The 70,779-nt window shown below is 49.6% G+C and overlaps 1 protein-coding gene across 2 annotated transcripts; it reads left to right on the forward strand.

Moving 5' to 3' along the window:
• Window positions 1-744: 744 nt before the first annotated feature.
• On the forward strand, window positions 745-32,916 carry ANKRD10 (ankyrin repeat domain 10). Of its 2 annotated transcripts, none has more exons than XM_045869713.3 (6): window positions 745-1,089; window positions 4,296-4,448; window positions 8,744-8,835; window positions 20,025-20,260; window positions 27,959-28,054; window positions 31,309-32,916. In XM_045869713.3, the coding sequence occupies exons 1-6, from the start codon at window positions 880-882 to the stop codon at window positions 31,782-31,784; spliced, it is 1,263 nt and encodes a 420-aa protein (XP_045725669.1). In that variant the 5' UTR covers window positions 745-879; the 3' UTR covers window positions 31,785-32,916. The 2 variants fall into 2 exon arrangements, with proteins under 2 accessions (XP_045725669.1, XP_045725670.1); XM_045869714.3 differs by lacking the exon at window positions 745-1,089 and adding an exon at window positions 1,339-2,381.
• The last annotated feature ends 37,863 nt before the right edge of the window (window positions 32,917-70,779 follow it).

Consider the following 70,779-nt stretch of genomic DNA (forward strand, 5'->3'; position numbering starts at 1 on the left):
ACGTTGATAGTGGTTATTCCTCGATAGTAAATTATTGATTTTCACGTATTAGTCTTATCATTAGAAAATCTGTTAAGAAAACTATGATTCTCGGTCACTGACCGAGGATTTTCCAGTGTTTTGCTGGCTGCTCCTGCAGCCTGCCCGACAGGCGGGCGCCTCGTGAGGACGGAGCCCGGCGGGGACTCGGGCCTCGCCGGCAGTGTCCCCGCGGGCCGGTCGGGACACTGCGCGGCAGGGGTCTGGACGGGGCACGCGGCCGAGAGCTGGCCCGGGCCCCGCCTCTGCCGCTCCCGGCTCCCGGAATTCCCCGGGCTCCGGCCCGCCTCCTGCCCCGGGCCCCGCCTCCTGCCCCGGGCCCCGCCTCCTGCCCCGGGCCCCGCCTCCTGCCCCGGGCCCCGCCTCCTGCCCCAGGCGCTCATCGCATCCCCGCCCCGCTAGGCCCCGTTCCTGGCCCAGGCCCCGCCTCCTGCTCCAGGCGCCGGCCCCAAGCCCCACCCAGCTAGGCCCCGCCTCTGGCACAAGCCCCGCCCCCTGCTCCCCGCCTCAGCGCCGGCTCCCCCCGGCCCAGACCCCGCCCCCCGCTCCCTGCCGGCCTGCTGCTCCAAGCGCCGGCCCCAACCAGGGCCCCGCCAGGCCCCGCCCCCCGGCGCTCCAGGCCCCGCCTCCAACCTCCGGCGTCCGCGGGCGCCGGCCTCAGACCGGCCCGCGGCAGGCCCCGCCCCCGCCCCGCCCCCCGTGCGCGCTCTGCTGCGCTCCGCTCCGCAGCCGGCGGGACGAGGCGGCCACACTCGCGCTCCTTTGTGCTCCGGCGGCGGCCTCTCGGTCCTCACCGCGCGTCCTCTCGGTCGGCTAGCCCGAGCTCTCCGGCGACGGACCATGTCGACGGCAGGAGCGGGCGCAGGCGTGGAGGCGGGCTTCTCCAGCGAGGAGCTGCTGTCGCTCCGCTTCCCGCTGCACCGCGCCTGCCGCGACGGGGACCTGGCCGCGCTCTGCTCGCTGCTGCAGCAGACGCCGCGCGCCCACCTGGCCGCCGAGGACTCCTTCTACGGCTGGACGCCCGTGCACTGGGCCGCGCACTTCGGCAAGGTGGGCGCGGGCGCTTTAAGGCGCCATTTTCCGCGGCTCTCCGCGGTGGGCCGGGGAGGGTGGGGGCTGAGGCGCGGGGGCGCGGGGGGTGCCGGGAGCGCGGGGCGGAAGCGGGGCCGACGGCGCTGGCGCCCCGAGCGAGCGGTCCGGCGCGCATGTGCGGCGGCGCGGGCGGTGCGGGCGGAAGCGGGCCCCGCGGCGACGGCGCCGCGAGGGGCCGCGGGGCGCATGTGCGGCGGCGCGTTTCAAACGGCGGCGGCTTCGCGGGCGCGCCGCCCCCAGCGGAGGCAGTTGGCGCCTGCGGCGGGCTGGGCTCGCGGGGCGCAGGCGCTGCCGCTTGGGCGGCCGCGCGCGGGAGAGTGGCCTGGGCTCGCGGCGCGGCGCGGTGACTTGCCCGCGGCCAGAGCCGCGCTCGCCCTCCTGCGCAGGCCGCGCCCCTTGTCCACCGCGTCCTAGGGGCGCTGGACATCCGGGAAGGACGGGACGCCGCCGTCCACTTCCCAGGGATTCGGGAACGCGCTCCTCGTCCGTCTTAGAACGCGGTCCCCGCCGCATTTCACAGCTGACTCTGGGGCTCCCATTTGTGGACGTGGAACAGTGCTCTCCCTGGGAGACCGTGCGGCCGCGGCCTCGCAGAGCCGGGTGCCGTGTCTTTCCAGGCACAGGTTGCTCTCCTGCTGCCGCTGCGTCCGGCAGTCGGTGCTCGTGTGTGTCTCGGGCAGCGTGCACGCTCCGAACGGCCGGAGAGCCCCGTTGGTGCCGGTGGAGCCCGTGGGAGGGCGCTGGGACCGCGGCGCGGGGCCGAGAGACCCCAGCCACTGGAACGCGCGCTCCCGCCTCCGCTGGACCTCGCCCGAGGCGGTCGTGCCCTGAAGCTCTGCGTCCCTGCCCAGTGCGCCCGCCTCCGGGGTTTTTGCCCCTTACATCGTGGGTAACTCAGGGCGCGGGTCCTCAGCATCCTCGGTCCCCGCGTGCTTTGGGGACAGACAGCCTCCCGCCAGGCAAGGACGGCTGTTTTTGAAAAGGCTTCCCTGTTGATCGATCCTCCAGTTGAGCATGGCACAGTATCGTAGGACAGCCTGGCACGTTCTGCCCGGCGCTTAGAACCTCGTTACAGTGTTGATTCAGGGTATTTACCAACCCAGGGGTGCCTCCAGCTACCTCTCGGGATTGGAAGGAGCTGGGACAGGCTTTAACACGCTTACCACGGTACCTCTCAGGTTATGTATGTTCTACAAACAGTAAGAAGCAGAACCCCCGAGTTCACTTTTTGGAAGTCTCTGCTGTGGAACGTAAGTAGTAGGTCAACCCTGGGCACCAGATGTAACCAGAGGCTGTTCGTTCCTTCAGTGTTGGGGCGGAAATTAGGCCGGGAGTGGGGCTGCAAGATCTCCGTGCAACCCCTCCCTGCCGCTCCCCCCCCTCCCCCCCCCCCCCCGGGCCAGCAGCTCCCCTGTTTTTATCCGCATCTGAGCCTGCCCTGTGCTGGGGCCTGGGCAAGAGCCAAGTTGGCACTTAACACATAACGAACTATTCCCATCTTTCAGGCTGGCGTTCTGAGAAATGTGCCAACTCTGCACGTTACCTGACCTTTCATGAGGCTTATTTTTCCTTGAGAACTAAACATTATTTAAAATCTCTAGTTACACTTGGCTTTTGCAAGCTGTCGTATGGAACAGTATCTCTCCCAGTTTCCTAAAGCGAACCCACAGGTAACAGATTTAAGTCCAGGGAGCTCTGGCTTGATCTTAATAAGTAACAGCTTTTGGCATACCCGCTGATTTTGATCCTTGTTTTTTTTTTTTGGACTTGAAACCTGTTGGCCTTATCACTACCATTGGCACTTTCGTTTTCTCCTAGTACATTAATAACGGCGTTATGCAAAATTGCACCAAAGGTGTGTCTCTTTATCAGCTGTCACTCCCAGATTCTAGTTCCTGGAAGCCCGAGATCGTGTTAAATCTGTGTGCTCCCAGCGTGAGAGTCCATCTCCCACAAATGTGGGTCACAGTGACCTGTCTTTAGCAAGGAAAGGCTTAAATTGCTGACAGAGAGTAAGAGATGCAGGGTCACATCGGGGTGTGGCCGCCTGTTCTTCCTCCGATCTCTGTCTTGTGGAAGAGGATCATTGGCACTTGGAGCTTCTCCACTAACTCTGCGCTGTGCCTCTATAGGGGAAATGGGCCGAGCAGGATCTGAGGACATGTGGGTGGAGCAGTGTAAGTCTGCGGACAGCAGGCCTTGTGGGACAGCGCCTGGCTCGCGGTGGGCACGTGTGGGGTATGTGTGGAGTGTGACGAGCCTCCTGCAGCCACAGGCTGGGATGATAATTGGTGCCCGGCTGTAAAGTGTGGTCTTGCCACATGCGTGGTCCTCTTTCAGCCCCCTGGGAGGCCAGAGCTTGGATGTGCCCTAGGCCTTTTCCTCCCGGGGGGGGGGGGGTTGGAGGGGCGTGCACAGTGTGAACACTCACTCTGCACATCGGGACTGGAGGCAGGCCTCGGCTGAGCTTTCCTCGAATGCGGCCCGTGTGAGGGTGCACAGGGTGCCCTCGTGCAGAGCAGAAAACGCTCTATGAAGCGTTCACTGTGGCTGCACCTCCTTTCAACAACCAGTCACTGGCTTTGTTCTGTAGCATGGCGTGTGAAAGTGGTAAGACCCAGCTGCGATAGAAGTCTTTGAATATCGCAGTCTTTACTGATTTGGGCTTTTTCAGTTGTAGGAAAAACAGAATGTTTAAATTTGTGTGCCGTCAGTGTTTTTGACTTTCTACTCCTGTGTAACAGATTTTTTTTTAAAACCAGGATAAGGAAAAATACTCTAAGGTTTTTTTTTTTTTTAAGATTGATTTTATTTATTTGACACAGAGAGACACGGCGAGAGAGGGAACACAAGCAGGGGGAGTGGGAGAGGGAGAAGCAGGCTTCCCGTGGAGCAGGGATCCCGATGCAGGGCTCGATCCCAGGACCCTGGGATCATGACCTGAGCCGAAGGCAGACGCTTAACGACTGAGCCACCCAGGGCCCCTCTTTTTAAGCTTTTTTAAAATTTGTATTGCGAAGGAATGACTTCTGTTGTTCCCTTAAACAGAAAAAAAGCTGGGCAACAAAAATGCCACTTATCTACATCACAGAATTGAAATTGTTTGTGTAACATGTAAAAACGTACGACACACGTGTGTCATCCCCCTTCTGCTGTTTTCAAAGTTGGAGTGCCTCATCCAGTTGGTGAGAGCTGGAGCCACACTGGACGTCTCCACTACGCGCTACGCACAGACTCCAGCCCACATCGCTGCTTTCGGGGGCCACCCCCAGTGCCTCATCTGGTTGATTCAAGCAGGAGCCAGCATTAACAAACCGGTAAGGGAGTGCTGATGATTAACTTGGTTTTTATTTTCTTTTTCCAGTTATAATTACATGGTGTTGAATTTTAATTGGGGGCCTTAATTAGAGTTTGATAGGTTAACCTCGGGGCTAATGGGGATTTACGTGTATGGAGTTATTTGTAGATAATAGGCCCTTCACGGAGCGGTGCGTTCTGTTTAGAGAGCGCTTTCACCTGTTACCTGACTTACCGGGATCCACGGCGATCCGAGGTGGCTTGCCCACGTCACAGCTGGTAACTGAAGGAGTCTGGCCTGGAGCCCAGGTTTCCCGGCTCCCCTGCCCACAGTGGCCTCCGCTTCCTTGCCGCACAAAGCGCTGAGACACACCCACGCTAGCAGAAGGATGGCTGTGGCCTCGTCGGGGCCGTTGGGGCAGCTGTCCAGCACTAGCAGGCGGACCAGCGTGAGTTCACGCCCTCTGACCGATCGCGGATGAGGAGCTGGGGGGGGGGGCGGGTTGGGGGGTGCAAGCGCGGGCGGTCGTGCCAGCTTCTCGGGGTGTTTTCACTATTCCTTTCACTTCCTCGAAGAAAACCTCGGGGAGAGAGTTTCGCTTCCTGGGGACTCTTGTGTGGACACGTGTGTGGGTGTAGAGGACTCGGGATAGTCTGGCCAGAGGGGTCCCGGGGCGGAGACCCTGCCCTGAGGGTGGATTCGTCTAGGGGCTTGTGCCTGGGGCTCTGTAGGGATGCCTTTATGCCTTCTTTCCTCTTTTCCCTTTTTCCTGTTATTTGCTTTTTCTATTAAGAATCCTCAAGGGCCTACTATGTGCAAAACAGTTTTTATTTCCTCTCTGCTTTGCTGTCTTTCCCAAGATTCATCCCTTGCTGATAACCAGGCCCCTCCCTCACAGGTCACTCAGCTGGCCACCTACAAGGCAGGAAGCGAGGACAGGTGTTTGTGGCAGTGGTTTAGAACAGGGGTCAGGGGAGTGACGGTGCGTGTCGCTTTGATCCGTGTGTTCAGGGGCCACGCAGCCCCCGCCATTACTGCACCAGGCCTGCCTGTCCCCACCTGCCCGTTCCTGGTGCTGCCTTCTCTCTGCCCCGTTGTCCTGGCAGAACACCCGGGACCCAGGGGTGCCACGCTCCACCTCCCCTGTGCCGCTCCCTGGCCTGGGGCAAGTCCTTGTGCTCAATGCCCTTGTTAATGAGATACGAATAATCCACGAATGGGAGTGATTAAGGACTAATGTGGAACTTCGGTATAGATATTTTGTTCGTTTTCTTTTTTTTTTCCTAAGATTTTATTTATTTATTTATTTGAGAGAGCGTACGAGCAGGGGTGGGGGGGAGCAGAGGGAGAAGCAGATTCCTCCCTGAGCCCCCCAGGTGCCCTTCTGGTGGTTTTCATTCAGTTCTCACGTAGCATCTGATTTACAGAGGTCGAAAGAGGTGGTCCCCCGCTGCCTTTCAGACCGTTTAAGTCTAGAAGCTCTTTTCCACATACCGTTGGACAACAGCCCAGCCTCTGCCCTGGACCTGGGGCTGCTGGGCCCCCCTCGCAGCCCCCCAAGCCCTCTCGTGTCCGAGGCTGTCACCCGGCATCCCTGGGTCTCCTGGTATGGTTGCTGACAGGGTCTCGGCTGCCCCCTTGTGTGGGGAGTGGTGGCTGGCCTGCTGGGACAGGCACCCCCTGACCTCGGAGGGCACGGCAGCCCTTGTGTTAGTTCCCTGCCAGTGGACAGTTTCTCATTCCCCACGTAAACTGTTAGAGAACCAGATCAGGATTTCCTAAGCCCATCTGTGTGCCTGCCGTTTTTCTGGACCTGCCGCGGCCTTTCTGCTCCTGCTCCAGTTTCCACCCACCTTCTAGTCTCGATTTTTTGGCATATTAATTCCTAACTGTCATCAGTTCATTGTCCTCAAGTCTAACAGAGACAGTGTTTGCGGTCTACAGACCTGGCGTGAGGGGCCGTCTGGAGCCTGTTTACCCACAGAGAAGGAAGTCCGTCTCCAGGTGATTTATTCTCAGCCGGTCTGTGGCCACGACCCACGGGCGTCACGTTCTGCCTGGATTTACAAGTCATCTCTTTACTACCGGTCTAGAATTCTAGAATTTTGGTGACATTTGGTACCACCTCTAGTTTCTTATAGCCAGATTAGAACTAGACTTTTCTGTATTTGCCATTCATGGTGACTTGTCCATCTTCAGACTTGTGGCGCTGCTCCCACTTTCCCTTATTACTCAGTTTGCCCACAATAGTTTTGGAATCATACTACAAAATAGTTGATATTTTTGGAATGTGACTTGTCTGAGCTTGAGACGTGAGTAATTGAAACGGCTCCTCATCTTACATCTGGGCTGCGTGTTCTTCAGCGTTGGTTCTCCCCTCCGGCCCGAAGCTGTTCTTGGAGGATGCACGTAGGAGCTGGTTTTGCTTCCTCCTCTGTCCTCTGTTACTGTCCCATCATCTTCTTGAAGTGATAGAGCAGACTTTGACTATTTCTCCTTGTTCCAAAGATAGCTTTAGAAACCTTTGTTTTCTTGTGGGGGGGGGGGGTTGGGGGCGGCACCACCTCCCCTAAATCTCCACGCTATGCAAGTGTTACTTGTCCTGATTACATTCCTCCTGTCTCCCCCCTCCCCCCCCCTTTTTGGGAGGATGGGGGTAGGTTTTTGCTTTGTTAAGAATCTGAGGGGCGCCTGGGTGGCTCAGTTGTTAGGCGTCTGCCTTCGGCTCAGGTCATGATCCTGGGGTCCTGGGATCGAGTCCCACGTGGGGCTCCCTGCTCAGCGGGGAGTCTGCTTCTCCCTCTGCTGCTCCCTGCTGCTCATGCTCTCTCTTTCACCCTCTCTCTAATAGATAAATAATCATTAAAAAATAAAAGAATCTGGGGCGCCTGGGTGGCTCAGTCGGTTAAGCGACTGCCTTCAGCTCAGGTCATGATCCTGGAGTCCCTGGATCGAGTCCCGCATCGGGCTCCCTGCTCGGCGGGGAGTCTGCTTCTCCCTCTGACCCTCCCCCCTCTCGTGCTCTCTCTCTCATTCTCTCTCTCTTTCAAATAGATAAATAAAATCTTAAAAAAAAAACAGAATCTGAGTTCACTGGATGGCTCCCTGGGTGACCACATGGAATTCTGTGTTTCTTTCTTCAGAAATGGGCTTATTCTGTGTAGAACTTTACATCACCTCTGAGCTCACTTTCAGTCAGTGGTCACACTTTCCTCTGCGCTGCACGCTGGAGTCTTTGAGGTTACGTGTTGCTGTAGAAGCAGCGAGCACTCTTCACTTGGGCCTGCGCCCTGGGATCTGCCTGTGAGCTCAGGTGCGCGGGGGCAGGAGCTCGGCTGTGTCCCGGTTTATGAATGAACCGTCCTCGGGGTGCCGCGCACAGTGCGCTGCCGCCCCTCCCTTTGTTGCGGGGAGTGCTCTGCTGCCAGGCTCAGCTTCCAGGGACAGGGAGGCGCGATGACTCCGAACGGTGCTGCTGGGCCAGGCGGGAGGGCCTGCCTCGGGGTTTCAAACAGAAACGGCTTGCTCCTCTTGATTGCTGCATCTTTCCTTCCCTCTTATGAACCAGAGAGCCCGTGAATGGAAGCGTATTTCGGATTTTGTCCCATTCATAGTCTGCAAACTAATTCATCTTCACTGTCCTTCCCAGCGTCGGCTCGCTTTCTCTGCCTTTTCCAGCATTATTCTGAAGTGTGAATCCCGCTCTGATGCAGCCTTTTCTCAGGGTCTGTGGGTGAAGCTGGCTGTGTGTGGCCCCGGGTCCTCTTCCTCATCATTCCTGGCCCTTTAACCTCTACCCTCCTTGTCTAAAGTGCACTCGTAATTGGGATTCGAGGTGCAGGGGGGCACAGGTGATGTCTCAGCTCAGGCCCGCCCTGTGGCGGGTGTGGGCACTCTTGGGTAGACCAGACGCTGGATGGTGTGTGCTGTACCTTGGCCTTGGTTCCTTTTTTCTTTTTAACCTGTTACAGGGTAATCGTTCTGGGTTTTATCTACAACGCATTTGTGCTGAGATCCAGCATAAAATGATTTCCCGACATCCATGTGAAGTGTGTGTGCTGTCCCTGCTGGAGAGGCCCCACGACTCTTTGCTCTCGACCCAGGAATTCAGGAGAACATGCCCGTTCCATGGCCGACTTCTCTTTTCCCTCCCGCGTCTCTGGCCACAGTTGTGTGTGTTCTGCGTCAGCTCTGACTCGCCGTGTTGTTTGGTCTCCAGGACGAACGAGGTGCACGTCTGTGTCCATTATGTTGCTTGGAAATGTGCGAGTCCTGTTGGATCTGATATGTCGTGTGCGCCTTCTGTTGTTTCAGGACTGTGAGGGCGAGACCCCCATTCACAAGGCGGCTCGCTCTGGGAGCCTGGACTGCGTCAGTGCCCTGGTGGCCAACGGGGCCCACATCGAGTAAGTGCCTTCGCTTATCCGTCCTGCCGACATGCAGTCAGGGCACCGTGCTGACAGGCAGCGTGTACTGCGAGCAAGCAGCAGTCCTCAGGTGGTGTCTCCGTGAGCGTAGCTCTGCTCGGTAGATCAGGTGGCGCTAGTGGGCAGGGCTCCGGTGGGGTTGACGGCTAGCGGAGGGAGCCGCTGCAGGCTGTTGCCATGACGGCACGTGAGGGTGGACAGAGCCGTGAGCTCGTTCCATTCGGAACCTGGCATTGTTGACTTGGCCACTAACTAGTTGTGTCACCGTGGGCAAGTCGTCAGACTTACTTTGCCAGTGTTCATTTTGAAATGAGGCCTTGGATTGGATTAGAACATCTTTTCAGGCCTCCCTGGCCCCCAGATCCTGACAGACAGCTAGCTTTTCTAAGTAGTGATTTTCTCATCTTTTAGCAGATGCGAGAACATTATGTTTTAAAGCACATTCTGACTTTTAATGATTTATAATTTGTAAAGTGGAACCATATACATTAAAGACTTAGACTCCCTCTGAGCTCTTGATATCAGTGACATTATTGTAATCTTGTTTTAGTCCAGTTTACATGAGCTAGTTTATTCGTGGCTTGATAGAACAGTATTAATATTTAAGTGTATTAATTTAAAGATGTGGTCTTATATGCAAAAGTCATTAGCTAGCCATGGCGTTAAACATTTATTTTAGGTATTAAATTCATTTGTATTAACTTTCTCTGAAAGATTTATATTGTAAAAATTTTTCTCCTGCAGTTCACAGCATTAACAAAATGGATGCGGTTTTCACCCCTAAATGTTGAGTGTAAGCTATAGAGCTGTAATAACCAAAATAACTATAATGTTAGCTTTTTTGTTTTGAGTGTCTTGAATATTTCATAAAAATTAATTACAAACCACTTTGTTCTAATTGGAAATGTGAAAATCTAGACTTTGGGAGAAATAAACCCACAAAACTAACCTAGTTTAACCCTTTGGTTTCCACTTCATTGTTTTGACTCTGTGTTATAATAAATTTATTGAAAATAGATCCTGGATAGCAAAACCATATAGATTAATTACTGCAAGGCCTAATACCAGGGGCTGTCATTTGGCTCCTAGGATCTTAGCTTCTGTTTCATTTAAGTATTACGTCATTAAGATAAGTCATTAGTTTGGGCTTGGATCTTTTTCATAGAAATTTAGTACTGTAAATATGCCCTGTATTAACTATTACATTGCAGGGTACCTTGTGACTTCATATAGTTATGACTTCAGGTAATGTAAAAACAATGGATAATACGAATATATATTATATAATTTGAGATGATTCTCAATGGCTTGCTTCAAAGTGAAGTTATATGTGCATTTTTTTAGCTATGTTTAGATTAAAAACTCAAATCTTTATTTTAATAACAGAAGCTTTGATTATGAAATACAGTCATATAAAATCAATGATTACATTGCTTGTCATTTATTGAAATAATAATTAGAAGTTGACCTTTTTAATGACTTATTTTTCTAAACAATAGTCTAATTGACCCTGAACATTTTATTACTAAGATGTTAGTTCTCTTCGTTTCAATGAATAGCTTAATCCTTTGAGCCAATAAATATTTCTCTCTATATCCTTTTTTTAATAGGTGTCTTTCTAAAATGAGAATCTTTTGTTTACAATTCTGTCCTTGGTTACAGGACCCTCGAGTGTCTCTTTCCCACCAAGTGTGACTGAGCCTGGCCTCGAGTGCCAGGCTGTTTTTCCTTCTCAGTATAAGAGCTACTCCCTCGAGATCCTGCATTATGGTGATTTCCCTTGCCTGAACCTTGAGATATTTTTTAGAAGAAGTATTTAGCCCGAGCCGACTAGCCTAAAGCGAGGCTTAAAATTCTAAGTCTTTGGCCTGGAGACGGAGCACAAAGAATCAATTGTATATGTGGTTATTTAGTTTTAACATCTGGAGAAATTGCCAGTTTTTCTGGGAAGCTGATTTGTAAATTGCTTTTTGATGTCTGTTCTGCACATTTTTATAGTTTAACACTTTTAGCCTACCAACAGATGATAGTTTGAGTCCCCCAAATTATGGTACTTAGATCTGTTTTACTTGTACTGCTCACATGGTAAAGAGTAGTCCTAGCAAATAAAATGCATTTTTGTTCTGTTTTGTTTTTTTAAGAGGATCGAGGGGCACAGTATTAATTTACTTACCTAAAGTGATTTGTGTTTTTTCTAGTTCACAATGGGCCAGATTATTAATTCTTCATATTACATGCTATAATATGAATCTTTCCTTTTCCTGTGAAGAGATTGAAAGCTGTCTCGTATCAGTATTTTGTCACACTTGGTGGTGATTATTAATTTTGTTATTAATTCCTACTTTTTTTTTTTTTTTTTTATGTATCAGCTGCATAAAGTGGCCAAAATCTTAAGTTGCTGCTTTTTTGGTCACTGGGTAGATAATGATGAGGGCAAGCATACCCCGCGTCTGTGGCTAGAGTGGTTTGTTGTGTAACTCACTTGCCAATATAGGCCGCGTCTGTACGATAACGCATGTCAGCCGCTGGGCACCGTGTGTAACATTTTCTAGCACCACACGTGAGTATGTTGATGGAGTTTTTTTTTTCCTTCTCTTATTTTACATCTTGAGTTTTGGTGCCAAGTTTTCTTTTTCTCGTGAGGTTTTGTTTCTGGCTTATATGATGGTCATTATCATTTGCCATTGTTTACATCCAAAAGTAAAAATACGTAGGATTAACTGGTAATTCTGTGACCAGGTTCAGTGTTTGCATACTTTAAATCTCCTGAACCTCTGCAGACTCTTCTCGTTCCCATTTTTCTCCAGCGCATCAGGTACGGACTTCTCAAAAGTGAGGCTGTCCCCGTCCTTCGTTTGCTTGTGGGACGGTTCCGTCTGTCACTGCGGCCAGTACCGATTGCTGCCCGCTCTGAGGGGTTTGCATCGGAGGAGGGACACAGACGAGCCTGCAAACTGCCGTTGCCTCTTTTTTCTTTTTGATGATCAAATAAGTAGCAATGTAAGCTGAAGTCTTCTGTGATTTTCGAGAAAGCAAGAAAACTTGCTGACTATCTGCTGATAGTTAAGACCTTTTAACTACTGACACTGTAAACTGCAGATTTCAAGCCTTGGATTATCTTTACTTTCACTATTTGGGCACCAATTAATTTGAGTTACTTTGTTTTCTTGAGAAGTAAAGTGAACGTTTCCGTATCAACCAGATATTGAAATAGTCTTTTTTATGCCTCTGAGTAGAAATACAGGGACTCAGTGGGATTTAGAGTGAAACTACAGTTGCTGGGACTTCAGGCAGATTTGCTGGCCCATTTTGTGCCCTGCCACACGGGTGTTAGTGTTTAATGAGGTCGTGGCAGAGTCTCGTAGCTTCCAATAGGAGAGCATTTCTGTGGAATTAGCCCTAGCAAATAAATTCCGTGGCACCCAGATCTTCAAAGGGGCTGTGTATATTCCCACTGACCTATTCTAATCCCGGGAAGGACTTAACTGCAGTCATCAGATAACTGGAGAAGCATCAATAAATAGCCTTATGTAAGCAAGTTCAGTGACTCACTCTAAAAAAAATCCTTCTGCCTAATTTAGAAAACAGGCACAGTTGGCTATAGTCACAAAAGTCTAAAATGTGATCTTAATAGACTTTGTTTTAATTTTGCAAAAGCATCCACACTACTGAACTTTGAGACATTCTTAATTGAAATTGAGTTGGTTTAGTTTGGTTCCTCATTGGTGGTCACATTTATGACCCAGCCTCATGCGCTTACCCAGAGAGCCCTCTCTGGAAGCAGAATTCCCTTTAGGGCACCTACGTGCCATGAGGATATGTCATATTGCTGTTGGGAGTTTGTTCGCAGCTCCTGCCCGAGGCAAAATCTAGCCCACACTTACTCTGATAACCATTCATTCATTCATGTTTGAAATTTGTGGTTTCTTTTCATTGGTTCACGTATTTGCCCCTAAGAATAAAAGTCTGTGAAATTTGTTAGAATTGTAACTCTGAATTAGTTTCTGATTTTGGACCCTCTGCGTTCCCACCTAGTCTCACCGCCCATACGTACCTCAGTGTCACTCCGGCACGCTTGTCCGATCTTGCTGGTGGCTGGCTCTTTTCCCGTTGTATGGGAGAGCTGCTGGCCTGGTGGACGAGATACTTCCCGACGTAGCGCTGAAGCTCTTTCTGCCTGCCGACAGGAGCAGAGGTGGACAGCCAGCCTCCTAAAGCTGTGGACACACTTAGTTTAGAATTTTGATTAGTTTCGTAACACCTTGAATAGCATAGACTTGGATAATTGTTTAATCACCGCTTTTCTAAATAGTGCTTTCAAATAGCCAATGATTTCCAAATCCAAATATCTTTTTCCTCTGCTAAATTATAGTGGGAGCACATGAAGCCTTTTATCAGCCTCTGAATGACACTCTTCTGTTTAACGTATGCAAACATGGTTGGGGTTCGGTTGCAATGTAAAACTACCCTCAGTGATGTTGACCTTGAAATGAAAACTTGGCACCAAATTTATTCAGGTAAATACTTTAAAAAATAGTTTCTTCCTCTTGTTATCTGAAGACTGTATTTAAGAAAGTCTTCATAATTTAAGAGTTTGGATACCAAAGGGTTAAAAATACACGTGTTTTTCTTTTACTGAAGAAATCTTAGATGTTTGCTAATGTTGTCTGTACAAATGGACATTTAGTGATGTTTTTTTTAATCTTTTTTTTTTTTTTTAACGATTCCATGTATTTGCTTATTTCCATCTAGGAATAGTTACTAATGTATTTGAGATACAGCATACCAAATTTTAAAGTAACCAGAATCGTGAGTGAATGGTTTTTAGTCCATACTGTTAAACTTTTGTTGAAGTATTGACATATTTAAATTGGCTTCATGCTGAAAGTGGCTGCAGGAGGTTGGAAGGCAGCGTCGTGGAGCCGGCCCCCGGTCCAGGCGGTCACGTGACGGTGGCTCGCGCTCACTAACCGTGCCTCTGCGCCCATGTGTGTCTGTGTATTTTTAATGCAGATGTTGCCTGCGAATATGTGATCCCTTATTATTTCAGTGTCCTGTGTCATGAACCATTGCCCGTTTTAAATCACAGAGAAGATTCTGAATCTGTAAAACCTACACGTGTCAATGTCTTACAGCTACGTAATTCGAATTGACTTGATTTTTTCAAGTAATCCTAGAAAGGGGGAGCATTCCATATAGAAACCGCTGAGAACTGCCACAGGTGCCTCTCCGAACCTTACGGTTGTGGCATTGAATGCTCAGTATGGCTTCCTTTCTCCACACGAGGCATACTGTTGAGGTATTTGTTGCGGTGATTGGTTTTAATGCTAATCTAGGAATTCAGATATAGATTCTTTAGATTTGCATGCTTTGCTTACCCTAATTTATGATATCTACCTTTTATTTGTAACTAACAATAGTTAAGTTGAGATCAGAATTTTAACAGAAATATTATTTATATAAAAATTGTGGTTATCTTTTTATTGTCACATGGCATTAACAAAAAGAGAGCATCCTGAAGGAGATGTGACAACTCAGATGCTAAACATTATATTTCAGTGATTTCCTGATCCGTGGTTTTTCAAATTAAAGAAAAAACTGTTCCTACTAGAACGGCTTCTCGTCTATTCCAGGGGCGTGACACTGTAAGTGGAAAATAGAGAACTAGCTGGCCACACAAGTGCTTTGGGGAGGGTCCCTTGGTACAAGACACTAATATTCTGTCCGGAACTTCACTGCAGAAAACACAGTATCCCAGTGTTCACATATCAGCTTCAGTAAAGCTTAAAAAAATAACAGTTTCCTTGCCAGTCATTCAGCGGGAGAAATAATCCCGTGACGGTTAATCGCGGTCTTCCGTTTTTCCATATTGCACTTTGGACAGCATCCTAGGCCCCCGAGACGACATGGGCGGCCTGCTCCGAGGTCCCTCTCACAGTCTCGGGGTCCCAGGCGCTAGAACCCGCAGGTGCCTCTGCTGGCGGCAGAGTAACCCCCCCCCCCAATCTGATCATGTCAGCTCTTTTTTTTTTTTTTTTAAGACAGTTGACTTTGAAAGTTCAACAAACTAGACCCAGTTTGAACACCAAGTTGATGGTTGTCTAATTTTTAAAATCTCTGCCCAGTTTCAAAGATTTTTCAGCTGGATATCAGAGCGGGTGAATGGAGAGCTTTTAGAAACGACCTCACAGCGCATCCACGAGGTTCTCGTCTTCCGAAATGGACAGAGGTGAATTTCACACATAGTCTGCGTTCACCCAGGTGCATCACACTGAAGATGCTAAATTCAAGAGTATACATTTTTTTAAAAGATTTGGCTAAAAATAATGTGTATGCTGCCATTACTACCCCAGTTTTCATGTAAAATACAGGTTTTGAGAGTATTTTTGAATAATTTCTTCTAGATGCTTTAGAACTTTCCCTTTGGACTAGTGTGTGTAGACTGCAGTTGAGACTGACGTTTGTCCCAGCCCCGTACCTGAGCTCAGCGATGAGTGTGGTGCCACCACGCCCCGCACGCCCTAAGCGAGCGTCTGCGGACTGAAGGGTGAAGGCTCGGCTCTTTAAAAAGTACTGTGGCTCAGGCCATGAGATCGAGCTCCGAGCCCCACAAGGGCTCCACACTCGGTGGAGGGCGGGGGTGGCGCGTCTGCTTGGGATTCTGTCTCTCCTGCCCCTCCCCCTGCTCACACACACTCTCTGTCTTCCTCTCTCTAAAATAAAGTAAAAAGTACTGTTCCAGACCCAGTGTAGCACAGGGATGGGGAGCCGTCCTGCCCCCTTCCAGTTCACAGTCACAGCCCCTGACTGTCAGGAAGCTAAGGGAGGAAAAAAAAAAAGCTAAGGGAGGGAGCTTAGCTTTAGTTTCTATTTCAACTTGGAACACAAAAGTTTAAAGATTTAATAAACTGGTGGTGCATTTTCACCAGGATCACTGTTTCAGCTCTTAAAACATCAAAATTGAAACATGCTTGAATGAGTCAGAAAAAGGATTGATTGAAAGACCTGAGCCTCTTTTGTTAAAGGTTCAGGTTTCAGGAACAATTCCATTTAATGATCCTTTATTCTAGTCCTTGACGTGGAAACCCAGGTGATTTTCAGCCTCTGTAGCACGTTTGAAAGTCCCCTCTGCTTATTGAACAGAGGGGACTCTGTGAAAATGAAAAAGTGGCTTGAGGGATTTAGACTTGTAAAGGCCATTTTCACCTCCCTCGTTGTAAGCACATTGCCTGATTGTAGGACACCAGAACTTTTAACAGAAAACACCCAAGTGGAATAGGGATGACCGTCTTGTTTCTTTCCACGTGCTCTTGGGGCTTGTAGTTTCCCTCTAGATATTTTTCTTGGTACTTAACATTCTGCAGTTTAACCGACTTGGCACCTTTTTAAAAGTCATTTGTTTGAATTGAGTAGTACATAAAATTTCTGGAAAGACAGCTTTGAGGAACCCATGGACAGATAGTTTTACAAAACTAGAGGACTAGTTAGCAGTATCATCTGCTGGTTACATGTGACTCCGCAGATCTAGTCTGCTGCTGGTTTTTGTACGGCCCATAACCTAAGAATGATTTGTACGCTTTTAAATGGTTGAACAAAAATCAAAAGAATGATTATTTTATGACAAGTTAAAATTACATGAAATTCTTATTTTAATGTCCATGAGTGGAATTTCACTAGAAGCTCACCATGCTGTATGGTTTACATGTCGTCTGCGGCCGCTTTGAGGCCGAGAGGACGGACCTGAGTCGTGAGCGGGAGTGTGGCCTGGAGAGCCTGCAGTCCATAGCATCTAGGCCTCTGTAGAGAAAGCGCTGGCTCTGGGATCAGTGCGCCCCAGCTGTCCTGTCCGTGCGCTCTGCAGCGGGGCAGCCAGCCACTTGGCCGTGTTTCGGTGTAAGCAGAGCAGAGTTAGGGAGTTGGATGTTTGTCAGGGTAGACGATGGAAGGGTGAAGGTACGTGAGTGGGGTTCCTGTTGGTGTGTGAGTGAATCAGGTATTCAGAGGTCCTTTGGCTCGAGAGGAGTACAAACTATGTTGTGTACATTCAGTGCTTAGTGACAAGAGAAGGAATATACAGTTGACCCTTGAACAATGGGGGCCTGAACTGTGCATGTCCATTCATACGTGGGTGGTTTTTTTTTATAAATACATACATACTGTAAATATATTTTCCTTATGATTTCCTTAATAACACTTTTTCCTCTGGCTTACTTTATGGCAAGAATACAGTATATAATACATATAACGTACAAAATACATGTTAATCAACTCTGTGTTATCGGTAAAGCTTCTTCTGGACAACAGTAGGCTCTCGGTAAAGTTTTGGGGAGTCAGAAGTTACATGTGGGCTTACGACTGCACAAGGGTTGGTATCCCCAGCCCCTCCTTGTTCAAGGGTCTGCTCACGTTGAAATCTGTAGCTTACTGGGAGCAGAGAGAAGATAGCATGTGTCCCCATTTCTGATAATCCTGTAGGGACAGTGCCAAAATTATTAGCTCCCAATTCTTCCACAGTCATCTTATGCCCCAGATTTTGCCCCTACATCTTCTAGAATGTTTTGATCTCCCTTTTGGATCCCTCTGACTTCTCATCTTGCAAAGGTATGTGTGGAACCAGCATCCGTTCAGTCTGAACTGTGACTGATCCTTCTTCCCTGTTTGGTCCACACGTGGGGAGCATGAGTTGGCCACAGTCCTTCTGTTTGGTTTTGAAGATAATACCTCATGAGGTGCGAGTGTTCGACTGCGTTGTTGTGGGGAGACCTTGCCTTCTGGTCTCAGGTCTCAGCACGCACCCCCACTCAAGCGCTGGCCGTCTCCAGAATCTCCAGATGTCAGCCCCAATTTGTTGCTTATTTTTCTCTAACGCTGTATTTCCTTGGGAAAACAGTAAACTTGCTATTCTACCCTAAGTCTAATCTGATGTTCTGTTTCTGAATGGAAAGTGAAGGCACTGAGTATATTTCAGAAATTCCTCTCTTTCGTGACTTGAGAATGTTGGCTGCTCCCTAAGCTTCTCTGTTCTCCTCAGTGAAGTTTATGATGGTGAATGCCATCTAAAAATGCGTGTGCTGTTCTTCATCATTCTCTGATCTAAAGAGTCCTCTTTACCGTCAGCTTAGTTCTGTGTTCTCTGATTTTGGAGAGCAGCTCCATATTTCTGTATAGAAGTGATCGTTTTATAAACTTTGCATATGCTAGGTCTTCATTTTTCCAAATTTTGAAGAATTAGATGTGTTTTTTTTTTCCATGTGGCTACCTATTACTCTGTTCACATTTTTTTTTTTAAGATTTTTTTTTTTTAATTTATTTGACAGAGACACAGCGAGAGAGGGAACACAAGCAGGGGGAGTGGGAGAGGGAGAAGCAGGCTCCTGGCCGAGCAGGGAGCCCGACGCGGGGCTCGATCCCAGGACCCTGGGATCATGACCTGAGCTGAAAGCAGACGCCCAACGACTGAGCCACCCAGGCACCCCCTCTGTTCACATTCTTGATAGAGTAGACCTTTCTGGATGACGGCACTTGGGGCAGTCCCTGAAAATTTAAAAACTCACCCAGCTAAACACTTAGTTTACTGTTGTCTTATCAATAGTAGATTTCAGAAACTAAGTATATGATCATTTTATGTACCTGTAATTAAGGTAGTTCACGCTGCCCAAACGCTGGCGTTTCCTTTCCATTTAATTCATACCCAACTGTAGAAGAACACTCATCAGAATTCATAGCCATGAAATCGAAATGGCAGGTTGAGTCCCCATTAGTTCTGCAGACAACTGCCTTACATTCTTAAGAAACTTGTTGGTTTCTGGGATTCTCAAGTTTTGTCTGTTTTGTATCTGACCAAACTGAGTGTGGGCTTTCACCTTTCTTCGAAACATAGGATGCATTTCTTTATCTTAGACTTTAAAGAGTGGAGACCTGTTTAGTGATTGTCTAGAAATATACAGGTTTTTCATTTCTGAGGTTGGAGCTTTAGGAGTATGAGGGCTGGAAAGGCTTACTGTTCTCTTTACAGAGGAACCCCCGTCTGTCCCTGATGTTTTGTTGTTACTCTGAAGTGGATTTTTGCGTTAACGTTAGCCCTGGAAGCAAGCATCACGCGTTCTGCGTTGGTTATTATTCAGTGGTGCTGCATGGCCAGCGGTCTCGCTCGGCAGAGCAGGCACGAGAGCCGGTCCCCGTCTGGTGCTCACGTTCTCAGTCATCAGCCTGTCTGTTTCACTGGTTTGCAGCTTGACTTCACGGGGAGGATATTTTTCTTGTCTTTCAGGGGAACTTCAGGGAGTTGCTTTTGTTCCTTGAGTACTATTTCCTAGTGGAGGTTTACAGGTGGTTCTTCTGTATCCGTGTGATTGAGATGGTTCACGTCACATTCTGCCAGTACCTCCTACTTAGTCTGTGTCTTGGCTGCTGTAGGCGACCCCGACCTTCATCTGTTGGCGTGGCCGGCCACGCGAGCTGCTGTGGTGTGGACTCTTAGGGTGATAGAACTCCCTCTGCCCCGGGGATGGGCTCCCAGGAAACCCCCATGCAGGTGCTCTCGAATGCAGTGTCCTACGCTGCAGGCTTTCCTAAGCAGGCCAGAAAGCCCCGTCAAACACACACACAAACTTGGCTTCTCAGATCTCCCCCCGACCGCAAGTTCCTCTGATGTCAGGACATCCTTCTAGACCTCCACTTACAGTGTCACGTGCTAGCCTCACATCTGGCTTGTCGGGGCGCTCTTTTGAGGAAGCCGATCGTTACAAATGCCGTGGACAATTTCAGTACATGTTTGTTTGTTATGATTTTACTCAAGCTAAAGGAATGGATTATTACAATTATGCAGATAATATAGAATTCAGTTTCAGGTTAAGTCTGAAGTTAGCATAAATTTAGGTTCTTCAGACTGACGTAAAAAATGATTTTGAGAAGTTCAATAGGAAGATGCCTTTTTTAAATTTTAGTGTGTTGATTTTTAAATGCCTATCTCCCGAATCTTGCTTAGTAATCAGATGTGCGCAAGAACGAAGTTAGTTACGCAGCAGGACGAGAGCTCCCCCGTAAGGGAGACTCGCCGTACATCTGTATTCTCTTGCCGCCCCCTTGAGATAGTCAGTCAGGTCAGCAGGAGCAGAGAGCAGGTGAGCGCGCGGCGGGGTGTAATTCAGTGTTTTTGTGTCACACAGCCTGAGAAATGCCAGTGGCCTGACAGCAGCAGACATTGCTCAAACCCAGGGTTTCCAAGAGTGCACCCAGTTTCTCTTGAACCTGCAGAATTGTCACCTGAGCCGTTTCTATGATAACGGCCCGGTAAATGGGGGCCATCAGAGCCGATTCCTTAATCATACTAGCGCGGGAACCAGTCGCAAGAGATGCTTGGAAGATCCGGAGCCCTTTGGAGTGAAGAAGGCTAGGACCGAAGGTGAGACCCCTTGGTGGATGGGAGGGGGCAGACTCTCCTCTTTTCTGTAACGTGTGCTCTTTCTTATGGCTGGAAGCACCTTCGAGATGAGACCTTCGCTTGAGGGCCCTGTGCCCGGAGGAGCCTGGTGCGGTGGTGGTGGTGCTTTCCCCGTGTGGCCCCTTGGAAGATTGGCCCTTTAACAAAAGGGGGGCAGATAAGAGGGCAGTATTGACAGCTCAGATGGAAACGTGTATATAACTTTCTGCACACCCAGGGTTTTCTGCCACGCATTAGAAAGAATTTTCTCGTTTCCTGTACCTGTTTGAAATATAACTATTAAAAAAACTCTGCCACCGTGCCTGATTTTTTTGTTTGTTTCCTGTGAATGTTCCCGAGCTTATGAATGACATTGCTGGTCTGGTAGCCAAACACAGTTTCCCATCTGGGCAGGGAGAGGTTTGCCTCGGCTGGTCTCCGCACCGGCAGTGTGGTGCTGTGTCCCAGCGAGACCTGGGGTGTCAGGGCAACGTGAGGCTACGTCTGAAAGGTAAGTTAGCTATAAGTATTCTCCCACCTCTCTATCTTCAGACAACTTCGGAGTTCGCAAAGAAGCGGAGTCACCTAGTCACTGTCAGATGAAAACACCTCCCCTTTATCTAGGAAAAGAAACTATATGTATATTCCTGTCTATAAGATATCTTAAAGACAGATTGATAGCTGGGCAAGAGTATTTAACGAACTTAAACGGAGAGGGACACTTAGAGATGGCGGTGAAGAGTAATCACGTTGAAATTATGAACTCAGATGAGATAGCTGAGCATAAATACAAAGTTGTGCCCTTCGATTAAAAAAAAAAAGGCTATACAAGTAAAGTATGAGAAAAACCTGAGTGGCTGGAGGTTTTAGCTAACTACACTTCATGTGGGTCAACATTATCCTCTCTCCAATGCTGCACCTTTTCAGTTTAACTGGATGGCATCCAGATGAAAATGGGCTCTTTTTTTCACTAGAAAGTTGATAAAATTGTATTACCTACTTTTAAATACTTAGTGACTATAAAAACTTTTGACTTTTTTTGGGGAAATGAATGTATGAACTTAATGTAATGGTTTGCCAAACTCGTAACTTTTATAAATTACCTAATTCTCTGAAGGTGCTAGAATGATCATAAGCACAAACAACATGAAGTTGTGTCTAAACCTCACAAGTGGTGTTTTTAATGGTGACGTATTGTTCAGTGTTGTCATTTATTTGTACCATGTTCCAGTATATTTTTTCTAACGTATTTTAAAAGCCCTTTAAGAGCATCCACTTTTTAAAAATAGTCTTTTTTGTCCGCTTAATGCCTGGTTTAATATTTTGGAATGATATGAAGTGTTAGCTTCATTATGCCCTCAGGCAAGAGTCCTGTATGTGTCCATGTCCGCGTGTGTTGGTTTATAGCATAAATCTTAAATTCTATCTAGTAGGGTAAGAAGGATGTCACTGAACATTCTAACAAGACTCAGACATTTACCAAAAGAGGTTTTCAAACCAGTCTGCTAAGGTGTTCAGGCCTGTTGGATCAGCCAGTATCTCATTGTTGAAGCATTCTGAAAAGACTTCCCGAGGATTCCTCAGACTTGAATTTAAGTTTCCTAAACCTTGTTACTACACAGACTGGGTTTGAAGAATCGTGCGGGTGGATAGATGTTGAGGGGATTTTATTTCCCTCCTCCAGACAAGGATTCACTTGGGTTGACCAGGTGAGATTTTCATGTTTTGCCCATGAAACTCCCCAAGCAGCTTTCCCGAACTGCCCGTTCCCGCTGCTTAACCCCAGGCACCAGGTCAGAAGAAGATGCAGCTGGAGCCTGGTGTTTGAGTCGTGCAGCCCCAAGCCTGGGCTCTGCTCCACACACCTGCCCTGGTCTTGTTCTGTCACCACCAGGGGAGAAATCTGGCCTCGACACCGGATGCGCTGAGCCAGACCGTCCTCACTCCCATCCCCCAGGCAGTGCTGGTCCCGCATGTCACTGAGCGCGCGTGTGTGTGTGTCCGTGCGTGTCTGTGAGCACGGACAAATGCCGTCATCCGTGCCGCTCTTCTCGGGGGGAAGGCGGAGGTGATCGCTTTCATTTTATCGTTACATGCTCGCTGTGAGTGGGGCTTGGGGCCTAAGTAATGATTTTTCCCCAGTTACCTGGGTTTTCTGAAGGAAGTTGTGTTTGCACAGTTACTGCCCCTCTAGGATGGGGTTCTAGTGTGCAATTCAGGATAGGTTGCTGTAGTTCGTTTTCACTTAATCTCTGGCATCTCGTTTTGATTTGCTATTTAAATGGAGCTTAAAGTTTTGCTCGTTCTGAATTATTCATTTTGTGGATAAGTTTTTGGTTCTCACACTAGAGTAAAAATAAGTATTTTTTTCCTTATATAATATATGCATATAAAGTACTTTTGAATAACTTCACATGTAAACGTATTTAAAAGAGTTTAAAATTGTCTCCCTTCTTTCTTCCCCCAGTACAAGTTAGGCCTTTTTTTTTTTTTTAGGCGCCAGGAATGCTACCCGGGCTGATGAGTGCGTAGCATGGACCTTATTAACGAAATTCAGTCCAGTCTTTCTACAACTTAAGAATCACACACACTCGTGTTTTTAGTGTGGAATTTATGTTCATAAAAGCAGTTATTTCAAAAAGTTTTCCTGGCTAAGCCAACTTTTTTAAAGTGTGCCTTGTGAAATTTTTTAACTTTTTTCCTTTTTTTTTTTTACTTTGGAATCCTGAGACTGAAAATTCCCTACTCTTCTCCACAGAAAGTAGCCTCTGTCTCCACTCTCAATAAACTATTTTCAGATACTTTAACTGGCGTGATTTTCCCTTGGAAACTCGGATGGAAAAGAACTTGAAGGATTAATAACACCTCATCCTTCCCCTACTGCTTGACCGTACGCTGTGCTTTGGATATAGTCCTTCTCAAAACACCCTCGCCCCACCATTCACACCAGGATCCCGTCCGCTCTGGTCAGAGCGCAGACGTAGTCCATGGGGCCGTGAACTAGAGTGTTAAGTCCAAAGTCACTTCAGTGGTTGATTTTGATTAAAAGTATTTTGGCATAAAACGGGGTTTTTTCATTTGGGGTAGCACAAGGAAGCACCAGTATATAAGTGGGTTTTGAGGTGTTTTCCCCCAGTTTTTATCAACCGTTGGCTCGAGGTGGATGACAGATGTCTTTCAGTAACAGCTGCTCTTTAACGGTTCTGTTCGTGTTCTGTTAACCCTCAGGAATAACAGTAGTTACCCGTGTGTGTGTGTGTGTGTGTGTGTGTTCCTTGGAAACCCGTCCAGGTTACCAGGGAGACTGGTTAGGAAAGAATGCCCGTCCCATCCGTGAGAGAGACTTTGCTCTTGTTTTAATCAATAATTGTTTGGGGTGCAGATCCCGAGTCCAGAGTGGGGAGAAGCAGTGTGAGTTACAGACTCAGCCAGTAGCCTAGGGTTTGGTAATGGCAAACAGTTGCCAAAGGAAGGAGGCTGTTGATACCAGATCTCTTGTTAAATTGACTTCGCAGTTTTGTTTTTAATTCAAATGGGTATATTATTGATCTGAGAATTTCATACATAACATATAGGTATTTAATTCATAAAAACACCTTTTAGGAAAACTACGGCATTATGACTCCTTTTAAAATTAGCAGTGAGAAGTTTCTCAGCACGCTTTTCCCCTGGATGAACTTCACATTAAAGAATCTCCACTTTCTGGTCTTCCTTACTCGTCTTGACCACATGTGAAGACCGGGGGGAAGGGAGAGTGGATGTGATTTCCGTGAAGTGATACATCTGAGTAATTAGAGCCTGAGACTCAGGAAATCCCTTGCCTCCCCAGTTAAAATTGTAGTTCCTTTTAGTTTGATCCCATACGTTAGAGATGCGCACACGACGCAGTCAGTGATGGCTTGTTTTTAAATATTTGGCCAGAGCAAGAGAACACTGCGTTGGAGTAACAAATGATCATTTTGTCTTAATCCCTGAGGACTTGGCATCATGTCACCGTGCTCTGAGTGAGTGACACTTGAGAGCCAAGTGCTCTCTGTGATTGGCACCGTTGCCTCGAGCCTCGTCTCCTCAGCCGTCTAGTGGCTGTGGTGGGAGTCCGCCGTCCCGGGCACCTTCCCTTCCACGTCCTTTTCACAAGGCCCAGGCCCTCCGTAGAGTTTCCAGAACTTGGTGCTGCCTTTGGGGCCGTGGCAGGAGCTAGAGTCTGAAAGGTCCCCTGTAAGTAGAACCGCCTTCATTCTGGCCCAGGTCCTTTGGCGGGGGGCGCCTGGCTGGCTCAGCCGGAGCCTCTTGACTCTTGATCTCAGGGTCATGAGTTCAAGCCCCACGTTGGGCAATAGAGTTCACTTTAAAAAAGTAAAAAATAACTTGTTTTTGTTCTGCTTGTACACCTTCCCGGCCGTACCGAGCCAGCACAGAAATAAGCTTCCTGACAGCGCCCTCCTGTGATGTGTCAGATGCTCCCCGGCTTCCAAGAGCTGAGTAATGCCCTCCCCAGGTTTTCAAACTGCTTGGTCATAAAATAAATATGTAGCTTTAGAATCTTGCTAAGAACTAGTTTTAGGGATCTCCAATGGAAGTACAAATGCAGATTTCTGTGTTTGGGTGGTGGTCAGTCACACTTGGTTGCAAAGTTGCCTCTGCAGGAAGGAAGCTAGGAGGGTTTATTTTGAGCCAGTCCTAGGCAGTTTTCTATCATAAATATTCAGCCTCTAACAAGTGCTAGAATCTTGTCTCCTCAACAAATGCCTACTTTGGCCAAGTAAAAGGTAAGGACATTTTTTTACAAAATGTTTAGTGATTGTTCCTTTTAACTATGGAAGTCATCAGGAAGATGGGAAAGGAAGGTCCTTCTCCAAAGTGTAAAATGAATCAGAATCGATAACTTGGAAAGAAGACCTTTCGTTTTCTGTCTATAAGACTGCCTTTCTCCAACGCAGTGTGGAATATTTCCAGTGCTTCCTTTGGCAAAGATGGATGGGTATGTGGGAGAAAGGAGTCAACTTGGATCCAATGTTCTTACAATTCTGAAAGGCCAATGTTAATCTCATGGTTCATAAAATACAGTTTTAAAAAGTAAATTGCACCTTTAATACCTCCATCTGGGTAATTAAGTGCTTCCTGTTTACAGGTGCTAGAATTACCCAAGGTTCTGGGACAGCTGGGTTATCAGCCGATGAGTTAAAGGTCCTTGCAGATATTTTATGGCAACAGTGCATTACAAAGACTGCCTATCTGTAGAGAAAGAAAATTCTGGGCTGACGGCTTTAGCTTATGCTCCCCACATTAAAGAGTTTCTTGACGACTAAAATAAGAGAGCCTTTGGTCTGTTTAATTTTCATCCTGTTCTGCAAATGAGGAAGCTTCAGCATTAACGGTGCACCTGCGACTTGGAAAGGTTTCAGACTCAGTAGCCCCCTAGTGCGCTGCGTGGGTCTCGTTAAGGGAGACATTGACGCGGTGAAGTGGCCTTGTGCCCCGGCTCCTCCTCTTAGTGTGACCTGGGATGTCCCCAGACTCCTCTGCCTCCTGGTGGCAGGTCTGCCCAGTCCTACGGCACTTTGTAGCCAGCCTTCTCTGGAGGCCATGATCCCGATTTTACTACTGGTCGTTCCAGTTACTAATCGTTCTTGTTTGCTTTCTGTGTTTGTGCCTTTTCAGACTGGAGAGTGGGCTTCATTCACGGATACGGCCACTCTTCTGGGCCCTGGGCTTAGGGGACGAGAAGACACGTAGCTCTGCTCTCAGGAAGCACTTTTTGATCTGTCCTCTGTCAGGTTTTTTTTATAACCGTTGCTTTTCAGAGATGTGAAATTGCACATTTAGCCTAGTTGTCACCTTCCTGAGGAACACTGGCCCCTGAATCCTGGAAAGCAGATCTTAGGAGTACAGACACCGAAAGTCGTGTCGTATCCCAGCGGAGTCTCCCTGTTCGCAGAGGCGTCTTGGCTTTGCCGTGCTAGCGGGCGCCCATCCCTGCCAACCACCTGATTCCCCGCCTGGCTTGCCGGGCACGGGAAGGAGCAGAACCTGACCCCACGCCGACTGCAGGCTCCTCGTCTCCAAAATGACTGGCTGAGGTCTCCCCGAAGGTCCTGAGCACTTGCTCAGCGGGCACCTGGGTGCCCCACCCCCCACCCCCCTCGTTACGGCAGCCTGTTTGCCATGGACTTGCTGAAAGTACCTGTTTCACGGGGAAGGTCGCACCTTGCCTGTCGCTGATGTGGGGCCTGTGGAGGAATAAGAAAAGCCTCGAGTGGGAGAGATGGAAATCCATGGCTTAGTGCCTCTGTCTTGTTGAGTGCTTTTGGCCTCACACCTGTGCAGACCAGCTACACAAATCACACTGTTCTGTTTCCGTCTCTCCCACGTACTAGTCATTCAGAACTTTTGCCTCTCTGTCATGAAGACCATACATGATTATCTTTGGTCTCAACAGTGTGGGTTAGGCTTAGTGATGGTCTGGAACTGGTACGCTCATTCCTTTTACATGTATCAAAAATGATTCGTGCCTCCAAAATTAGAAGTAATTAAAGCTGCAGGGTTCATGTCTGTTTTTAAATGTTTATTAGCACCGAAAGTTGTTGTTCATTGTATATATCCTTCGACCCAGAATTAATTCTCAGTGTTTATCTGAGTAAAGAACCAGAAATACACACAAAGGTGTGTTGATAAGGATGTTGATTGTGGTATTCGTGATAGGAAAGCCAGCCAGCCAGCCAACGGCGGGGAGTTGGGGCAGGGGGTGAGTTACAATGCAGCCCTACAGCGGAGTATTATTTGACTTTAAAAAGGTTCTTTTGAACTTCGCTGATGAGCTGCATTCATGCCATGGTAAATGAAGAAAAGCAAGGCATAAAAGTGATTTGGGGGTCCGTTTCTGTAATAGCACATGCTTGCTGAGACTAGAAAGCCATGTGTTGAGTGAATGGCTGCTGGGAGAAGGCGGGGGTTCCCAGGGAAGGTGCACCGGAGGAGTGTTTCCATACGGTGAGCGTGATTCTTGCAGGAAACGTGATTAAATGTGCATGTTTGTTTTTCTCCAAGATCCAGAGAATGATCCTTTTTTGAGGAATGTGCATATATAACTTCAGCTCCAGAGATCCTGGAACTAAGACTTTAATGTTTGTTTCCAGTGTTATCATATCTTGGTGCGTGGGCCTGTGCCCCCAGGACAGTATTGAATCTTGGCTTTTACCTTATTTTCTGCTTCTGAAATTAGTGATTTTTTTCTTTAATTTGAGGATAGTTTTAATGGTTTTTATGTTACTCAAAGATTGTCTTCGTATTTCTTTATCAAAAACAACTGAAGGAACATTTGAGGGCATAATACAGAGTACACTGAACTTAACGTATTTAAAAACATCTCTGGGTTGTGTAACTGCTTTATTTTGTCCACGTAACAGCCATAAAGGAGAATTTGTGCCATCGAGTACATACAGAGTAAATGTCCGAAATCCTGTGACTTTTCACTGAAACGGCACACATCGGGAAGTATTTTTATACTGTGGAAAAGTACGTTTCCCGGTAGTGTACTAGGCTCCTTGGTAATCTGTAGATCATTAAGTTGTTGTGACAGTTTTGGAGGCCTCAGTACTCTTGAGGAAAAAGGAGTGAGAGGTAGTTGTCTTAAGAGCTTGTGGATGCAGGGATCTGAAATTGCCTTTGTGTTCTGTGCAGCCCGGAGCCCGGGTCCCTGCAGGCCGCTGGGGAACGGCGACGCGGATGACGAAGCTGACACGATGCTGGTCGATAGAGAGCTTGCTGCTGTAACAGGTGGGAGTGGACAGTTCCCCGTTAGCTGCAGCGGCCCCCTGGTCGAAGACATCAAACAGCAGGAGGGTGGTTCTGTCGGACCAAAAGAAATAGAAATATACACTGTTTCAGCAATGCAGACCCCTTGTCGTTGCAAGAACCAGTATGCATATTATTTCTAACCTGAGTTTCTCTCCCGATGTTTGCACTTTGTTGTCCGGCGTTTTAAAGAATGTTACACTAGAGTTTGCGTATCTTGGGCAAGTTTGTAGATACAAGGATAAGTGTTTGGGGGGCATTCTATAGATACGAAAAGTTTAAGCGCAATCTTCTGTTTTGGTTTGAAGCTTCCGCTTAACGTGCCTTGTTTAATTTCAACGAGGTTTCGCATGCTTGCTTTTCTGACATGTGATCTTTGGGTGACTACACCAAGCAAACATCTGTTGCTAGTAGTTTCGGCCTGGGGCACAGCGGGAAGGATGACTTGCTGTGGACACGGAGGACGGGTGGATGCCGTGCTTTTGACTTGTAACCGGTCTCACCAGCGTGGAGCCCCCCGCTCGCTGCTGCTGGTCGCTGTGGTTTCTGGGACATGGACTCCAAGTCTGGCCAAACCCTGAGCACCACGTCTCACAAAACACGTTTTACATGTTAAAAGTGTTAATATTTCAAACAGTTGATAGTCATTTTCAGTTTTTAAAAGTCAAAGTTTGTTCTTTCAGCGTTTAGAGTCTCTGAAGACTTTTCCTTTGAGTTAACACTTTTCTCTGCCATTCTTTTCTTCAGGTGACCGTGAAAACATCTTAGCCATTTTCTTACTGTGTTAATATATGTAGGAAGAGATACTGGTTTTTTTAAGGTTTTATTATGTCTCTATGCTAAATTCTTCACTGGGGTAAGAGATTATGCGATATGCTTCCCAGACATACGTGAGAAAATCATTTCTATTTACTAAAGTGAAAGGCAAATGTGTACATCTTTCTAGAAGCTACACGGTTGTTACAGGTGGAGTCGCCTTCTTGCCAAATAATTAAATGGGTTGATTTTCTAAGGAAAATTCTGATTGGATAATTTACTTAAGGACCTTGGCTAAAGACAAATAACAAAACTCAAACCTTTAAAAAACAAACGACATTGCTACCTACTTTTAAAAAGGCAGAAGGAATCACTCTTTAATCTTCGAGCATTAATTCCCTGCATTCTCAGGCCAAATTTAATAGTGAGCTGGGGCGTTGCTTAATTTCGAGCTCAGCTCATCCTGTGTAACAGGTGCCATGCTTCCCGTCACTTCACGTACAACATACGTCCTCCCGCATGCACAAAATGTGCTAAACTCCTGGGGCCCGTGCAGCAGGTGGGCAGGTGGTGGGTGGGAGCACAGGCCCTGAAGGGTGTGGGAGCAAGGAGTGAGGACAGTGTTGGAGGCGGCCAGGTGGGGTCACGAATTAGCCAGTCTCTAGGATACCTGCCATTCTCATGCTCAGTTTTATTAGATTTTCCATAACGACGTGAGGTTATCAACTAGCCTTGACTTTGAGATTGCATAATGGCACTCATTGACACCCCCGGGCACTAAACCACGCACACACGCGCGTACACACGGAAAACGCGAAATGAAAACAGTGAGTCTAGGCAACGCTGGTTTCTGAGGTGGTGCTCCCAGACCTTTTCAGGTCCAGGCCTCTGGGAATGTCGTTTCTGTATCTGTTACTAGTACACAGTTAATCATCTTAATAACTGTCAAGGTCGCCATCATAGTCATGAATTTTACCACCCAGGGAACACTGTGTATACTTTATTTTTTTTTTTTTAATTTGTAAGAGTGTTTCTCTGGGAATAGCTTATTTTATTTCTATTCTACTTCATGTTCAGTTCTTGAAATACTTGTTCTCTAGTCTTGAGTTTTAACTAAATAGAAGAGCTGTCCTTTAATTTGAAAAAAATAATCCCTTATCCTCTGAAGAATTTATAGTAGTTATTAAACTATGATTATCACTTAAATTGCCAGAAAAATGGATGATTAATGGCATGTGTAGAAGATGTTTTTGTTCATTGAACAAGCCGTGATTTTTTGTTGGCAGGAAGATTTGCGGGACACACAGAAACCTATGTCCAAGTGCAAATCAGAGGCACATAGATGGTGACGCGGAAAGTAAGCCCTTCCGGGGGAGGGCCACACTGTGTCAGGGTGACTGGGGGTCCGGAAACATGTCCTCGTTCCAACGGTCGTGGGACTCCGCTCTTGTGTATTTAATATCATACCTTGCTTTAACAGTGCAGAACATTGAGATAAAATTTCACATTACCAAGCAAGACATGATTTGCGATCATCCTTTGTACTGTTTTGTGAATTCCTGTGAACGTGAATGTTGAATCCCGAGTTTCCCCGTGGGCCCGAGCGTGTTGTGATTGACTCTTTTTTCCCCCCATAAGACATCCTCCTCTTGATGGATGTCTACATATGCAGATTAAGCAAGCAACATTTTTCCAACCTAAGTGATTTTTTAAAGTAGCCTAATTAGGTGAAGCCTCGGACATCGTAGTCACTTTACTGGTGAACTCGGAAGACCCTCCCAGAGCTCATGCTGTTGCGCTTAGTGCCCATTCTCCCGCCGGCCACTGCCGCAGGCCGAGTCGCGGAAGTGCCACGTGGATGCGAGTGTCGCTAAGGTTTGAACTCCTGTGTCCCTACGCCTGGCCCGAGGGCGGGCCGCCGCCCTCCCACCCCCCCGGAGCTCTCCTGGGGCTGTCTCGCCTGGTCCCAGGAGTCTCCCCAGGCCCCTGCTTCGGCGGCCACCTTTTTTTCTCCCTTTCCTTAAGAGCTGGAGAGGTGTGGGGTTTTACTTTAACTCTGTGGAAAACCTCACGCTTTGTTCTGCTGGACTTTTTCACGGGTGATTTTTGAAACTCCTTCCTGAAAATAGTCTTAAAAGGAGAGCAGTTTTTTGATTTTTGGGTTTTTTTGACAGCTTTTCGGGACTGTTGGTATTTTTTATGCCGCGTGTTTGTGAGCTTAGGTGTTTACGCTCAGCCACTCGGTGCTGCTGAAAGTCATAGATGTTTCCTGTCTTACCGGGCAAATGCTGCTGTGGGTTCTATTTTTAAATCTGCCTATGCACAGTTTTTTACTTCCAGAAAAGGAACTGGTTTGTTTAAAAGGAAAAAAAAAAAGCAGCTAAATAAATCCTTTAAAATTGTAGCAGCAATGAAACATTTTTAGTTTCTCCTCCCCCTGTGGTTCTGAATTTTGGTGACAGGTGTATTTCTTAATGCAGATATGAAAAACAGTAGCCCCGTGTTGGATACACTGACAAATGGATGTGTCATCAATGGACATTTGGACTTCCCCTCCACGACACAGCTCAATGGGATGGAGAGCAGGAATGACCAGTGCTTATCAGGATCTAATGGAATTAGCAATGGATTAGTTCGAGGACGGCCTTTTCCAAGTAGCCAGGGCTCTGTTTGTGTTAATGGGACTGAGGACCCAGAAAAGACCATGAGCGTTAATGCGGAGATGTGCGGCTCTCTGCACCTGAATGGGAGTCCGAGTAGCTGCGTAGCTAATAGACCTTCCTGGGTGGAGGACATTGAGGAGAATCTGCACTATGGGCATTACCATGGGTTTGGGGACACCGCTGAAAGCATCCCCGAGCTTAATAGCGCGGTGGAGCACCCCAACTCCGCGAAGGGGGGAGAGAGACACGGTGGGGCTGCCCTGGGCGCCATGCACCTCTACCACGGCTCGTAGAGACCAGCGGCCTGACGGTATCTGGACGCACCCATCCCTCCTGGCAGCCAGCTCACAATACTCACGTAGCAGCCATTGGAGGGAATGCCACGGCTTGTGCTATTTTTTTATACTTCAGCTTTCTGAAAAAGTAAGCTTTTATTTGAAAAGTTCCTCGTGAGTCCTACTGTATGCACGAGTAGGACTGATTGAGCGCCCAGGTGTTTCTTCCGTGGGGTGGCAAGCCTCTTTCAGAATTTAATTTTTCTGCTGCCAGCCTCGATGTTTTCCTTTAAACACCGTCACCACAAAATGCCATCTTTCCTCTTGTCAAGTGAAATTACATCAGATCAGGATAAATGAGAGGCAGTAGATGAGGTGCCTGGTGACTCAACTCCTTGCACATAGTCATTTTGAAAAGCTTGCTTTTCCTCTTTCCTTTAGAATTTATGACCGCAGACCGCTCTTTCCCTATGCAAAGTACAGCCTTACAAAGATTTCTTGAAGAAAAGAACATTTGTCTTTTTCAAAGTCTTTTCATTGAAACTTTGCAACTTGCCATGTGGTGGGGTCTCGCTTACAGGCACACATGGTGATTTGGGGATGGAGGTGGCCCCTTCTTCAACGATGTAGCTCCCTGCCCCGGGTTTCACTGAAAACACCTGCAGCCTGGGACTGACTTCTGACCCATTGTGATTTTATTCCACATTTCTTGCTTTGTCTCTACAGTTTTTACCACAGATAACGGTTTCCTTTATATGTAGTGGAAATTACTATTTGTAGGAACTGTCAGGTCAGAATATTTAACTGACGATTTTGACTTATATTTTCTTTTTTCCTTGTTTTTGTTTTTGGGGGTTTTCTGCTTTAAAATATATACCACTATGTATATCCAGTCCACTGAGAGAATTTTGGATCTCTCTTAATAAAACTGCACTAAGTTTATGGTTTTATAGAAATTAGCTTTTGTTTAAGCAGCTAGTGGTCACACTGTGCAAATATTGTAATGAATTTTTACTTTTCTGATTTTTGTAATAAAAATTGGTGAAGACAGAGAAAATGTCAAATGAACAAGCCAATGTTCTAAGAGTGTTACTAACATCTTGTTTTTAAACTGTACTTTACAAATTGAATAAAAAATTCTCACACTCGATCCGTGCCTGGGGTGTGCTTTCTTTCCAGGGTGTGAGGAGTGGGGGGTGTCCACACAGGGGACAAGAAGGGAGGGACAAGTGGAGTATTGCCTTTTATTTTGCTTGTAAGATTTTTCTTTGCTCCTCTGATCCTGCCCATGTAATTTCTGGCCACTTTTGTTAGTATATATACTCTAGTCTTATGGATGTTTCATCTCCCTGGAGCTCTCTTGGGGGTTATCAGTTGCTCTCAGCTAATAGTATTGTCCCTGCATGCTTATTTTCATAAAAGACAACAACCATAATTTACTAAACGTTGGGCCAGCAGACATTTATGAATGTAAGCCTTTTAAAACTATAAATTATTGTTAGTAAATGCCAACAAAATAATCTTTCTGGCATGCCTATATATGTTATTTAAAACACTGGTTTCTTTACACACAATATTGTAAAACTTAGCAGACCAAAGTGAAGGGGCGTTAGGCTTTGGAAGTGTCACAGAAATTACTGGAGGCTGAGAACAGAAGCACTGCTACCTAATCCCATGCCCACAACAGGCATCAGTAATCGGGCTCTGAGCCCAGATGGCCCCGGCCACCCTTTTGAACAGCTGCTCTGAGAAGCTGCCCGAGTTGCTCTGAGTCTGCGGGAGAGGTGAAACCATGCCATCCCCTGCTTGGACTAGCATTTCAGAGACTGCATATTGAGTTAATATTTGCTGGAAAACATTAAGTGAATCTCTTAAGATGAACTAAGGATCGACCATTCGTTTAGTCTTGGGAATTGTTGGACAGACTATGACTGCTTCTCGGGGTAAACCTACCATATAGAATCTAGAGGAGGGCAACAGTCCCACACGATGGTGATGGATGCAGTTTGCTTGTCTTGTTCAAAGGCACTGACGTGAGCACATGAAGTTCCCGTTTAGAGATTGTAAGGAAATTGTTACAGAGTTCTATCATGCCTGGAATTTGCTTCAAAATGACACAGGAGTGGTAGAGTGGACAGAACAAAGCTCACACAAGATTGAGTGTGAGTTGATGTTGACACTGGGTACGTGAAGGTTCATTGTTCTACTTTGTATATATTTGGGGAAGTTTTTTGTACTTAGGGCTTGAAAAAGAAAAAGTTCTAGTACTTTAAAAACATGTGGACATCATTTTAACACTGACCCAAGAATAAGCTGAAATTTTGCTCTGCATATCTCACCAAAATTACGTGCATCCTAAACTATTACAATAGTTCACTGGTTCTTAACTTTTTTGGCCTGAAGACCCTTTTAGGTGCTTATATACTTAAATAGTAATGGCAAGCAATTGGAAATTAAACTTTAAAAAGTCTATTGACAGTAACACCAAAACCATGAAATACCTAGGAGTATACCTTTTTTTTTTTTTTTAAGATTTTATTTATTTATTTATTTGACAGAGAGAGACACAGCGAGAGCAGGAACACAAGTAGGGGGAGTGGGAAAGGGAGAAGCAGGCTTCCCGCTGAGCAGGGAGCCCGATGCGGGGCTCGATCCCAGGACCCCAGGATCATGACCTGAGCCGAAGGCAGAAGCTTAACCAACTGAGCCACCCAGGCGCCCCCCTAGGAGTATACCTTAAAAGATGTTCAAAACCTCTACACTGAAAACTATAACATTTCAGAGAGAAAGAAGGTTTAAACATTTTGGTTGAGAAAATCTATTTGCAGATGACATGATACTACATAGAGAAAACCCTAAAGACTCCACCAGAAACTATTAGAAGTGATGAATGAATTCAGTAAAGTTGCAGGATACAAAATTAATGCGCAGAAATCTGTTGCATTTCTTTTACACTATTGAAGTAGCAAAAAGAGAAATTATGAAAATAATCCCATTTATAGTTACACCAAAAATAATAAAGTACCAAGGAATAAACCTAATCAAGGAGAGGAAAGCTCTTTACTCTGAAAACTATCAAACGGTGATGAAAGAAATTGAAGAGGGCACAAGCAAATGGAAACATATCCCATGCATGTGGATCAGAACAACATATACTGTTAAAATGTCCGTACTACCCAAAACAACCTATAGATTTAATGCAGTCCCTATCAAAATACTAACAGCATTTTTCACAGAACTAGAACAAATAATACTAAAATTTGTATGGAACCAGAAAAGACTTCAAGTCGCCAAAGCAATCTTGAAAAAAAAGAACAAAGCTGAAAGTATCACAATCCCAAATTTCAAGGTATACTACGAAGCTGTAGTCATCAAAACAATATGGTACTGGCACAAAAATAGACACAAATCAATGGGCCAGTATAGAGAACCCAGAAGTGGAGCCCATGCTTACGTTATCTACAACAGAGGAGGCAAGAATATACAATGGGGAAAAGTCTCTTCAAACAACGGTGTTGGGGGGAGGGGACACCTGGATGGTGCAGTTGGTTAAAAGTCTGCCTTAACCAGGGGATCGAGCCCCACATCGTGCTCTGTGCTCAGTGGGGAGTCTGCTTCTCCCTCTGTCCCTCCCCCTGCTCATGCTCTCTCTCAAATAAATAAAATCTTTTTTTAAAAATGGTGTTGGGAAAACTGGACAGCTACATGCAAAAGAATGAAACTGGACCACTTTCTTAGAGCATACACAAAAATAAACTCAAAATGGATTAAAGACCTAAATGTGAGACCTGAAAACAAAACTCACAGAAGAAAACAAAGGCAGTAATTTCTTTGACAATGGCCATAGAAACGTTTTTCTCAGTATGTCTCCTCAAGCAAGGGAAACAAAAGCAAAATTAAACGATTAGGACTACACCAAAATAAAAAGCTTTAGCACAGTGAAGGAAACTACCACAAAACAAAAAGGCGGCCTGCTGAATGGGAGAAGATATTTGCAACTGATAATGGATTAGTATCCAAAATATATAAAGAACTTATATAATTCAACACCCAAAACAAAACAAAACAAAAATAATCCAAAAATGGCAGAGGACCTGAATAACATTTTTCAAAGAAAACATAACAGCTGGGCAACTGGCCAACAGACACATGAAAAGACCATCATCACTCAAGGAAATGCAAATCAAAACCACAATGAGGTATCACCTCACACCTGTCAGAATAGCTAAAATAAAAAAACACAGGAAACAACAGGTGTTGGTGAGGATGTGGAGAGAGGGGAGCCCTCTTACATGTTGGTACGAATGCAAATTAGTGCAGCCACTATGAAAATATTACAGAGGTTCCTCAATTAAAAAAAGAACTACCATATGATCTAGTAATTACCCAAAGAAAATGAAAATACTAATTCAAAAGGATACATGCACCGCTATGTTTATTGCAACATTATTTACAATAGCCAAACTATGGAAGCAACCCACGTGTCCACTGACTGATGAATGGATAAAGAAGAGGTGATGTATATACGATGAAATATAACTCAGCCATAAAATATGGAATCTTGCCACTTGCAACAACATGGATGGAAGACTGTTAGAAACAGTATTTAACAGACTGTTAAATACAGAGAACAAACTGGTGGTCGCCAGAGGAGAGGTGAGTGGTGGACCGGTGAGGTAGATGAAGGAGATTAAGAGCACATTTATCGGGGCGCCTGGGTGGCTCAGTTGGTTAAGCGACTGCCTTCGGCTCAGGTCATGATCCTGGAGTCGCAGGATCGAGTCCCGCATCGGGCTCCCTGCTCGGCAGGGAGTCTGCTTCTCCCTCTCCCACTCCCCACTCTTGTGCTCTTTCTCTCTCACTCTCTCTCTCAAATAAATAAATTTAAAAAAATCTTAAAAAAAAAAAAAGAGCACACTTATCATGATGAGCACTGAGAAATGTATAGAACTGTTGATCACTGTATTGTACACCCAAAACTAACACAATACTGTAGGTTAACTATATTCGAATTGAAAAAGTAAAATTGAAAAAGAACTCTACACTGAAAACTATAAAACATTTCAAAGAGAAAGAAGGTTTAAATAAATGTTTTGGTTGAAGTATGTAAAGAAAATCTGGTCTCATACAGATAAGTAATTGAGAAAGGGGTGGATATTTTAATAGCCTTTGCAATTAATTGTGGGCATTTGATACAACACCAAAACTACATTGGTAGTCTCTTCTCAGTTAGTTGCAGTGTTGAATCGGGCTATATCGATGGAGTTCTTATACCCAGTTATTAAATCTGTTTGTCTTGCCCACCAAATGGGCCTCTAATCCATGCATGATTGTGTAACATCCTGCATTAACTATTTGGAAAATATTGTTTAACTGAGTTCTGCACATCTTCCAAGTGTTGAAACATTATAAAAAAATCACCTTAATGTCATTAACAATCTCATAAAAGTTCAGAGCTGGAAACTGTCAAGTGCATGGTGGTGGATACAAGTTTGGAAATTGTAATTTTTGCTTGAAAGTGCACATGCTTTGGTGCCTGGGTGGCTCAGTCAGTTAAGCATCTGCCTTCGGCTCAGGTCATGATCTCAGGGTCCTGGGATCGAGTCCCGCATCGGGCTCCCTGCCCCTGCTTGTGCTCTCTCCCTCTCTGACAAATAAGTAAAATAAAATCTTAAAAAAATTCAAATGTTATCATTAGACACAAATACCGTCCGTTGTTCCCCTTGCAGCAACAGGCTGGCTACTCGGTGAAATTCTACAAAATCGTTTCTGCCAAACACCCAGGTCTTAGTAACTAGTCATGCTTTCAAGTAAAAACAGTGTTTCCAGAAAAAAAACAGCTAGTTACATTGTAACACAACCAGACAAGGCTTTTCCTGGAGACAACCTGTGTACGTGGGTATGCAGCCAGAAATCCTTCATGCATACTTTGTGTCATCACACAATATGCACTCGGTGGTTGAGACTTAATAAAATTATTTTTACTGCATCAGGGACATTCTTAGGCAGAATTGGCTTTTTTAAACCTGCAGCGCTGAAACATACAATAGTAACCAGGAAAATTGTTGCTGAGACTTTCACCATTGCATCAGTGTGCTTGTCAACACAGGAAGGAGTCTGATCTCCCAGCTTATATGGCTGTGACCTTTTGGGTCCCTGAAATGGTCCCAGCATCCCCAAGGGCTTGCAGATCACAATTTAAGAACTGCTGGAATAGGGGCCCCTGGCAGGCTCAGTCGGAGGAACATCCGACTCAGTATTGGGGTTGTGAGTTCAAGCCCCACATTGGGTGGAGAGATTACTTTGAAAAAACCTGCTGGAATAATGATGCCTTTAGTGTTTGGGGCACTGAGATCTCAGTGACTAAATGGTAAACTTGGGGAGTCTAGAAGGGTGTACCTTGCTTTCCTCTTTAGCTTTTCTGTAGATTGAAATTTGTTTTAATGAGGAAACAGAGAATGGAAGTAGACTACTTGGAGACAGAAAGTAGAAACTTTTTGAAGAATTTTCCTGAAAGGGGGAGCCAAGGAATAGGCAATAGGGAGAAGGGCCCTGTCTTCTAGAGAGAGTCTGAGGATGGGCAGATAGGGAGGAGGGGACCCTGCCAGTGTGGGGGACAGTGGGCCTCTGTGAGGACGTGAGGCGGGTGAGGTCCCTCCCACACCGAGGGGCGAGTGCTGGGGGGCTGGAAGCCACAAGTTGGTGTTGGAGGAGAAGAAGGTGAGGGAGCAACTGGACACATGATCCAGGAGGAGGGCCTGGCATCCCGACCTCAGTAATTGCAAGTCCAAGTGATACTGGGCAGAGGGTGGAAAGGTTGGTCTGCATCATGGCTCCGTGAAGTAGGGCCAGCAAAGCAAAGATGGTTGCTGGGATGACTGGGCTAGCGCACCGCCAAGGAGAGGAGCGAGGGGCCCTGAAGACGGCAGCTTAAGGGGGGTGATAGAGCAGCTGTGGAGGTGATGGCGGGGTGATGGAGTGACGGAGGTGACGGTGGGGTTGATGGTGGGGGTGACAGTGGGGTGACAGAGGTGACGGTGGGGGTGACAGTGGGGGTGATGGTGGAGCACTGGTGCAGCAGACAGGAGAGCAGCATGGCAGTGGGCGCTCCATGGAAGGGGCGCATGGCTGGCCGCGGCAGGGGCGCGCCGTGGAAGGGGCGCGTGGATGGCCACGGCAGGGGGCGCGCCGTGGACGTGGCAGGGGGCGCGCCGTGGAAGGGGCGCGTGGCTGGCCGCGGCAGGGGGCGCGCCGTGGACGCGGCAGGGGGCGTGCCGTGGAAGGGGCGCGTGGCTGGCCGCGGCAGGGGGCGCGCCGTGGAAGGCCGAGGGGAGGACAAGGCAGTAGAGGGAAGAGGCCCGAGGACCTGAGCTCTCTGAACAGGGACGCGGCCGGAGCTACGGCCCGAGTCTCGAGGCGCCAGAGTGAGGCAGGCGCCAAACCCCCCAGGCCGGGGCATGGTGTCGGGGGGGCGGGAGGCTGGCAGCCTCGCTGGTGTGGAGGCCAGGGGGCCGCTGCCTCCTGCAGGCCCAGGGCGGCCAGGGCAGCTGTGCTGCGTGATGGAGGCAGCCTGTGGGAGGGAAGGCGGTGGCAACGGAGGACGGCCCGTGTGCGTGGGGCACGTGGCCGAGGGATCCCTGGGGTCCAGAGACGGTGAGGGCAAAAGGGACGTGCAGACGGCAGTGGAACCGAAGCCGGGTGGGAGGGGAAGGGGGTCATCGGGAGACACTGCGGGGAAATGTTAAGGCCTGAAGATGTGCGATTACCAGACCATCTCGTCACGATGCCCTGAGATCCCCCACTGGCGAGAAAGAACTCGAACAAATGGATTCAGGTCGGTGGGATGTTTATGGCGCCCTGTTGTTCTCGGGTCCAGATGATGCAGGAACGCGCATTTCTGTGCAAGCCTCTCAGGCTCCTTCAGAGGTTTTGTAGGGAACTAAGATGGGAGAAGTTCTTAGAAACCAGCCTGAAACAGACGGTGAATAACCTCTTTGTTGGGTAATTCTGAAGTTAGGGACTCAAGATTTGGGGGGTGGTTTCACAGGTGAGCATGAGATTAGAAACGGACAAGCTGCCAAGGCTGAAGGGGTAAAGAGGCCACGCGGGTGATTGCGAGGAACACAGCATCCGTGGGGTGCCCGCGGCCCTCTGGGGCTCGTCAGAGGCAGAAGCCACAGAAACTTAGAGGGACGCTTGCTCTAAAAACCCCTAAACTGGGTTAGGAGGATAATGACAGAGGTGTGAGGAGGATTCTGACGGGCTCCAGGGCTGAGGGGGACCTTTGCAGTTCGGGTCTCACATGGGAGCAGTGGTCATACCCCCTCCATGAAGAAGCGCCCGGGGGCCTGGACCCGGTGAGCAGGGACACGTCCCTGTGATGAAGGCAGGCCAAGGCTGGCAGGGCCCCCAGCGGGTCACAGCCCCCGGGAGGGTCACAGCGAGGTGGTCACCAGGTTACCCCCGAGGCTTAGCCGCTGGCCGTGTTTGCGACACAAGACGGTGTCGGGCAGTTTCCTGACAGTGACCTGGAGGCCGTGTGCACACCCAGACGCAGGAGCGGGACCGGCCGTGCTCTGGGGAGCTCCCACGTTTCCACTGTGATGTCCCAGTAGTTACCTGCACTGTGTGACACGGGGCCCCCAGGCTCAGAGCTTCCACAACCGACACCAGGGCCCTGCGGCCCGCGCGGTGCCATCAGCCCCCGCGCCTCCAGGCCTGCTCACAGGGGAAGGGAGGCTGTGTTTGTTTGGGGGTAGATCTGAAACAAACACATTTAAGTAAAAACATTGCTAAGGACAAGCTAAGGAAGATGGGGTGGGAACTGTGCTCAGTGAGGCCCGCCGGCTTTGTCCAGCTCCGCTCCCCTGCGGCCCCCGAACCTCGCGCCCCAACGACCACAATGCTCTCACCGGTGCATTTCATTAACATGTTTTTAGAAACAGCCACAAAAATTGCAGGCTCAGACGCATCCCTGAGTCAGTCCCGTTCCCTTTCGACTAAAAGATACGTTTTCATGACCGTCATTTGCTGCTACGGCTTTTCCTTCAGTTCATGCAATTCAAGATAATCTAAGCCAATTTCGTGAGCTAAACAACGTGGACCACTGCATTACATAGCACGTGACGTTTCCAGAACGGAGACACCTGCTTTCTTTGAGTAGTTTTGCAGTTCTCTCCAGGAGAGGAGGAAGGAAGTGGGAACAGCATCCCACCGAAGGAGACCGCTCCGGCCCCAGGCAGCCCGGGGCCTCTGCCGGGAGACGGGCAGCACCAGGCAGACGACGGTGTTTGACGTGCTCCCGAGGGTCGGGTGTGGGCCGCCGGCCATGCCCACGGCCTTCCCTACCTCCCGCGGGCAGCCAGGGGAGGAACGATGGCAAGATCCTCTAGCCCCGGGGCCTGAGGTAGCTCCCGCGTGGGGCGGGAAGACAGGCCGAGGGTCGGGCTAGCAGAGTGGACGCCGCTCGGCCGCGCTGCCATGAGGCTCGGCAGGAACATGGAGCAAGGCACGCCAGGTCGGTGCCGGCCAGAGGGAGACCCGGCCGGAGCCTCCACCGCGGGCGCTGCCTGCTCACTGAGACAGCTCCCACCTGCAGAGCGTTCTTTCCAGTAATTTCTTCCGCTAAGGTCACAGGTGCCGTCTCTGCCTCCTGGCGGGCCCTGCCTGATGAAGCAGGCCAGGTCACTCTCCCCGGCGCTGGAGGCCGGCCTTCCAGAAACGGCCCCCGAGCCTCCCCGCCTGTCAGGCTATGACAAGCCGCGTTCAGTTCCACACGGGATGGAGCTTGGAACCGAGACGCAGATCTGCTGAGCTGACACTTGCCGAGCACCGTCCCCGCAGTGAGGGCCCAGAGGCCTCCGTGACTGCAGTCAGGGGCCCTCACCCCGAAGTCGTGGCTGCTGCTTGGGCCCTTCCCCGGGGACAGGGAGGTCACGGCGTCACACCGAAGCCACAGACGAGGCACAGCACCAGGAAGAGGAAGGAGACAGAACCGTGTGAGCCGCCACGGACGATGGTCTGACAGTGGGAGGGCCCAGCACCGGCTGCCGCCGGCCGGCCAGTGGTCAGTGCGACAGAGAGGAACGTGTATGTGGTAGGGACCGACAGGCACAGGGGAGTTTTATTTTGTCCTGATCCAGAGAAAGCAGTTTTACCTAAATTTGCCCAGGTGAGTCATGCTCACTAAGAGACTTAGTTTTGTGGTTTGGGTGACACAAAAGCGTCGTGACCTCACTGGGCTAACAGGAGGGCATCCCAGCAGGTGCGTCAGTGGACACAGGTTGTCAACATGGGCAAAACAAAGTCTGAGAAACTCCCAGCCGGGAGCATAAGGAGACATGAGTAACGTAACATGGGACCCTGGAACAGAAAAAGGACATTTGCTAAAAATTAAGGAAATCTGAATAAAGTATGGAGCTTCATTATACTATGTATCAGTATTGGTTGCTTAATTATAACAGACATACCACACTAATGAGAGATGTTCATAATAGAAGTGTTATATCGAGGGGCACTTGGGTGGCTCAGTCGTTAAGCGTCTGCCTTCGGCTCAGGTCATGATCCCGGGGTCCTGGGATCGAGCCCTGCGTCGGGCTCCCTGCTCCACAGGGAACCTGCTTCTCCCTCTGCCTCTCCCTCTGCTGTTCCCCCTACTTATGTGCACACCCTCTCTCTCTCTCTCTGTCAAATAATAAATAAAATCTTTTAAAAAAAGAAGTGTTATATGGGAATTCTGTACTATTGTTGTAAGTTTCCTGTAAATGCAAAACTGCTCTAAAAAAGTAAGTGGGTTCTGTAAAAATTGCCAACATTTGCAGGATGTGGCCCAGGTGGGCATGGAACTGACCCTCAGGTTGAGGAGAGTGAGGTGTAGGAATCCACCCTGTTGATCTTGTTACGTAGAGGGCAGCCAGGAACACCTACCAGGAGGGTAGTGGACACTTCCACTAATGAATTATTCCAAAGGTTTGAAAGGGAAGTCATGTTTCACCTAGAATCCTGTTACCGACCAAGCTAACAAGACTTTTAATGCTGAAACAAGAGAATCCCAGTCAAATTGGGGTAAATTGGTTACTCTCATTTCAGCCAGACAACTTACCCTCCAAAAAAATCCATAATAGCAGCAGTATGAGTGAAGAACCAAGGAATGTTTAATGTGGTCCATATAATTGTTGTTTGTATAAGGATGGTATATTGGTCTGTGGCTGTGTGTCCAAAATCTCCGATTATCTTATAACAAGTGTTGGGTGTGGGGTGCAGGCAGAAGGAACACTTTCTTACCTGGCGGGGGTGGGGGCGCTGGATGCTAGCTCTCCAGACATTGCTAGAAAAAGGAAGTTCGTAGTGATGTGTGTGGTGTTCCTATGTTTTTGGATTCAGCTTGTGGACAGAGCATAGACGACTGAGCTGTGGTTGACAGAGAATGGCCCGTTGGCAAGATGCGGAGAGGCTGTGGGTGCTTGACGGGAAGCAGAGGGACGGTGTCCTCTTGGGAAGGAGGGATGGAGCGCAGAACAGTAGAAACCTAAGTTTCCTGCTTGAAGTGACAATGGCAGCATGTCAGGTAGGACTCGATTTGGTGTATATAACAAAACTCACCAAATCAGAGCGATTTAAAAATACATGTCTGGGAGCACCTGGGTGGTGCTGTTGATTAAGTGTCTGACTCTTGGTTTCGGCTCAGGTCGTGATCTCAAGGTCATGAGGTTGAGCCCCGTGTTGGGCTCTGTGCTCTGCACTCAGCGCTCAGCAGGGAGTCTGCTTGAGATTCTCTCCCTCTGTCCCTCCCCCCTCAAATAAATAAATAAATCTTAAAATAGATGTTTGTTTCTCTCTCCTGTAAAACAAGTCTAAGAGAAGGTGGCCCGAGGGGGCACGGTTGCTCCTCGGGGTCATGGGGTCCAGGACCCCAGTCACCTCACGTCCTGCGCACGTGCCTGCCATCCTCCCGGCGGGTGGTGTCCAGAGTCCCTCCGCTGAGCAGGGTGGGAGGTGGGAGGGTTGTTGAGAAAGCACTAGCCGGCTCCGCCACAGTGACTTCCAGAAGGGGAGGACCCACAGAGTGGTCGGAATGGGGGAAATCCTCATCTTCATCACTGAGCATCAAGAGATGATGTCTGACATTGACAAATCAAGAAATAGGGATAAAGACCATGAAAGACCAAAAGAAGCTATTTTTTTTTTATGGAAGTAAGAAGCAGGAATGATGATAAGATGTCTGGAAAGTAGGAGTAAGGGTGGAGGGTTCTGTGCTCTTCACTTGGTCACCAGTCACATGTGTGAATTTGTTAAATGTTAATTGTTAGATCTGTGTTTAGACATTGGGCAGCGTGGCATTCACAGGTGTGGGAAACGGACGGTCCGGTGGGGGAGGGGCTGCCAAGTTTATTGCTTTGACAACAGAGTGTCGTCTGTTACCAACTGAAACGTTCAGAACCTTGAACCACAGCCCCTGTCCAGGAGGAGGTTTCCGTGGAAATATTCACTAGTGCATACACGATATACCAGTGATAGTGGTCGTGACAGTACTTTTTGTTGTTACAAAACATTGGACGTAACCCCACCATCAGCCAAGGAAGATCTGTGGGTAAAATGGGCTCTTCCGAAGAGAGAAAAGCGACAGGCTCGCGAGCACAGCAATACAGGGAGATGATTTAAAGGTCTGTGGACATCACGGCCTGATGGGGAAAATCGGAAAGTCACAAATGCATTTCACACACGTAACCGGCCCCCCGCCGTGAGCGCTCAGAACGCCATCAGCCGGCAGTCGGGCACAGCATCCCGCACAAGGCCTATTTGACAAGTGTGGGACATCCCGTGCAGCACACTGAATTCTGTGCTGGCAATGGTCGTATGGGGCAGAAGAGCTGTTGGTCCTTGTGACCGCGTGGCTGCCTGGGAGCACGGCCGCTGCCCGGCATCCCCAGAGAGGATCGAAGCACAGCCCTCCAGCCCAGGACAAGAGCCGCATTCAGACCCAGACGGCCTCTCGTGGACATGGATCGCTCTCGCACCATCTCACAGTAGAACTGTCGCGAGTCGGGGACCGTCCGACTCTCTTGCCGTGTGACCCGGATCCCTAGAAGGGCGGGCGTGTGGGCTGCGGCAGACGGAGAAGGAGGGTGGATGATCCATCTTGCTGCATAAGTAATGAAGCATTTATATCTTGGACTGTGTGGCTTCTTCCAGATTTAGTATCGCCTCCTTAAGATAGAATCCCGGAAGTAAAGTGATTGGATCATAGTTTCTGAATATCTGCAGGGCTCTTGATGCGCACGACCAGCTTCATCTCCAGGAGGGAGACAGCATGTACGTTCTGGCACGCTCATTAGCTTACGGGTTTGTGCGAGGAAGGGACTGGCGAAAGAGATGTCGGGAGGTAACTTTAGTGGAAACTGCAGAAGACGGTTTTAATCAAAGGCAGTTTTTCGCTTGCAGATTCTCTGCGAGAGTGGTAGGTGATTCTTCCTTTCTCAGATACCAGCAGCACAGAAAGCATCCCACTACACGCCTGCCTGGCATCTGTCGTTGACATTAGGTGACATGGGTAATGGGCATATCACAAGTGTTCAAGGTTTAAAAAGAGGCTGAGAGTTTCTCATTCCTCCCAAACACGATAGGCTCATCTGTCATAGAATTAATGCATCTCTGTATTAATTTTAAGAAGAACTGGCATTTTCATGTTACTGTCTTCCCTTTTGTTTGGGTCTTTGGTAATGCTGTTTTTTATATACACCACATAGATGTGTGCGATACTTATTCTTGGGTATTTCTCAGTCTTTGCTACCATTATGAATGTGATTTTTCCCTCCATTTCATTTTCCAACAATGTCAATATAAAGGCATTTTTTATTGTGTAAATTTGTCTCATCTCCTGTCATCTTGCTGAATTCTCACAACACTTTTTTGGTTAGGCTTTTGAATTTTGTACTCATACCGTATCTCACAGCAGGCACAATATTTACACTCAGAATGGATTAGACTTAAATGTAGGATTCAAAGCTGTAAAACTCCTAGAAGAAAACAAAGAGGAAGATCTACTTGACGTGCGTCTCCGCGATGATTTCTTAGATCTGACGCCAAAAACAAGAATGGACAAGTGGAAGAGCATCTAACCAAAAAGCTCACAACAGCGCAAACGCCAAGTGCGAAGGCAACATCCAGATTGGGAGAGAAATGCTTGCAAACCATGTATCTGAGGAGAGGATAGTTGCCACAATATGTAAGGAACTCCCACAACTCAATAACAAAAAAAACAAATAACCCCATTTAAAAATGGGCAAAAGACCTGAATGGACATTTCTCCAAAGAAGACATGCAGACGGCAAATAGGTACACGAAAAGATGCTCAACATTTGTCACTAATCATCAGGAAATGCAAATCAAAACCCCAGTGAGATATCACCTCACACCTTTAGGATGACTATTATTTGAAAAGAAAGGGGGGACAGCACCTGGGTGGCGCAGTCAGTTAAGCGTCCGACTTTTGATTTCAGCTCAGGTCGTGAACTTAGGGTTGGGAGATCAAGTCCTGTGTCGGGCTCTGTGGTCGGTGGGGAGTCTGCTTGAGATTCTCTCTCTCCCTCTTCCTCCGCACCTCCCCCTGCTTGCAGGCACAGACTCTCTCTTAAAAAAAAAAATTAATTTTTAAAAAAGTGTTGGCAAGGTGTGGAGAGATTGGAACACTTGTACACTGTTGACAGGACTATAAATGGTACAGACGCTGTAGAAAGATTCCTCAAAAAATTAAAAGTAGAGCTACCTTATCCAGCAATCCTACTTCCGTGCATGTATCCAAGGGAAATTAAATCAGGATCTCAAAGACATATCTGCACTCCCATGTTCATTTCAGTGTTATTCACAATAGCCAGGATATGGAAAGAGCCCAAATGTCCATCGACAAACGAATGGATCAAGAAAATGTGGTAGAGGGGCGCCTGGGTGGCTCAGCCGTTTAGCATCTGCCTTTAGGGGCGCCGGGGTGGCTCAGTCGTTAAGCGTCTGTCTTCGGCTCAGGTCATGGTCCCAGGGTCCTGGGATCGAGCCCCGCATCGGGCTCCCTGCTCCGCGGGAAGCCTGCTTCTCCCTCTCCCACTCCCCCTGCTTGTGTTCCCTCTCTCGCTCTGTCTCTCTCTGTCAAATAAATAAATGGAATCTAAAAAAAAAAAGAAAAGAAAAGAAAATGTGGTATACACATACGATGGAATATTATTCAGCCTGGCAAAAGAAGGATCTCCTCCCATTGGCAAGCATATGAATGGACCTGGAGGATGTTAAGCTGAGTACAATAAGCCAGACACAGAAACAGACACCCGAAGCTGGTCAGCAGGGGGCAGGGGAGGGGCGAGGCGGGGAGTAGTGGTTTCAGGGGAACAGAGTTAGCTACTCAAGACAAGCAAGTCCCAGAGACCTGCAGTTTAACGTGCCCATAGCTAACAATAAGGGACTGTGTGCTGGAAAATCTGTTACAAAAGTAGCTTTCATGTTTCTTATTATTACCAAAACAAAAAAAGATACACAAGGAAACTTTTTAAGAAGGTGGATATATTTGTTACCTTGATTGTGGTGATGGTAACACAGCTGTGTGCCTATGTCCAAGTCACCAAATTGTATACCTTAATTATGTGCATTTTTATATACCAGTTACACCTCAATAAAGCTGGAAAAAATCATGTTAAATTTTAGACACTTAAAAAATTAAAACTAATGCTAGTTTGGCTTTTCTTTGGCAATACTTACATACTCTGTTTTCTGGCTTTCTTGCTTTGATTGAAATGTCTGAGGCAATATTACAGAACAGGCATTTCTAAGTTGTTTCTGCCCTCGATGTCTTCAGTGTTTGATCACGTAAGATCATATCCATCATTGGGTTCTGGAAAACAGCCTTCATTTTATTCTTTACAGTTCTTTTTCTGTTTACATGGAGCCTGTGCTGGATTTTATCCAGTGCCTTCTGGTCACGGCACGGTAAGATCCGTGCTGCCGGCTGACGTGAATTGTGTGCATGCATCTCTCCCTGACGCAGCCTCTCCATGTTCTCGGGGTAAACCCAGCTTGACCACCGCTTGTGTTTCTGTTGTGCTGTGGGGTTGTCTTTTCCCTGGAGTCCTCGCCTCTGCACTCACTCAGAAGGAATGTCAGTAACCGGCCGCACGTGGGGAGGCGTCTTGATGAGGGTTTTTGTGAAGGTTTTATGAGATGGTGGGTAGTTTGTCTCTATTTTTCTCTGTTGCAGGGTGGTTTGTGTAAATAGGGATTACGTGTTCCCTGGTTATTTGGTAAAACCACTTGAAAAGCTGTCTGTCTTTGGCAGCTTTGTGTCTCTCTCGTAGGGGTGAGAATCGCCGTCCTTGTTGCAAGGCTCCGTGGCTGTCGGGCTCTTCAGGCCACTCTCACCTGTGGGTGGATTTTTCTACAAAGTCATGAATTTCATCCGTACTTTGACATCGATAGACAAAAGTTGTGCAGATGGTTTTTACGATTACTCCCGTGTGTTTCCTGCTGAAATCTGGGTGTCTCTGTCCCCTCTCACTTTTCCTCAAAGGTTTGCCAAGAGCCTGAATTTCCTCGATATATATATATTTTTAAAGATTTTATTTATTTATTTGAGACAGAGAGAATGAGAGAGAGAGAGAGCACATGGCGGGGGGAGGGTCAGAGGGAGAAGCAGACTCCCCGCTGAGCAGGGAGCCCGATGCGGGACTAGATCCAGGGACTCCGGGATCATGACCTGAGCCGAAGGCAGTCGCTTAACCAACTGAGCCACCCAGGCGCCCTCCTCGATATATTTTTTAAATAACCAGCTTTTGGCATTATTTTTTGGTTCCATTTTTTTTTGTATTCTACTTTATTAATTTCAATTTTATCATTCTTAATTTTATCCCTTCTTATTCTCTTTTGTGTATTCTTCTGGTTTCTTGTATTGAATTCTTACCTTGTTCATTTCAAACTTTCTTGCTTAGATAAAAATAATTACGGATAAAACTATAAATTTTCATCTGGCTGTGACGTTAACTCCATCTTAAAGGTTTTAAGATGAAGTGTGCTTATTTTATTGACTTCTACGTCACTAGTCACTTACAAGTTACATGTCTTTTTGATCTGAGAATCATTTTTCAAAGTGTTTTTCAAATTTCCAAGTGGATAAATGTTTTTGGCTTCTTACTATTAATTTCCAGATCAGGTAGCATGATCTGTAAGAACTTTACTTTTTATGATTTATGAAAAACTCCTAGCACCCAGGAGTATCAAGAACATGAAGAAATTTCTGTTGTCATAAGAGAAGAATGTATAATGCACACACGTATGCACACATTTAATTCTTATTTGAATCCTGAATGTCTGTTTATTCATTTCCTTCTTGACTGGTCAGATTCTGAGAGAGAGATATTAAAGTTTCCCACTGGGACTGGGATTCTAACAAACTCTCCTTGTATTTTTGATGTATTTGCCTTGTATGTGGTTTGGTACCTTGACTATATTTTTAAGTGGACTGTTCTTTTTCATTTTGCAACACGTCCCTTTGCACAGCCAATGCCGGGATCGCTACCTCGGTCCCTCCAGGCCCCCTGCCCCTGCCGGCTCTCTGGAAGGCAGACCCACCAGGGCCGGCCCTGGTCAGTCCCAGCCAGTGGAGGGCCAAGCAGATTGGCGGGCAGAAGCCCCACTTTATTCCTTTCTGGGGCCTTGCCTCTCATGGCTGACTCTCTCCCTCTGGGTCCAGGAACCACTCCTTCCTGACACTTACAAATCTTGGAGGAAGCGAGCCCTGTGGTCGCCAGCCCCCGAGTATCATGCCTGGGAGCCGGGACCCCGCCCACCTTGTGAACAGTCCTGCCACTGCGTCTCCCCGCCAAACTACCTGGATTGAGGATGCTTTCTGCTTCCTGTTAACTCGCCTCGAGGCCTCAGGTTCCACGTGCCCGCTTTTCTGTTGTTTTGCATCCGTCCGTTCTTTTATTTCTTTCATATATTTTTTTGCTGCCTCATAAAAATAATCTTGTTTTGTGCTGTTTTGTTCGATCTAAGCTGAGTGATTGTGGGGGGCGGGGAAGGACAGGGATGCTTCTGGGGCATTGCTCTATTTCCTGACCGGGACGGTGGTTTTGCAGGTGCTCACTCCGTAATCGTTCCTCAGGCCACGCGGGATTGGCTCGTGCATGTTGCCATGAACGTGTTACAACTCGATGGAAACGTATGAAGCCAGAACAAAGCTGGCGCAGGGTTCCTTGATGGACGTGCCACTTCCCCGAGTGGAGCAGCGAAAAGCCGGATCCTTCTCGGAGCTGCCAGGGGGTCCCCTTGTTTCCTTGGCATGAGGACAGGGTGCAGAAGGCCCTGCAAGGACTGTTCTTTCCTCACTGAAGGTTCAAATCGTGTTTGAGAAGTACATGGGCTTAGTCCCTCCGTGGAGGAGCCACCGGGCCCTCGCGGTTCACTGGCGTGGAGAGCAGAGCAGGATAGGGACGCTGTGTTCTCTGGGCTCCCGGGCCGGCCCAGCCTCGCCCCCACCCCTGCCGTGCCTGGGACTGCAGGGAAGCCTTACTGGACCGCAGGCTCTGTCCACTGGAAGCCTGAGGCTCCCAGAAACGGCGCGTGGCAGGGAGGGTTCAAGGAAGGAGCCAGTGTCTCCGCGGACCTTCCCAGGAGGGAGGGATGGAGTTGCTGAGGGACCGGTGGGGCCCCCGTGGAGCGGGGCATGAACCCAAGGGCAGGGAGCCAGCTTGGGTGGAGGGAGCCTCCCTGGTTCTGAATCCTGGGGTGGATCACCCTGCACACAGGGGAAATGTTCTCCCTTCCTAAGCAGCTGTCTGTCCACCGCCTGACCAGAGATGCCTCGCACTCGCCTCCCCGCCTGCCCCCAGATGGGGAAGTAGGGCACCCCAGAGCCCCGGATGCTGGTGGGATCCTCTCCAAGTTGAGGCAGCAGGCCAGCCTCTCCCTTCTCTAGGGGGGCTCCAGGGGTTAGGGCAGCAGCATCTTTCGGGGGGACACAATTCAACCCGTACAAATACATCCACATGAAGATGTCTGGTTGACAACTGAATACATGAGCATTTTATTTTATTATTTTTTAAAGATTTTATTTATTTATTTGACAGAGAGAGAGAGATAGCACAAGTAGGCAGAGTGGCAGGCAGATGGAGAGGGAGAAACAGGCTCCCCGCTGAGCAGGGAGCCAGATGCGGGGCTCGATCCCAAGACCCCAGGATCACGACCTGAGCCGAAGGCAGCCGCTTAACGGACTGAGCCACCCAGGCGCCCCACGTGAGCATTTTAGTCTGGGACTCAAGACGGTCTAAGAAGGCATATAGATTTAGGTGTTGTGAGTTCTGGATGGTGATGGACATGGGCATGTTCACCCAGGGAGGTGGTGTGGGGAGAAAGGAGGAGAGGACTGTCACTTGAGGGACGGCCAGAGGAAGGGGAGCGGGCAGGGGGTCTGGGGGGAAGACGTGAGCAGACGTGTCGGGGGAAACCAGGAGTGGGAGCAGGTGGGACACCGTGAGGAAAGGGGCTTCGGGAAGGAGGGCGTGCTCACCGGAGCCCAGACTGCGGAGAGATGGAGGAGGGTAAGAACTGGAAAAGTGTCCACCCAACCTAGGAGCGAAGGGGGCATCGCGACAGTGGGTTAGCGGTGCGAGGGGACCCACACCAGAGGGTGCGGCTGACGAGCAGGCGGAAGGTGGGGGGGTGTGAGTTTAGGCTGCTGTCATCACTGCCACCTCCCCGGAGCTGGGTGGGACGGTGGCCAGAACGCTGGCATAGTGTGTGTGTGTGCACCTGTATGACCACGTGTCCCCAGGGGGTTCGGGATGCGGGCACGCCGGCATCTCAAGGGGGAGAGGTTGGTAGGGGGAAGGACTCCAAGCCACAGGAGACAGAAGGGTCACCCCACACATCAAAGGTCTTAAAAACTAGGAAATCAGGGACGCCTGGCTGGTTCAGTCAGGGGAGCGTGTGACTCAACATCAAGGTTGTGAGTTCGAGCCCCATGTGGGGTGTAGAGATGACCTAAACGTAGGATCTTGAAACAAGACAAAATTGGGGAAATCAGACATACATCTAAGTGCAGTACCTACTGTTGTCAGGGAGGGAGCTCTGTTTGGTGTAAAGGAAGAGAAGAACCAAGAGGGATTTGGGGCCCGTGCAGCTGGGGAGACGCTCATGGGCCGCGGCCCCTCGGGCATCCCATGGTCAGACTGCAGGCCAGCTTACCTCTTCTTTCACTCTGCTCGTGACCAGTTCAAGGCAGGTCCCCGGAGTAGCCAGAGGCCTGGTGTTGGGGCTGGCGGGCGGAGAACAGAGCCTCAGCCCTGGGGCCCGGGGCCCGGGAACAAAGACGGGCTCCGGCTGGTCCTTCGGAAGCACCTGCCTCTGCACCGAGCAGCAGGCCCGCAGTTACAGACGGGACCCCGAGTGGAACTTGCTGTATACTTCACAACCCAAATCCCGTCGGGCTCCGGAGGTCCCGCTCTGCCATGAAGCACAAGGATGGACGGACAGGTGGGTAGGAAACTGGGTGGATGGAAATACAAGGGGCTGACGTAGAGCCTGTTACCGTGTGTGGAAACCAGACGTAATTTAAAGATGAGTCGTGGGACTCCAACTCTGTCTTTGCAACTGTTTATCACGTGTGACGGGAAATAGGCGCCCACAGTCTCTGCTCGGCCTCCTTGTCCCCCAGACTCCGCCACCCGGAAGAGGCCGCGGCGGGAGGCCAGGGACCGTGGGCGTCGGCTGCAGTGTGGCCGTGTTTGGGCTCGCGTGGGCGCCACTGCCGTCGGGGCCGCAACTGGCCCTGCTCTGACGATGATGAAAACCCCAAGCTTCTGCCCCGTCTACCCAGGCAGCCTTTGTGCCTGTAGCCCAGCTAGACTGAGATGCGTGTGCGCACGTGTGCACATACACACACAACACGGAAGACACACGAACACACAGCAAAGAAGCGGTGTTTCCCGGCTGGCACACACCACCTCTCCCCTGGCCTGGAGGCTTGATTAGTGAAGCCGCTGCCCCACTATCTTGAATTACCTTGTCTTTAAAAGAAAATGTTTAATAAGCTTCCGATCCACCATGGAGGATCTGTAGTTTGGGACGGTTTCTCCAAGTCATTATTTCTAGTCTTCACTGTGAGGCTAATAACATGATTGAGCTGTCATCGTTCGATCTTGGGTGATAGATGCTTCTGGCAGAGAATCTGCTCGTCGAACAGTCACTGTGTGGGGCTTGGCCCTGAAACATGATGTCGCCAGAACTATTTATTTGCACTTGGACCTGAGATGAAAATTCCTCTTTAAATACTTGTTCTTGCCTTATCCCCATCATGTCGGTTCTTGGATCCTTTATCAAACAACTCAAGAACCTTGTGTAGGTGTAGACAATGTGGCTTGATAAACAGCAGTCTCTTTGTATCTGTTACAGCTCAGTGTAGCCAAATGACCCGCCTTGTGCTAGACGGCTTCCAGACACCACGTGGGATTATCTGGTGAGTAACACTTCCATGCAAAATATTATTGAACGCTTTTGAGATCGGAGCTACTGAAATGTCCTCCGGTGGGACCCGCGGGGGGCTCCTGGGTCTGCGCGCCTCCCCGGGGCCCTGGTGCCGTCCTGGGGGCTGACGACCATGTGAGGGAACGTAGCCAGGTCCCGCTGTCGGCCTGCCCTCCAGCGCGGGCCCACTGCTATGACAGCCGCACCCCCGTGAGGGACCGGCCGAGGCGGCCATGCCTGTGCCCGGTGTTCTGGTGGACGCTCCGCAGGACAGGCACTCAGGGCTGCGTGGCGAGTGGGTGGTGCCTGGCGAGCAGGACTTGGCAGCATCTCCAAGAGCGGGCACAGCAGTCCTGTGGAAGGTGCGCGAGCGTGGCTGGGCTTCAGGGCCCCCCTGGGCCCCCCCACCAGCTGCACCTGCAGGTGCTGAGTCCTGTGGGGGCGGGGGATCAGGCTTCGATTTGTGCAGGTCCCCGCTCGACCCACCACTCCACCGCTCCTCCCACCTTTAAGCAGCAAGGACGGGGGCCCCCGCGCCTGGGCATTCGTCACACCTAAACCGGAGAAACCAGGGTCAAAATCTGGTGTTTGAGCGTCGTACCCAACCAAATACCTGCTGCAGGCACTGGATGGGAGTAACTGGAAGAATTCCGGGGGGCAGAGCTTCCTCCCAGGGTCCCGGCCCGGCCCCGGCCCCCAGCGGCCCGGAGCCACACTGGAAACACAGTGGGAAAGCAGGTGCTCGCGGTTCGGCCGGCCGCGTTGGTGCCAGAGAGGAACTGTGCCTGCCGGCTCAGGGCTGCAGGGCCTGGCAGGGGCCCCACACACCGGCCCCCACCCACCGGCTCGGGGGCTGCAACAGAGGCGCGAAACCAAGGTGTCGCAGGGCCGTGCGCCCTCTGGAACTCGGTAGAGTCCTTCCTCACCTCCTCTGGCTTCTGAGGGTCACCAGCGCTCTTGGGGTTCCTTGACTTGTAGATGCATCACCCTGACGTCTTCCTCCGTCTTCCCAGGACGTTCTCCCCATGGCCCTGTCTTCACGCAGCCTTTCCCTCTTCCAAGGATGAGTCACGTTGCATTAGGGCCCATCCTGCTGATCCCAGGTTTACTAGTCACATCTGCAAAGACCCCATCTCCAAATAAGGTCATGCCCACAGGTTCCAGGGTTAGGACTTCAACATATCCATTCAGGGACACAATTTGCCCATAACAAGTACCAACTCTGGGCCTTTGCGGGTTGCAAGTGGGAGCCCCCCAAACCCAGCTGCCGCATGCCACGGTCCCAGCGGAGGTCTGGTGCCTCTCAGCGACAGCGCTCCCGAGAGCACCAGAGAGGAGCTCTTTCTCCATCACAGCAGAAGCTCCCTGCCTTCAGACCCTCACTTGGACAGAAACCTCTCTTCTCTCCCCCAAACCCAGCATCTTTGCCAGTCTGCCCCGTCCTTCCTCCCCCAGAAGCCGCTCCACATTCTTGTCTCAGGGCTGTCGGGCCTGCTCTGCTCCTCCAGCCTGGCCCTCTGTCGCCCCCTTGCACCTGGGGCCCTGGGGCGACAGAGGGCCAGGCTGGAGGAGGCCCAGGACGGCACCAGGGCCCCGGGGAGGCGCGCAGACCCAGGAGCCCCCCGCGGGTCCCACCGGAGGACATTTCAGTAGCTCCGATCTCACAAGCATTCAATAAGAGATTTTCCTTGTGGTCAGGGGACTACTCAAGCCCCAGAGCCCAATTCCAGCTGGGTTACTACAGAGAATGAAGACATGCTCGGTGGGGGACAGCCCCTCGGGGAGGCCAGCCCTCACTGCCAGCCTGGATGATACCCTCTCTTCCCTCACTGTGTCCCCAGTGGCTCAGCCCTGCCACTTCCCCGCCTGCGGCCCATCTGGGGCTCCAGGTGCCAGGGAGGCTGGAGCTCAGGTGGTCCTGCTGTGCGGGGCCAGGACACCAGGCTCTCCTCCACGTCCGTGAGCCCAAGGGAGGCTGGCTGTGCACAGCGGCCGTGGCTGCAGACCAGGAGGATGGGGTCAAGGGGGCGCCTCTGGTAGCAGCTGAGGTCATGGGAGAGGGGGCAGTGCGAACACCTGCTGCCCAGGTGGAGGGGACGCAGAGCCTCCCGTGGCCGTGGGGAGGGGGGGTGGCACGGCCGGGTGCCAGAGAGGCTGCATGCCGGGCTGGGCTGGGCTGCGCAGTGAGGAAGACCCGGAAAGGGGCCGGGGCGGGGGTGTGAGGGGGGAGGTGCACCAGGGCCCCACCGGAAGTGAGGGAAGCAGGACACTCTCCCCATGTGTGTGCAGGGGGCAGTTCGGGACTGGCCTAGAGCTTTCTGTATCCGGCTCAGCAGGTAGATAGTTAGCTGGTGCTTCATTCGGTTTGAGATGCGGGGCTGGGTGGTGGAGAGAGGAGTGCCCACCAGAAGGACGAGCAAGGCTCTGTCCTGGGGAAGCTCCCCTCCTGCAGCAGGCCCGGGATGGCGGGGAGCCTGGCGGGGCTCTGAGCGACCTGGGTCCTTGTGCCTCCCCCACCCCCGCTCCCTCCCTCCCAGCAGGAGACGCGGAGTGAGCGTCCCAGGTTGGGCTGGTTTGCCAACAATAAGACAAATCCCCCTGGGCAATGTGCACCTGCCAGGAGGTTGGCTGTGGGCCTCAAACACTTGATCCCGCATGTCAGGGTTTGACAAACGGCGGAGCTGCCGAGGCGGCTGCTACATGGTCCCGGCAGAGAGAGAGACACTTAGAAGCCAGTGGCCTCCATCCTGTCTAACCCTGGTGGCCCGAGGAGGCGATTCAGGGCAGGAGAGCCCGCAGCAGGTGCCTCGGGTCCTTCACGACCCCCTGACAGGTGCTCGTGGGCGTCCCAGTGCCCTGGGCACGTAGCCAGCGCCGCCCAGCGGGCAGCTCAGACAACCGGGATTTACGCGCTCAGGGCCTGTGGCCAGAAGTCCGAGACCGCGATGTTGCAGGTCCGAGCTCCATCTGAGGGCTCCGGGGGCTCCTTCCTGCCTCTCCAGCTCCTGGCGGCCCTGGCGCTGCTTGCTGCCCTCGGCTTGGAGACCCCTCACCCTGTCTGTGCCTCCACTGCCCCGTGGCCGTCTCCCCCTGCGTCCTCTCCGCTTTGTACAGGGACGGCACTCACTGGATCTAGGGCCCATCCTGTGCAGTGTGACCTCATCTTAGCGAATTATACCTGCAAAAACCCTATTTCCAAATAAAGTCACATCCTGAGATTCTGGGTAGACGTGACCTTGAGGGGAACACTATCCAGCCCGCTATGGTGGGTGATGTCATAAAGCTTGGGAGACAGAAAAATAGAAGTATAAAGAAAAAACCCTCTCTGTCTTGTGTCTCTGTGACCTTTATGAAGACATTCCAGAATAATGCACTCATTTGAAAACAACCTAATTTTGGGTCGAGGCAATCCAGCCAATTCCTGGCCTAAATACTGTTAAGATTCCAGCTGGACCCGTTGCCTCGTGTGTTCCAGACTCGGGGCTTCTCAGCCGCCGGCCCTGCCGTGGCCCTGGCAGGGCTCGCAACAGCGGGAGATGCTTGGGGCGGCGGCGGCGGGGTGTTTCCTGGGCAGGGGCTGGGGGCGTCCGTGTGGGCTGACCGGTCTCAGAGCTCGATCCAACTCCTTGGGGCTGCTTCCTAGCACACAGCTGTCGCCGCGGGTAAACCTCTGACCCTGTCAGAGTCCGAGCTCGCTCACCTGCGGGACGGACACATCGGTGGCCTCTATTTATCGTGCGGTTGTGTGCCCGCTGTGTTCTCTGGCGTGACCGTACGAACTCACTCCATCCTTCCAGCGGCTACAAGCAGTGACCTCAGAGATCAGGAACACAGAGAAGAGGAGCTTGCCCAGCTTCACCCCATTTTAAGTGTGGCATGGGTTTGAACCCCGCGGCCTGGGGTCCTGACCCTGGATGACTCCCACTGGGGGACTTCAGGCACGGTCCTCAGATGGGACACCGACATGTCACGGCACCCACCGGCCGGCATGAGGCTCTCCGTCATCCGGCCGTGCTGGTGCTCGCGACACAGCTGCTGAGTCCGTCCCAGGTGTGCTCGCGAGGGTGGAGGTCCCAGCTCAGGGCTCTGGGGTGCAAGCTTGCCCGACCCCTTCTTTCAGCTCTGTCCTCCTTTCCGAGGCGGGGCTCTGATTCCAGAAGACCCTTCAGTCTGAGGGGTAAGCAGTCTGGATTTGGGGGGTCAGGAGATAATCCTCCCTCTAACTCGTGATAAATACGTGAAGAAAAGTTGGATCCTTCATTCATCCATGCAACCGGTCATCCATTCTCACTGCTGAGGACCCACCGTGTATAAGGCCCAGTGCAGGAGGCCCGGGAGATTCAGAATCTAGAGAATGTAATGGGCCCAGCACCTAAGCAGCCTACCATTTGCCAGAAGGACAGACACCCCTGGTCACAGGAGCAGTGTGGTGGGAAGGAGTCCCCTCCGAGGGGAGGCTTGGGTCCGTGGAAGGAATGTGAGGATCGGTGGCACGGTGGAACTCCGCCCAACCCACCCGGTGTTCCGCAGCTCGTCACGGACCCGGGGACAGATGCTGCACTGTCACTGGGAGCAGCGCCCGTCCCTCCTCACTGGACACGGAGGAAGGCAGGAGAGCAGGTTCCTCTGCATCATCTCAGCAGCAGACCAGCCTCTGGACTCAGGAAGTGAAGGGCAGATGACCGGCCAGACAGAAATCTTGCTGGGGTAACTTGTGCCCCACAGCGATGGCTTTGTGGGCATGACGGCAGGAAGAGAAGGCAACTCGGTGAGCTGCCCCTGTCTAAACCTTTCATCCTCACACAGAGTGCGTTTTCTACTAGTTTTAGTTTTAATGAGGTGTTGAGTGACTCCTATTTGATCAGTGAATCAGCTTGAAGCATAAACGTATTTATGGGATTAATCATAAGCGATCAAACTTGACCCTTCTCTCTCTCAACCTAAGAAATTCCCTTCAGGAAATTGCCAGAAGAAAATCCAAAGGTCTGGGCCCTGAAGTGCTCTGGGGCATCCCCCTGGGGAGCCCTCATCATGCTGACCAGAGGGTGAACTTTGCAGGAGCCTTGGAAGCTGTGGTAGAAAAAGGGAAGCACGTGCAGACCCTGCCTTTCCCCAACTTGGTGCGGACCCTCAGATATTCATCCAGCGCCACCTGTGTGTCCGCACTGTCCCCACGTGTGTGGCAGCAGGCTGCCTGTGCCCGGGGAGCCTACAGTCTCGAAAAATGCCCCTCAGCATTCAGGCAGCACCTTCTGACCTCAAGCCCTTGAGTGAAGGGGCTGCTGTGTCGTCCCCGGAGGCTGGGGATGCTGCGGAGTGGGGAGAGGGGTCCGTGCCGTCCGCCAGCCGAGGAGGAATGATGAGTGGAGGGTGTCCAGCGGGAGGGGGGACTGTGGGCTGACGGCCCTCCCGAGGCCTCCCGGAGGCAGGGCCATGGAGGACGAGACTTGCCCTGGTAGCTGCCATCACACGTCCTCCCGCTGACCGGGTCCCACACAGGGAGAGGACCGCGCTGGACCATGCGTCTCCGCAGGGGAGGGACCTCCGCCCTCAGGCCCCTCGGTCTGGGGGAGCAGAGCTGGGGAGGCCACGCTTGAGGCTTCAGGAACTCGCTGGGGACCCTGGGGGGTGGGCACCACCTGCTCAGCCCAATGCACCTGCAGACCGTCGGGGAGGAGCTCGCAGAACCCTCGCCTTGCTTTGGGCAACTCTATCCCTGGCGCTGGCCTGTTCCCGCTGACGCCCTGCGTGGGGAAGTGGGAGCCGGGGAAATGTGTTCCGGAATGGCGGCCGCCCCTCGCCCCAGCCTCACCCCCAGCCCATCAGGCCTGTAAACTGTTTCCCCAGGTGTGCATTTGCTCATTTAGATTTGGCCCCAGTGATTTACGTAGTATGGTTTAAATAAAAGAAAGAGGAAGGAAGATAGGGTTCGTGTAAATGAAATTTAATTGGGGGGGGCACATTCATAAATGTTATGCCCTTTACCTGGCCCTCCCTTGAAAGAGCGTAAGGTGTGCGTGAGGAAAGACCCAGCAGCCTGGCCCCTCCAAGCGCCCAGCTAGCCTTGGGGTTGGGAGTCGCCCCTTCTGAATGGATTAATCACTAAACCCCACAGAGTCAAGTTCACCAACAGCCTGGGGACCCCCACTTCCCCCTGGGGACACAGTAGAGGCAGTCCGTCGATGTGCGTCGCTCGCTGATGGCTCAGCGAGTAGCCAGCTGCGGAAGCCGTTATCCCCTGTCTGGGTGCTAAGCCTGCCGGCAGGCCTCTCCCCAACTACTGTCACCGTCACGGGGATGAGACACTGGAGGCACTTCCCAGCTGGCTCGAAAACTTGTTGAGGGAACCCAACCACTTGGAAAGCAGATCTCCTTCCGAGCGTGACTGACCTCAGCCTGCGCACACCGGAGGGGTGCCCCGTGGCCCGACAGGAGCTCCCTCTGGGGGCTGAGCTTTGAGAAGCCTGGACGCCCTCTTGTGTCACGAGCCCTTGCAAGAGTGTGCATGGCTCGGGTGCTGGACTGGCTGCTAGTCTGAGCGCCGTCCCTCACCACGGTGACCATGGGTTAGGGTCTTGGCACCGGGGCTCGGCTTCCCCGTCTTGACGTGGAGGAAATAATGCTCACCGACCACGACTGTTGGTGGATTCAATTATTCAACAAATGCTAGTCTCGACCCCCATTAATCATAATCTGTTGTAGGAGACTGTCCTAAACTAGCCTCAGGATTTGGGCATCATCTTGCTTTAAACAGATTGATCAATAAACATGCCCTAGGGGCACCTGGGTGGCTTGGTCGTTAAGCGTCTGCCTTCGGCTCGGGTCATGATCCCAGGGTCCTGGGATCGAGCCCCGCATCGGGCTCCCTGCTCGGTGGGAAGCCTGCTTCTCCCTCTCCCTCTGCCCCTCTCCCCTACTTGTACTCTCTCTCTCAAATAGATAAACAAAATCTTTAAAAAAAAAATAAACATACTCTAATAAAAGTGAATCACAGTATAGAACAAAATAATACATTTGAAATAACTACAGTGTCAGGTATCCAGAAAAAGCAGATTTTTCACCCAATACCTGGTATGCGGGAGGGAAAAAGTAAAACCTGCTTGAAACCAGCCTGAATCTAACAGCCATGCCACCATTGCCTTGGAGTCGTGTATCCGGGAAGTATCCACCTCAAATATCAGGCGTTACAGAAACACCCCGGCTTCTGCAGCCGAGCAGCTGCGCGGCCGTGGGGAGAGGCGCGCCTGCGAAACCAGCCGTCTGTGCGCCGGTGTTCAGCGCGCACCTCCACCAGTAGGGGCAGCAGTACCGTCCGTACCCCGTCCCGGCCACCTGCGGACCCCCGCCGAGCTCACACCCGCGGGAGGGAACTGGAGGCCAAGTGCGCCTGGGGTATAAGACGGACGGTACTTAAAACAGTGTAAATCCTCAAGTAATCTGGGTGCACTGATAGGGGACGTCGCTGGCAACTCCAGGCGAGAATCCGAACAAAACCACAGCCAATTCCCAATTACCCGCCGGGAGCCAGGAGATCCCGGGGAATGGACCGCCGCCCCCTGCGTGCGCCCCGCAGGAGCCGGCCCTGGCGCGGGTCAGCGCCACCCTGGGTTCAAGAACGGAACCGGCCCATCCACACGCATCTCTGAGGCACTCCCGAGAATCAGGGACATGTCTCTGTTCTAGATCCAGCGAAGAAAAGCAAAACTGTTTACAATTAAATGGGAAAAAACCACGTTGTTCTCTTAACGTTTAGCATTCTTATTTTATACTTATCAAAACAGCTATTTTGACTTATTCAGGCATAGTTTTTTTGTTTTGCTGTAATCAAGTATCACTTCTCTGGATACATAAATAGGGAAACAAGGCACAATTAATTAAGGTTTCTTGGGGAGGTGGGTGGGCCCTGCGCAAAGCTTTGCCGCTCGGGGAGTGAGCCTGTCACACGTCTTCGGTGTAGCTTGACTATGGAAATGCTCCTGCGCAGATCGATTTTCTTGTTTTTGTATCATTCTCTCCCCTGCCTTGAGAATCTCATTTCAAGTGCAGGCTCAAACGGATTGAAAAATGTGGCTTGGAATGTGATTTTGTCATTTCCTAGAGTAATACTCTCCCTTAGGTAAATCAGAACGGACACATTCACCCTCTTGTGGCCAAGGGGAAAGGACACGTGACACTCAACAATAAAGCTCTCCCCTCGCTTTTGACCAACAAGGGCACGAAGGTCTGCCAGGCAATGCATCTACCAGTCCTTCTGTCCTTAGACTTTTCCGAAAGGCCACTTAACTGTAATGCACCCTAAAGACTTCCCAACAAGAACCGATTGAAAGTCCCCTGCAGGAAGTGGGGTACCGAATAATGTTGTACAAATACGTGTGTGTGTAACCGTGCTCCCGTGACCGCGGGCCTTCCTCCAACACTCACCAAGGCTGCCCCTGCACCGGAGCCCAGCATGTGGTCCGCGGGGCTGGAGAACACAAGACCTCTGACGGCAAGAGGTCAGAGGCTAGAAAAAGGAGAGAGAAACTAAGAAAACATAGTGGCCAGGGTGGTCAGCACCCCACAAAGCCAGGCCCGGGCTCCCGACCCGCAGGAACTGGGGGCGGGGGGGTGTACGCAGTTTCAAGCTGTGTCAGCTGAAGTGCTTTGCACTCTGCGGAAGAAAATGAGTCCCCCCCCCCCCCCCGGAAGGCGTTCCTCCCTGCAGGGCAGGGGACAGCTGGGCATCGGGACTGAGCCCCTGGTCTCAGGAGCCAGGGGACCCGCCGTCAAGTCCCAGAGGTGCCAAGCTGTGTGACCCTGGGCAATCACTTGATGTCTCTGAGCCTCAGTTTCCACACCCGTAGACAGTTGATCCCTAAGGTCCTTTCAGCGTCTGGGAATATTTCATTCCAGAGGCAAGAATGTTTATGATTAAAGGAAAGCAACAGCCGAGAAGAAATACCACACCGGGGAGTAGCAGGGTCATCCTGCCCCGAGGGGCTCGTTGTGAGGTGAGCGTCTCTCTCCCTCGGGGCTCCCCGTGTCTCAGCCCCCCTCTGAGCCGCTGCTCCCCGGTCGCATGTTGGGAAGCTGTCTCTGATGTGTGGCAGACTGCTGGGGGGCACAGGGGCTGGCTGGGGGCCTCTACGCGCATGGAGTCCCACCTCGGATGGTCCACACTGCTGTCCACGGGCCAGGCGCCCAGGGACATTCTGTCGCCACAGAACGTACCACTTTCCCCTTGGCCACAAGAGGGTGAATGTATCTGTTGCCCGCCTCGGCCTCCCCAGCTTGACGCACCCCCACCTCGGCCCCAGGCTGCCTCCCTCCGACGCCCCACCTGGGCCTGCACCCCCCTTTGGCCCTGGCCCCATTTTGTTTCAGATTCTGGAGATTGCCCTTGGCCGGCTCCCTCCGTCTGCCCTTCACCTGCAGGACAGGCAGGCCGCAAAAGTGTGCGGCCGGGAGAGCACTGTCGTGGGGAGTCCAGCCTTCAGTGGGAGAACAGCCGGCTCCAGGAGTGAGCTGAGGGTGAAGGGCACAGTGAGACTCCCCGCGCCTCAGGTGTGTCAGGTCGGATGGGAGCGCCACTGCTTCCCGGCCATGAGGCCCCAGACAAAGGCCCGAGCTTCCCCGTGAACATCGCTTTCCTCTGCGACGGGGCGGAGACTACAACACCCACCTCGTGGGACCGGGACCGTGGGGGATTAAGAGAAGGGTTTTGCAAAGCCCTAAGAAAACAACACACCTGCCTTTCTGCGGGGAGCCAGCACCCGGCCCAGTGGGGAGAAAGGCCCCAGGCTGCGTCCTGTGTTAACTTGTTACCCTCGGGCTCAGAGCACCTCCTCAACCCTTACTTCACTTCATTAATTCCTGTGAGGCCAGTGTGACAAATAAAATTGCGCACCGCCGATGGATAAAGAGAGGGGAACGTCGAGCTTCTTGGGGAGCAGGCCGTCCAGCGCCCTCGTCGCCAGGGGCAGAGCCGGGACGGAGAGCGGGTTTGGAAACCACGGCCCAGCCACGCACGTCCAGGTCAGGCACCCACGAGGCCGTGCTTTCAGATGCCGGCCCGCCGTGGGCAGCGTTGGTCACTTCGGCAGTGCCCGCTTCGAGCCGAGGAAGCCCGTCCCTCGTCGGTGTGAGCCGAGAGAGGCCCCAGGCAAGGGGCCACCCCCCGAGGTGTGTGCGGAGGAGCCTGAGGAGGAGACGCCATCTCATGGCAAATGTTTTGTTACTTAATCTCTTGACTACCCGTAAAACCCTACGAGTTTCTAATGATGACCCCGAGGTGCCTTCTGAATCATCAGAGCAAGATGAAATTATATGTAGCTAAGGTGCTTTGTTACATTCTTTGCAAATTGGCAATTGACGCATGCAATGAAAGCCTTTCTCTTAACTAGAATATTCCATTAGCATGACCACTGCCCCCAGTCATCCTGCATTTGTACCAGACAAACCAGTGACACATTCAGCCTTCTGTCCTTCCCAGCCTGTGAAAAACAGCTTCTCTTCACTGGATGCCAGAGCCCAAGCCCCCTGAAGGCAGAGATGTGGCGACAGAATGTCCCTGGGCGCCTGGCCCGTGGACAGCAGTGTGGACCGTCCGAGGTGGGACTCCATGCACGTAGAGGCCCCCAGCCAGCCCCCGTGCCCCCCAGCAGTCTGCCACACATCAGAGACAGCTTCCCAACATGCGACAGAGACCTGCATGGTGCCTGGGTTCTTGGGGGTCACCCGTTTCCCCGCTCCAGAACCTCATCCCAGAGCCACAGGCTGGGCTACTTTGTAGCCCGTAAAATTCCTCCACGTGGGGAAAAATTGTTTTTGCTTCAAACCTGGTGTGTCTTGCTCTCTATTTGATCACTTAACACAAGATAAGGGATGGGAGTGCTGGGTAAACATTGTTGCAAGAATAAATGAAAATTTGAGAAGTCTTTTGTTTTGCTCTTCTATATTTGTGTCATTTGTTTGTTTAGAGATTTTATTTATTTATCTGAGAGAGAGAGTAGCAGAGGGAGAGGGAGAAGCAGACTCCCCACTGAGCGGGGAGCCCGATGTGGGACTCGATCCCAGGACCCTGGGATCATGACGTGAGCCGAAGGCAGACACTTAACGACCGAGCCACCCAGGCGGCCCCATTCTTTGAATATGTAACATGTGCCCTGACATCCCCTACGTCCCTTGGGCTCTTACTTTTTCTTTCCGGAGACAAGCACAGTTTCCTGACAACGCAAGGATTTACGTGATGCATGATCCATGGAAAATACACTCACATAGCTATCCAATGTATGTATTGACATTTACAGTAGGTTTTCTGCAAATGAGGGCGCACTAAACACACCTCCTCGTATCGTTTGGGCTTTTTTACTTTATATATTGGAGACTGCTTCACTTCAGTACATGTAGAGCATCCTCAGTCTTTGAGACGGTTTCGTATATCTCATTGTACGGTTGTGCCAACATTTATGTAACCAGCCCCCTGACAGACATGAAATTATTTCCATGATTTCGCTTTTACAAACAAGGCTGTGCCGAATATGCTCGGGCAGGAATGTTTCGCGCAGGAGTGTTTGCTGTGGGATGAGAGCGTCGTGCATTTTAAATCTCGCTGGATACCGTCAAACAGTTCTTCCCAGAGGTTCTACCAATTTACACTCCCTGCGGCAGCGTACGAACTGCCTGTCTCCTCCTCACCTTTACAAATACAATGTGAATGCAAAACCTTACTCATAATAATCCTTGCCAAACTGATAAAGAACTTACAGCTCAGCGTTGTTTCAATTTGCATCTTCTTGCAGTGAGTCTGAGCACCAAGTAACCAGCTATGTTTTTTCCTATAACCTCTTCATGTACTTTTCCCACCTTCATATTAAATGCCTGGCCTTTTAAAATATTAATTTTTAGGAATTCATGTGACTAAACATATTAGCCATTTTCCTGTTATTTGAGCTACAAACATTTTTCCTCATTTATTGTTTATCTTTTAATTTTGTTTGTGATGGTGTTTGCCAACTAATACCTTGGTCAGTCGGGGAGCAGGGTTGGTCAAATATGTCCACCTTTCCTTTTCTGGCTTCCAGATTTTTTTTTTTTTTTTAAGATTTTATTTATTTATTTGACACAGAGAGAGAGACAGCGAGAGAGGGAACATAAGCAGGGAGAGTGGGAGAGGGAGAAGCAGGCTTCTGCGGAGCAGGGAGCCCGATGCGGGGCTCGATCCCAGGACCCTGGGATCATGACCTGAGCCAAAGGCAGACGCTTAACGACTGAGCCACCCACGTGCCCACTGGCTTCCAAATTTTTTGTCAGAGTTAAAACGGTCTCTCCGAATCAGAGATGATTTGATGATCCTCCCATTTTCCTTCTATTACTTTTAAGGTTCCATTATTCATGTTCAAATTTTCCACCCGTATGGTATTTACTTTGGTAAATATGGGTGAGTAGCTGGAACTTTGTTTTTCAGGTGATTACACACTTTCCCACTGATTTGAAATGCCACTTAATGCTGTAATGAGATTGTATTCATTTTCTGGACTTTAAAGACGGTTCCATCAATCTATTCATGAACTAACACCCCATTATAGTGTGTTTAGTATATAGGAAATTGTATTATTGTTCTTTTTCAGTATTTTCTTGGGTTTTCTTAGTTGCTTACTATCTCTCTGAACTAATTTTTTAAATAATTTTTTTTCAAAATTTCTATTTTCACATAACTCAAAATGAAAAGAAAAATCACAAGACACAGTGAAGTCAGTCTTCAGCTTCCAGCACCCAGGCACACCACTTCCTCCCAGGGACAGCCCACGCTATCAGTTTCTTACACATCTTTCCAGAAACAGTTCACATCAATTTCACATGTATGTTTCTTTTTTTTTTTTTAAAGATTTTATTTATTTATTTGAGAGAGAGAGAATGAGAGACAGAGAGCACGAGAGGGAAGAGGGCAGAGGGAGAAGCAGACCCCCTGCTGAGCAGGGAGCCCGATGCGGGACTCGATCCCGGGACTCCAGGATCATGACCTGAGCCGAAGGCAGTCGCTTAACCAACTGAGCCATCCGGGCGCCCTCACATGTATGTTTCTTACAAGCTTTATAATCTACGTGCCTCATGCTTCAAAAACTCCTCCACACTGCTAATATTAAAATGGGATTGAGCTCAGTATATAAGGAAACTAGAGAACTGGCGTCTTTATGATGAGGAGAGTTCCTACCCACGAACATCCATTCCTTCTCCACCTGCATGTTTTCTTCTGTGTCCAGCAGCATTTAAAGTTGTTGTTATTATAAATGTATTTTTTATTCCATCAGATCTCTTATTTATAAATGAAAGTTACTAATTTTTGTATATTAATGTATATTTTGGTCCCAGCCACCTCGTTAAATTCTCCAGTTGCATGGAATTCTAAATAAAAAGATCCTGCCCAGCAGGATCTACAGCCTGCTGGGTGGGGTGGCAGAAGCAAACACACAGGGATGACCCCTTCTTGAACAAGACAGTGCTTTGCTGTCTGTCCGCTCCAAAAGCAATGCACCACCTAGAGTGCAGGTCGTCTTAGGGACCAGATGAGCCCTACTTACCCTCCTAGGGGATCTGGTTTTCCACACCTTGACTAAGACATGGTTTTCATTGCATTTATTCTGCTTGGGGTTTCCTGAGTTTCTTAACTTTGTTAATGTGCAATTTTATCAAATGTAAGAAAAATTTAGCCACTATTTCTTCAATTATTTTCCTGAGCCTCTCGCTCCTTTCCTTCTGGGTTTCCAAATACTCATATACTTGACCTTTTGTTATTGTCCACAGGGCCTTCAGGCTTAGTTGATTTATTTATAAATCTCTTTCTCTCTGTGCTCTTCACATGGACTAATTCCCATCAGTCTGCTCCCACATTTACATCCCTTCCTGCTCTCATCTCCATCCTACCATTAATCCCACCTCGTAAGCTTTTTGTTTCAGATAGAAATTCTGAAAGTTAAGGTAGAGGGGAAGATGGTGGTGGAATAGAAGGACCTGAAACTTGAAAAAAAAAACTTTTGAAATTTAGATATTATCTTCTTCTTTTCTAGAATTTCCATTACATTCTTTTCTACAGTTTCTCTTTCTATGCTGAGATTTTTTTTTAAATTAATTATGAATATATTTTCCTTTATATCACTGAGAATATTTATAGTAGCTGTTTAAAATATTTATCTGCTAATTCTAGCGTTTGGATTATTTGGTGTGAGTCTTCACTGCTTTTTTTTTTTTTTTTCCTTGAGAATGGGTCATATTTTCCTTTTTCTTCAAATACACCAGCTCTATGGACACTTTGGACCAGACAATTCTTTGTTATGGGGGCTGTCCTGTGCATTATACCATGTTTATTCCTGTTTTCTACCTTGCCTATAGTCACAACAATCAAAAATCTCTCCAGACATTGCCAAATGTCCCCCTTGGTGGCAAAACTTCCCCCAGATGGAACCATTCAAATAGAGGAATTTTGGATTGTATCCTGGACATTGTGAATGTTTTGTCATGGAGACCAGGGTTCTGTTATATTTCTCTGAAGAGTGTTGGTTTTTTGCTTTATGTTTTAATAACAGATTCATTTTGTTGAACTAAAACTGCAAATGCTGTCTCCTGGATATTGGTTCAAATTTCAGTTCAGTTCTTTTATTCTTATCTGAGTTGCTTAGAGCATGCTTCATGTATGCATGGTTCAGGGGTCAGAGATTTGAGCAGAATTTATACACAAAATTTGGGGTTTCCCCCTCTCTGTGTCCCTCTTTCCAGAATTTTTCCTTGCTTTCCAGAGACTGGTTGTCCCGAACTCTTCTTTTGGTTCTCCAAGCAAAAGAGACTGCCAGTTTTCAAGTTTCAGCTGCCCCAGATGGTGAAGTCTGGATCCTGTCCTCAGGCCAGAAACCGTGGAACTCTACAAGTGGTGTGTCCTTTGCCCACATGTCAGCTCCCCTCCAGAATAGGCCTATTTGTGGTCACTACCCAGTGTGTTCAGGTGGTTGTTTTTTATATGTTTTTCAGAATAGGTTTTAATTAATTAAAACATCCAATCAGGTGTTTACTTGGCATTACCTGGAAGCAAAATCTGTACAGTCTAATCCTGCAGGAGCTTTTTTTTTTAAAGATTTTATTTATTTGCGAGAGAGAAAGACAGCACAAGCAGGGGGAGAAGGAGAAGCAGGCTCCCCGCTGAACAGGGAGCCTGATGTGGGGCTCGATCCCAGGACCCTGGGATCACAACCTGAGCCAAAGGGTTCACCGACTGAGCCACCCAGCTGCCCCAGGAGGTGACCTTTTAATGAGAAGTTTTCATTTTGCTAGCAGTGGAAGAATTACTGCTTCCAGTCATTTCCCTATCAGAGGCAATGGCCAGTCTTCACTACCTTCTTCTCTGACATAGAAGGGTTTTAGGGAGGTGGGCAGTGACATCTGTCTCATCAGCATTTGCACAGGCCCTCTGAGAACTCTGCTGGCGGTAGGTCTCTCCAGGATGCACGTTTATCATCTGACCAAGCATGTCATCCCCCGTCTTCCTCATCACAAGCACTGGCTGGTGAAATTTCCTGCTGTACTAAGTCAAGGGACATACTTCTGGTTCAACTGAACAATCACTGGTTGCACACAAAACAATTTCTTGACTATGTGAGTGTTTCTCTGGTAAGGTCTTGTTTCTACTTAGAGCACAGAAGCGTGTTGATTCTGCACACCCTGAGTAGTTAGTTAAGACTTTCCTCTCTCATGACATCTAAAGTACCATGCGGAACAATAAGGGAATAGACTGAACGCCAGGGCCTGTCTTGGTAAAGGTAGAGCTAAGCCGTTACAACGAAAAGACCTAGAGACTGTACACATGCATCACTTTCTCATGGAACAGTCTCAAGTGAGCAGTCCAGGAGGAAAAGTAAGGAGGAAGTCAGTGGTCAGCCATTGCCTCTGGCCGTGGCCATCAGCGGATGGTCCACACTGGTTTGCAGCCAGAGGAAAGGGGTTAGAGAGTGCAGAGGAGCAGACTCACATGTCAGAGACCTCACACTCAGATGCAGCGTACTTCAGTCCTCTTCACGATGCTGCAGCAAGAGCCTACTCCCACGTCTGCCTCCCAGGGGCGCAGGGTCATGTGATCTGCTACCACTCTGTAAGCTCGGGAAAAGGCAGAGCAGATTTTGGTTGGCTGCCCCCAGTTTCCACCAGCATGACTAAAAGTCAGGGGTTTCCATTGCAGCCTTGCAGGCAGACATCCGCCCCCCCATCCCACCCCACCGAGGACTTCTCTCAGCCTCCAGGATCCCGCTGTAAGAGGGTTTGTGTGGTTGACCAGGGATTGGTCAGATGCACCAGAGAGATTGACCCTCTTGCCCAGCTGCTCTCTCAGACACACTGTGTGCAGGAGTATGACCAGGGGGGATGGCGGCAGCGCTCCCCGGTGAGTTCTGCCCACAGATTCCTTTAGCTCAGCGTCCCACTGAGATATTACAGTCCGTGCTACAACCTACCAGTGAAGACTCGCAGTGACCATAGCAGATACCGACACGAAAGAGAAACAAGAACTCTGAATCATTTTGGAAAAAAACAAAAAACCAAAAGCTTGCCTCAATCCTCGATTTCCTTCCCTAGAAAGACCTCAAAAAATCAATATAGATTCTCAACCATGCTTTTGGATTCCTTCCAGTTGGAAAATCAGGTACGTTTTCTGAGCTATGTGTTGTAAAATATGTTGTAAACTATGGCGGTGCTGTATTTTTATGGCACATTACCTTTTGTTCCCCTGTCTGAGCCAAGCCCGCCCCACAAGGCACCACTGCTCTCCCGTGTTCACTTGGAAAATTACTGCGGTTTGGACAATATCATCCAACCCATTCCTTGGAAAGAGCATCACGACTTCTGCCTAAAAGTAACTCTTTAAATGGGAAAACTCCAGTGTGTGGCTTGTCATTGGCACGACTTTCTTTTTGTCGTGGGCTGATGCAGATGAAATCGGAAATCCCCAGAGGAAATCGTTCTGTTTGGTCACCCTCACATGCCTAACTTAGGGCCTTTTGTGGCAGAACTGGCGGAGGTGAGCTCCCCGCGCACCCTGACCGCACAGCGTCCTCTCTCTCTGGGCACCTGTTCGCCCCAGGAGAAGCCTCAGGAGAGACCTCAGTGGCAGAGGACAGAGGACAGCAGGATCGACCCTGGCAGTGAGGGTGGCAGGAGGTGTGCTATGTCTGGGTGGGAACAGCCTGCCTCTCCACGCCGCATGCCCTCAGCCGCTCAGCCCCATGCCCCCCTGCCTGCGCCCAGGGTGCCGGGTTCCACGCCTCGGCCTGGTACCGCCACAGCCCAGCAGCGCCAGGCAGCCTTCCCAGAGCTGGATGGGGCTTCACCCGGCCTCTGGAGCCACAGCTCCACCCTGTCTTCCCGTCTTCCAGGCTTACCTGTAAGAGCGCACGGGCAGGTGTGTCTGGGGCCCTGGGCAGAGGCTTAGGTTAGACTCTCAAAGCAGTCCACACCCCCTGAGATGCTCAGAATGGTAGACATGCCTTTATTTATTTTT

This window comes from Mirounga angustirostris, unplaced genomic scaffold (assembly GCF_029215605.1).
Source record: "Mirounga angustirostris isolate CCGP_5_RB_7025 unplaced genomic scaffold, mMirAng1.0.hap1 SCAF_3, whole genome shotgun sequence".
Classification (NCBI taxonomy): domain Eukaryota; kingdom Metazoa; phylum Chordata; class Mammalia; order Carnivora; family Phocidae; genus Mirounga; species Mirounga angustirostris.

Bases quoted from the DNA above. Each gene is read 5' to 3' on its own strand.
- ANKRD10 (XM_045869713.3), top strand. From the start codon at position 880: ATGTCGACGGCAGGAGCGGGCGCAGGCGTGGAGGCGGGCTTCTCCAGC. The intron at 1,090-4,295 runs GTGGGCGCGGGC...CTGTTTTCAAAG, and splicing joins GGGCCGCGCACTTCGGCAAG to TTGGAGTGCCTCATCCAGTT. The intron at 4,449-8,743 runs GTAAGGGAGTGC...CTGTTGTTTCAG, and splicing joins GAGCCAGCATTAACAAACCG to GACTGTGAGGGCGAGACCCC.